Genomic DNA, 62,950 nt, shown 5'->3' with positions numbered 1-62,950 from the left:
CTCTCTCTCTCTATCTGTCTGTCTGTCTCTTTTTCTGTCTCTCTGTTTATTTTGCAACCGACTGTACATTGAGAGCCATTTTTTCTTTCGCTAACTCGTTCCACACCGTTAAATTTTCCAGAGTTGTAGCCACACTTGTCTTCTTTCTCCGAATGTGTCTATTTTCTGGGTGGGATTCATGGATTTTGAATTATTGGCCTCTACCCACTTCCGGCACTGTGTCGAGCGGCAGCCAGCAACAGTAGCTCTCTCTCTTTTCTGCACTTTTAGCTAATTATCCTTATTTATTGTTTTTATTGCCGTTTTTTTTTTTCCTTTGTAAAGTGTGCTAACCAAGCCAACTATGTTAGGGAACTTTCTTTCTTGTTTTCTGACCGTGTTTCTCATTCTTTGGACTATTTTCCCTGACCGCGTCTCCGTCTGGGCACAACAATGCGGCAGCCCTATTGTTTACACCCCGGATCAGCTGTTGTCGCTACAACCAACGGCGCTGATACGGGAGAGGCCTGAAATTCCCAGAGAGCTGAGGAGGAAGTACAGGGGACGTAAGGCTGGTCGTAAACAACGGGAGAAGAGGTGCAGATATAAACCGTATCTCCCTTCCATCACCATGGGGAACGTAAGGTCGCAAGTGAACAAGATCGACGAGCTGGCGGGCTTGGTGAGGACTCAGCGGGTGTATCGTGAGAGCAGCGTTATGTGTTTCACGGAGACGTGGCTCCATGAGGACATCCCGGACTCTAACGTCACGGTGGACGGCTTTCAGACTGTTCGGGCGGACAGGAGACACCGTGAGAGTGGCAAGAAGAAAGGTGGGGGACTTGCTATTCTTATTAACAACAAGTGGTGTCATCCTGGGCATGTTACCGTTAAGGAGCGTGTGTGCAGCCCGGACATTGAACTGCTGGCCGTGAGTCTGCGGCCATATTATCTGCCGCGAGAGTTCTCACACTTGATCTTCCTGGTTGTTTACATCCCTCCGACGGCAAACGCTGCGCTCGCGTGTGACGTCACACACACCGTCATCGCAGGACTACAGACACGTCACCCAGACGCATTCTTCACGATATCTGGGGACTTCAACCATGTCACTCTGGCTGCAACACTGCCCACCTTCAAGCAGTTTGTGGATTGTCCCACCAGGGAAAACAGGACACTGGACCTGCTGTACGCCAATGTTAAGGGGGCATACAGCTCCACTGCCCTTCCTCCACTTGGAAGGACAGATCACAACCTCATCCATCTGCAACCCCTGCATAAGCCTCAAGTTCAGCGGCTGCCTGTGACCACCAGGACTGTTAGGAGATGGTCACAGGAGACCATTGAGGATTTGCAGGGCTGCTTTGGACTAACTGACTGGGAGTTGCTCTGTGATTCGCATGGGGAGGACCTTGATGATCTCACGGATTGCATAACAGGGTACATCAACTTCTGTGTGGACACTGTTATTCCTACAGTGACCTTACGCTGTTTCCCCAACAACAAGCCGTGGGTCATTAAGGTCCTGCTGAATGAGAAGAAGAGGGCCTTCAGAGATGGTGACAGGGAGCAGATGAGGCGGGTCCAGGGGGAGCTTAAGGAGAGGATCCAACAGGGTAAAGACAGCTACAGGAGGAAGCTGGAACACAAACTCCAGCAGAACAACTTGCAGGAAGTGTGGAACGGCATGAGGAGCATCACTGGCTACAAACCACCTGGAAGCCAGACAACAGGGGGGGGTATTGAACGTGCCAACGAGCTGAATCTGTTCTTCAATAGATTTGACGAGAGGGCTCCGAACTACCCCTCCCCCAGCTTCTCCACATCCACCCTCCTCCAAACCTCTGGCCCTGCTGTCCCCCCTCCCACACAGCTCTTTCCGGACTTCACCCTACCTGTCCTCTCTACCCCACCATCATCTCCCCCCACCCCCACCAACACACATGGCACACTAACGTTCACAGCAGAGCAGGTGAGGAAGGAGCTGTGCAGACTCCGCCCAGGCAAGGCAGCAGGTCCCGATGGTGTCAGCCCGAGGGTCCTCAAAGCATGTGCATCCCAGCTGAGTGGAGTCCTGCAGCACATCTTCAACCTGAGCCTGAGTCTGCAGAGGGTCCCTGTGCTGTGGAAGACATCCTGCCTGGTTCCGGTACCGAAGAAGACGCATCCCAGAACCCCCAACGACTCCAGACCGGTGGCACTGACGTCCCACCTGATGAAGTCTCTGGAGAGGCTGATCCTCTCACTTCTTCGGCCCCTGGTCAGCTCGTCACTGGACCCTCTTCAATTCGCCTACCAGCAGAAACTAGGAGTGGAGGACGCCATCATCTTCCTGCTCCACCGCACCAGCACCCATCTGGACAGATCGGGAAGCACTGTGAGAATCATGTTTTTTGACTTCTCCAGTGCGTTCAACACCATCCGGCCTGCCCTGCTCGGGAGCAAACTGACAGCGATGCGGGTGGACCCTCACCTGGTTTCTTGGATCACGGACTATTTGACAGGTCGACCACAGTATGTCAGACTGCAGGACGGTGTGTCTGACACTGTGGTCAGCAGCACCGGGGCACCACAAGGAACTGTTCTCTCACCATTTCTGTTCACCCTGTACACCTCGGACTTTCAGTTCCGCTCTGAGACCTGCCACCTGCAGAAGTTCTTGGACGACTCTGCAATTGTTGGCTGTATCAGTGAGGAGAAGGAGGAGGAGTACAGGGGCGTTGTGGACTCCTTTGTCGACTGGTGTGAGAATAACCATCTGCATCTTAACACCACTAAGACAAAGGAGCTGGTGGTGGACTTCCGCAGGAGGAAAGCCGCACACACACCTGTCTCCATCAACGGTGTGACTGTTGAGGTGGTCCAGGATTACAAATACCTTGGAGTCCACCTGGATAACAAACTGGACTGGGCCAAGAACACAGAGGCTGTGTACAAGAAGGGCCAGAGCCGACTCTATTTCCTGAGGAGACTCAGGTCCTTCAATGTCTGCAACATCATGCTGAGGATGTTCTACCAGTCGGTGGTAGCCAGTGCCATCTTTTTTGGGGTTGTGTGCTGGGGCAGCAGGCTGAGGGCAGCAGAAGCCAACAAGATCAGTAGGATCATCAGGAAGGCTGGCTCCGTCCTGGGGGTCCAACTGGACTCTTTGGTGGTGGTGTCTGAGAGGAGGATGCTGTGCAAAATGCATAGTATCCTGGACAACAACATTCACCCTCTCCACCAGGTGCTAAACTCACACAGCAGCACCTTCAGCAGCAGACTCATCCCACCCCGATGTAACACGGAACGCCTGAGGAAGTCTTTTCTCCCTCAGGCCATCAGACTGTAATGCATCCTCATCTGGTCGCAGGAGGGACAGTGGAGACACTGTCACCTGAGCCAAATCAAATCAATATCATTCCCTATCACTTCCATCACTTATTGAGTGTGCATTGGACTTAGTAAATTGCTGCTATTTCATGCTGCTGCTAAATTTACTATTTTTATCTCCTTATACCACTTGTCACTTTATTCAATCTTATTGTGTACTTTTTATTTCAGTTTTATGCTGCTCACTGTTGGTTTACATTCTGTGTACTTAGTAACTGTTTATTTTGTTTATTTATTACTTTACTACTATTTATTACTTTGGTATTCCTTTCTCACTTTGTTTTACTACTGTTGCACAACAATTTCCCTCGGGATAAATAAAGTTTTCTTGAATCTTGAATCTTGAATCTAACCAAAAAGAGTAGGTCTCACCTATCCCATTAACTCCATTGTAAATCGGGAAGAGGATTTGTGAAACTGCACCCTTCTCCAACTTGCTCCTATGAGCACATTTCTCAAAGTGGGACCACAAAACTTGGTGACTGTGTTCTTTAAGGCCTTTCCCGCTTGATGGTGAAGAAATTTTACTGATACCATGTTTGCTTTTTCATCACGGGGCAAAGCGCACAGCCCACTCTCGCGATTCCCCAGCGGGGAATTGTCTAGTGTTTATTTTACAATCCACTCTACAATGAGAGCCCTTTTTTCTGTCGCTAACACGTCCCACACTGTTGAGTGCACACAAACAAACAATACATCAAGACGTGCGGCATAATCTGACTCGGTATGCTATGATTCAATTTTTCCAATTAACTCCATTGTAAATCGGGAAGAGGATTTGTGAAACTGCACCCTTCTCTAACTTGCTCCTGTTACCACATTTCTCAAACAGAGACCACAAAACCTGGTGACTGTGTTCTTTAAGGCCTTTCCCGCTTGATGGTGAAGACATTTTGCTGATACCATGTTTGCTTTTTCGTCACGGGGCAAAGCGCACAGCCCACTCTCGCGATTCCCCGGCGGGGAATTGTCTAGTGTTTATTTTACAATCCACTGTACATTGAGAGACATTTTTTCTGTCGCTAACTCGTCCCACACCGTTGTATTGATGTATTTGATGACGAGATCAGCTGGGCCAGCACAGACAGTCTGTCTCTCTCTCTCTCTGTTTATTTTACAATCCACTGTACATTGAGAGCCAGTTTTTCTGTCGCTAACTCGTCCTGCACCGTTGAGCACACACAAACAAACAATACATCAAAACGTGCGGTTCGATGTGACTCGGTATGCTTTCGTTCAGTTTTTCAGAATAATAATTTTTTCGTGTCGTAAGACGCGAAAAACTGCCAAACATTTCCCGTAAGGAATGAATGGGACAAGGTAAAAAAAGTTGCAAATCTTCAACATTTTTCAAACATCTCCTGCTCTGGCATACGTTGACCCAGACACACCATTCGAATTTTAAAACGTAGATACAAGTCCAAATTATCAACGTGGGATCCAACTTTTGCTCTAGCTTTCATGATTTTTTCGTCACGGGGCAAAGCGTGTGCTCGCCAGCCCACTATGGACACCTCTATAGCAGAGCTATAGGGTGTCCATCGGCAACGATCACCGTGGCAACTGAGATCAGCTGGGCCAATAGATAGAGTGACAGACACATGCATACACGCACACAAAGACAGACACAGTATATTTTCCAACATTTAAACCATATTTAATTATTAATTTTTCATTCATTTAACTTGCGGCTCGACCGGATTCGGTATGCTATCATTCAACATTAATTTTTCATGACTGACATCGCGAAAAACTGTGAAAAGTTTCCCATAAGGAATGAATGGGACGAGGAAATGGGACCACTCCATAGCAAAGCCATAGGGGTCCATAGAGGACTGTGCAGAGCACAGCACCACTAATAAGAAGAGAGAGTGACAGATTAATCAATGAGTCAGTTTAATACACACACACACACACACACAAATGGACACAAACAGTATATTTCCCAACATTTAAACCATATTTAATGATTAATTTTTCATTCATTTAACATGCGGCTCGACTTGACTCATTATGCTATCATGCAACTCTGTAGAATATCAATTTTTCGTGGCGTCAGTGAAAAGTTTCCCTTAAGGAATGAATGGGACGAGGAAATGGGACCCCTCTAAAGCAAAGCAATAGGGTTTTATAGACGACTGTGTGGAGCACAGCACCACTAATAAGAAGAAAGAGTGACAGATTCATTAATGAGTCAGTTTAATACACAAACACACAGACAGACAGACAGACAGACACACACACACACACACACACACAGTATATATCCCAACATTTAAACTATATTTAACAATTATCCTGTCACTCATTCAAGCCTTCATAATCCATCAGCTGAAAAAATTAAATGGAATGCTGTCTGTACATTTGTGTTGAAAAGCACTTTTAAGGTATTAATATTATCAATATTACTAATTCATAGTAACATTTTCATTAATGTATTTCATTATAATATGCAAATAAAATAAATAAAACATATATTGTTTTATGTTATTCAATAATATATAATAATTCAACATCAATCAATTCATATCATTATTAATCAAGTATTCTAATTAACATTGATGTTTTGTTACTGTATTATATTATAATACATTCATAAAAATAAATATAAATAATGGATGTAGCAAAGTATGGTCGTCCGGAGTCTGTGTCAAGTGCACAGATCATCAGCCATCTCATTGGACAAATCACCTCGGATACAGATGACCGACAACACAGGAGAACTCTGATTGGACAGTTGTATGTGCATTATTTTTGGCCTTGATATAAAAACACTGATCCGGCTCTGCGCGATACCCTTTGACCTCATCGTAGGTAAGTACCTGTTCTGTCTGATATTAGCTGAAATCGTTAATAAAAATGGATTTTATTGAAGCTAGACATTACTATCTCTCTCATGATCACGATAACTCATGATTTCGGAAAAAATGAATGTAATTGTTAATGATCGGTCTGTTTCAGCAGTATTAATCCAGGGGTACTTGGCTCAAAGTCACTGCTGTTGGCTTCGAGCTTGGCCTAATGTTTTATATACCAGAGCCGAGTAGCACCGTTCGCTCGTCTTAATATTGTTGTATTGAAACAGACTGAAGGAGCTCCATTAGCTGTTAGCCCCGCTACTCGGAGGCCAGTAGCTCCGGGCCAACAGTGGAGTGTCAAGTGCACAGATAGCTAACGTTAGCTGTTAGCTCCGCTACCCGGAGCCCAGTAGCTCTGGGCCAACAGCGGAGTGTCAAGTGCACAGATAGCTAACGTTAGCTGTTAGCTCTGCTACCCGGTACAGTACATGATATGTGTGTCTTGGTAACAGTAACGGGGCTACGTCAGTCTGTTTCAATACAACAATATTAAGACGATTTAACGGCGCTACTCGGCTCTGGTATGTAAAACATTAGGCGATCTAAGCCAACAGCGGTGACTTTGCTTTTTCTATAAAGAAACATTAACCGGAGCGAAAAGCTAACTGTACTAACATCCGCACAAAAGTGAGGTAATTGAATCTAAACATTACTGTCGTGATTTTGGGAAGATTAATTGTTTATGGTCGATGTGTTTCTATATAAGGTCGACCTGTTTTTATATATATATATATATATATATATATATATATATATATATATATATATATATATATATATATATATATATATATATATATATATATATATATATATATATATATATATATATAAGATCACTGAGCTAAAAGCTAAAACGTTAGGCTGCGCTAGATGCTAACTGCGCGAACCTTGTCTTTGTTCTCTCGCGGCGCAAACGGTAGCCATTAGCTAGATGCTAACTGCGAGAACGGTAGCCATTAGCTAGATGCTAACAGCAAGAACCATAGACATATAAAGAGTAGACGCCTCGTCGAACGCTGCTGCCTGTTGGCGCTGATGAGAATTGGGGCGGTCACCCGTTCCACTCAGTGTAATCTGTTCAGCAGGCGCGATTAGGTGTCAGCGCATTTAATCAATCGTAATTCTGATATAGAAACTGATTTTCACGCGTTTTTTTTTTTTTGTTTGTTTTTTTTTGCTGTAAACGTCATACATTATAGGTATGACACAGGACACATGGGCCGGCGTATTTTATTCATTATAAATGGATTAACAGTAATAGAATATTCTGATGTATGATATATGTTATGTATGATAGGTATTTTGCAAACACTATAAACACAACAGAAATCATATAGGCTCTCTATCTATCTATCTATCTATATATCTATCTATCTATCTATCTATCTATATCTATATCTATATCTATATCTATATATCTATATCTATATCTATATCTATATATCTATATCTATATCTATATCTATATATATATATATATATATATATATATATATATATAATCATAAACACACACATTATAGATACGTTTATATATCAGAGAATATGAAAATATATATAAATCATATATAGAGTATCAATATAACTCATATCAGACAAACAAAACCTGGATAACAAATGGGGACGGGAAGGAAGTGGAATGCCTCTTTCTTCGTTCTTCTTAGTAGCCTACATTCATTCAACTCGGAGTAGAATGACCGCCCCAAGATGGCCGCCACATTTCTCCCTGCCCGGCAGCCGTTGCGGCGTCTACTCTTTATATGTCTATGGCGAGAACATTGGCCTTTGTTCTCTCGCAGCGCAAACGGTAGCCATTTTTCTGTCCGGGTGCGAAATGTACTGTCATGTTTAGATCCTTAACACGGGTCAGATTTGTAGTAGGAGATATTACACTCTTTATCTTGGGATTTTTTGTTTTTTTTGTTTTCATACAAGAATATTAACACAAGCTAAAAGCTGTATTTCGTATCTAATTGTGTAGATTGTGACTAGTATTTAATACTCCCTTCTGTCTACTGAAAAACACATTTCTCCTGTTTGTGATAAGATGTGATGAAATGCCTTTCTATGTAGTTAGATAAATATCATACTTTAGATGTACCATACACGTTTACAATCTACCTTGATTAAATAGAAAAGGAAGCATTTTCATACATGACTATTTTTGCTTTTGGTAATAAATGTGCATTCAGATGTTGATAAAATCCTGTACATTTGATGAAGTTATTGTTATCTTGTGTTATATTTATCATGTCATAGTAATTCTTTGTTCTTAGGAATAAATGATTTGATACTGTGTAGTATAGAATTGACATAGTATTTTAATTATAATTTATAGTAATTATAAATTATAATATAGAATTATTTTAAAAAATACTGTGCCCAAAAACACACAAATTATGACAAGTACAGATGTTTAACTTGTGTCTGTTATGATATTAACTTGTTGCTAACACTGACTCGTAACATTTGAGAGACATTTATGTTTTTATTGCCTATTGTCTTTGATAAGATTAAAGGGTTCCTGTGCTGAGAGTGACCGCTGACAGCTGAGTGTGACCATCATCCTTCATCCATTGCCCTCAACCTTCACAGAGCAGTATCACCACATCACCTACACACACACAATCACCACATCTTCATCGTTTTCTCAAATTTCATTCTACGTATAAGATTATATTAGGTTGTCTTAGATTAGTTTAGTTTAGTTTACATTAGGTGGCTTAGGTTTAGGTCAGTTTGACAAGCATTTCTCTTGTTGTTTTCTCTTGTTTTTAACTTCTATCAGCAGGATGCCAAGAAGCCGAGGCGGTCTGTGGTGTTGAAGCAGCGCTGGAGGAAGCTCAACCTGGAGGAGCTGAGGTCTTTCCCCACCCCCCCGGAGGTACTTGCACAGTAGATAAGCCTCTGTGTCGCAGTGACACCTGTCTGCATGAAAATGGCTGTAGAAATGTTACATCTATTGCTTTCTCCTCAGCTGCTGAGTTCTGAATGTCTGCCATGTCTTTTGATGTTAATGTTTCATCAGACGGTGTCCCCCCCGGCTGGAGAGGAGCCTTCCAGAGGGTCAAGGACCAAGAGGACCAGGGAGACGCACCCCCCCCTCCTCCCAAGCTCCAGTCGGCGACGTATGTTCCTACCTCACACACACACAATGAGACATGTTTTATTATATTTTGTTTTAACTTGTATGTCTTTATCTTATGCTTGTTGTTATGATTATCGTTAATTATTTATTTATTTTTTTTGTCTTTAATCTGTCATCAGACAGTTGGATCTTCACCCCCAGCCAAGCCTTTCTGGAGCCTGGATGATGTGCAAGTTCGTGCACATAAGTATTTACTTGTTTTATCCCTAAATGATCAATAAATTAATTCATCATCAATACTGAACTTTTTAAACAGGTTTTCCTGTACTTTTTTACTGGTATAAACAAGTGATTGTTGATATTTCCTAGTAGCCTTTCCTTCATCAGTTTAACCTTTTATCTGTTTTGTACTTTACCAAACAGGCCGCGGTACCGGTTACCGCCATCCGGTGGAGACGTGGCCAACTTCGAAGTTCTAAGTCTCCTGACAAGCAGGTGCTATTATTGTCCAGTTTATGAAGGAAGTAATTGATCTTGAGAGGGATTAATGATTTTCATGCTAATGAAATTTTCTTTGTTGTTGCAGTTTGTTCTGATTGTCGGGGACTCCCATCTCCGGGCCTTCGTGGACCGTTTCACCGAGATGCCAGAAGGGAAGTTTTTCTTTTGGTATCATGTCAACCCCTGGGGCCCATGCTGCTCAGCTGCGCACTGAGGTCCTACATGCCAAGGTTCCTCAAGACCCTGATGCTGTTTGTGTTCTTGCTCCTAGCAACAACCTGACAGCGAGCAGGACCGTCGACGAGGCAGCCGTTGACTACGCCCGATTCCTCACTGCTGTGAGGAGCCGCTGGTCGGAGGTAGCCTTTTATTTCATGTCTTGCTTGTCCTGTATTGTTAGTAGTTAAACAACACTAGTAGTACATTGACTACTTTAATAAGATTAATTGTATGAGCTTTCAAAAAAATGTGTACTAAATATGGTGTGATTTTGAATGAAACTGTCGGTTGGTGTTTTCTAAAATTTTGTGTCCTACAGGTCTTTGTGGTGGACTTCCCCCCCCTCCGCCTGAACGAGAATGAGGAGCACCAGAGGGCCCTACGCCACGCGTACCATCGTGTGACAGCTCGCATGGGTAAGTAACAAAAAAAATCTTGTCAATTAAAACAAGTAAAAGAAATGTACTTAAAAATGTCTGTGATGAACATAGTCATACATGTGTGAATATTGTAATGACTTTTTTTTTCTTTTTTTCATGTTTTTAGGTTTGAGGTACTTCTCTGCAGAGGAGTACTTCCCCCGTACGCGCTTGGATCTGTGGAGCAGAGACGGCATAAGTAGAGTATCTGTGTGATAGAAAAGGTCTAATTTGCTATAATTTCTTGTGTGTCGATATGAAACAGTCGACACGAGCTACCTTTGAAGTTAAACTGTCTGTAAATGGATTTGTATTGTCATGTCTGAAGGTTCACCTGAGCGGCCATGAGGGGATGGGGATCCTCACCCAGCTGCTGTGGGCCTCCACGGAGCAGTTCCTCGAGACACCACCACCACCTCCCCCGGTGTCTCCTACTCCTTCACAGCCGCTTAGGAAGGTTTCTCCTAAGCTGGTTGTGAAGGGAGAGGTACGTGCGCCTGTCTCCTGACCCCTTCCAGTGGAAGGTTGTTGGTCAGAGCAGCAAGGTTAGTAGGTTTGTTTTTTTTTGTTTTTTTTTTAATTTATTATATTTTGTGTCTTTTTTTACATGTGATTGTGTACATTTTGGTTCACGGGTTCACAGTCATAACTAAAAAGCACCTATTTAATCAAATATGTGATGTGCTTTCCCAGCCGCAGGTTCCTGGTCCGGCCAGCGTGGCTCAGGAGCAGGTGACTTATTTTTCTTTTTCTTTCTCTCTTTTTTTTTCACAACAAGTTAACTGGTTAGTATTTAAAGTTTGTGTATTTGACCTGACAAATATTCATTTGTCTTTGTGGTGTTTTGTCTTCCATAGGAGAAGGAGTCCTTCCTTCCCCTGAACCCACGGTGGTTCAGTAGCACGACCCTTTGTGCTATGGAGGAAGTGTCTCCTTCTCAGCTGTCTGACGTGGTGGACGTCCCATCTCTTCCAGCGCGCAAGAAGGTAAATTGTGTGACATCGCTTCTCAGCTGTATTATAAAGTTTCTCCTTGTTCCCTACATTTACTGGTTCTATATTTTATTTGACGGTGCAGGTGGCCTCCCCAGCGGCAGCCAGGCGTCATAGGACCATGGAGAGACGCCCCCCTGCTACCAGTCTCCTGTCAACAACGTAAGTTACACAACCGACGCACATAGTCAATGTTTACATTTGAAACAGCGTCTTCATGGAGACATAACTACATTGTCCACTCTGTCTGAATTTTAATATATTTGTTCTCATCTGTCAACAGCAGGTTGGATCCCCTCCAGCCAGGCTGTCACGGAGACTGGAGGACGACGGCCCCTCCAGCCTGGTTCCTCGTTCCAGGACCACGGATGGAACACCCCCCCCGCACCCAAACTTCAGTGACCAACGTATGTTACTCTCTGACACAAGACACACTCTCACTCAGAACACACAGTGTGTTCACTGAGACGCGTGAAGTTTAACATATTTGTTCTCATGTGTCAGCAGCTGGTTGGATCCCCCTCCAGTCAGGTTGTCCTGTAGTTTGGGTGATCCAGCGACCCCCTGCTGTTCACCGGTTGCGAAGGTAAAGATTATACCTATTGAATAAAGTTCATAATGTCGTTAAAGTCTTCATTTATTGTTATTATTTGTTCTCAGGTGGCCAGGATGAAGACCCCTTCACGGGCTGGACCATCCCAGACCATTAAAGCTGTCTGTCACTCTCCTCGCCCAGTTAAGGTATTTACTCCACAACAGACACACACAAAACGTTTACTGTAAAATGCTGTAACTACATTAAACTGGTTCATTTAACATCTCTGCTACTATTATCTATCACTGCAGTTCACAAATGTCAGTGACAGTGTTACCTCATGTCTAGATATTAACTGGTGTTATTACTTATCACGGACCATCGGGACACCAGTTCCCTCATCGTCCTGCTGGCCCTGGATTATCGATGACGGACTTGCCACCTCTCATTCCCCTTCTAAAGAGGTAATGATATTTACATTTGGGTTTATTGTGGGCTTAATAAAGTGTTAGAGGTAAAGTGTGGTTTACTTTGAACTGAAATGCAAAAGGAAGGGAAGGAAGGAAATGAAGGAGGGAATTGATTACTATTTATTAATGTTTTCATGTGTAAATCGTGTGACACACGTACAAGGGATGTATCAGAGTTAAAGTCCTTTAAAGCCTCCTTCAAACTTTGGTCAAGATGACAAAGGGTGACAAAGGTTTATGATGGTCTCAAAACATTTAAATTTGAAATATGGAATAATCTGTTAGTAATGTGTTCAAGTCAAGTATGATAATACTTAAGGTCGTTTATAAGCATAATAATCATTTGTGTATATGTAAGATTATCTATATGGTAAATTTATCAGGAAAATTTGGTGGAAATGAAATTGTATAATCAGATAGTTAGTTTAAAGCTGCAGTAGGTAAAATGATTTTATTCACAATTGCTTAAACTGTCACCCTGCTATGACTGTAGTATATGTAAAAGTTAATTACTACCACTAATAATGTTAACTAGGCTTATGATTATGCTAATAAGCAATCCTTTATGATAATGATAATTTATCTTATTTCAGGTGCCGCTTAGTGCTAGTATTAGGGCTAGTCATAGTCAGAGTGACATGAGGTACAGGAAGTTCTCCAGGAACAACCAGTGTACCTGCATGTCCCTGACTTTTCTGGCTTATCTGAACGAGGGCTGTCAGTTTAACACTGCTGTCCTTGATAGAGTGCTGGCAAAGGGAGATTCACTTTTTGTAGGTGTAAAACAGCTGATCCAGGAAAAAAGATTCCGCAGTGACCATCTCACTGTGGAAGAACTGCCCAAACAAGTCCTGACCGACACAGATATGTGTAACGTCCACATGCCTGAAATCAGGTGTGGATTTGTCGAATTCAGGCTTGGTATCTGCCCCTTGCCACACAGTTAGTGTCTGTCAGGTGATGTTAATCTGGCTTTAGTCATAGTAAGATGGGGTGATGTGATGGGCTTACCTCACCCCCACGGAACTGCAATTATGAAGACCTTCTCAAAAATCAGTGACTTGGCTGAACACCTGCACAAACTCTTTGCAAATCGCGGCCCTTCTGCCAGTTATGAGTTTGTGCCGGTGTCATTCGAAGCCATTGGTTCAAGAGAATGCCCTCAGGTATCTCTGGCACACAGCGTATCCAGGACAGCTCTCCCACCAGCAGCAGAGCGCGTCCTCAAGACGGCTCCTGCACCGCCAGCAGCAGAGCGCATCCTCAAGGCGGCTCCTGCACCGCCAGCAGCAGAGCGCGTCCTCAAGACGGCTCCTGCACCGCCAGCAGCAGAGCGCGTCCTCAAGACGGCAAAAAACACACATTACTGTCTGGTGAAGGAAAAAAGGAAAAAAATTGAATATGAAAGGAAAAAGTACAGCAGCTGTCTAGAATTTAGAAGAAAGAAACTCCAAGCACAAAGAAGAGATGCCCAAGACAGTCTCCATCAGAATCAGCGATTAGTTTCCTTCAAATGTTACTATGAAAATGTTCAAGATAAGAAGAAAGAAGAACTCGTAAGAAGAGGGAACAGGGAAAATGCTACTTTCAAGAGACAACGGTAGACTTGCATCACACTCTCAAAAGAAACACATTCGAGATATATGCAAGGAAGATGCCACATTCCGCACCCGACAGTAGAAACACATTCGAGACAGATACAAGGAAGATGCCACGTTCCGCACCAGACAGTAGAAACACATTGGAGATAGATACAAGGAAGCATGCCACGTTCCGCACCACTCAAAAGAAACACATTTGAGATAGATACAAGGAAGCATGCCACGTTCCGCACCACTCAAAAGAAACACATTTGAGATAGATACAAGGAAGGATGCCACGTTCCGCACCACTCAAAAGAAACACATTCGAGACAGGTACAAGGAGGATGCCACGTTTCGCACCAGACAGTGGAAACACATTCGAGATAGATACAAGGAGGATGCCACGTTCCGCACCAGACAGTAGAAACACATTGGAGATAGATACAAGGAAGGATGCCACGTTCCGCACCACTCAAAAGAAACACATTGGAGATATATACAAGGAAGATGCCATGTTTCGCACAAGACAGTAGAAACGCATTCGAGAGAGAGACAAGGAGGAAGCCACGTTCTGCACCAGACAGTAGAAACGCATTCGAGACAGATACAAGGAGGATGCCACGTTCCGCACCAGACCGTAGAAACACATTCGAGATACATACAAGGAAGATGCCACATTCCGCATCAGACCGTAGAAACACATTCGAGATAGATACAAGGAGGATGCCACGTTTCGCACCAGACAGTAGAAACACATTCGATATAGATACAAGGAAGATGCCACGTTCTGCACCAGACAGTGGAAACACATTCGAGATATATACAAGGAGGATGCCACGTTCCGCACCAGACAGTAGAAACACATTCGAGATAGATACAAGGAAGATGCCATGTTCCGCACCAGACAGTAGAAACACATTGGAGATAGATACAAGGAAGCATGCCACGTTCTGCACCACTCAAAAGAAACACATTGGAGATATATACAAGGAAGATGCCATGTTTCGCACAAGACAGTAGAAACGCATTCGAGAGAGAGACAAGGAGGATGCCACGTTCCGCACCAGACAGTAGAAACACATTCGAGATAGATACAACGAAGGATGCCACGTTCCGCACCACTCAAAAGAAACACATTCGAGATATATACAAGGAAGATGCCACGTTCTGCGCCAGACAATAGTAATGCATTCGAGATAGATACAAGGAAGATGCCATGTTCCGCACCAGACAGTAGTAACACATTTGAGATAGACACAAGGAGGATGCCACAGAAACGCATTCGAGACAGATACAAGGAGGATGCCACGTTTCGCACCCGACAGTAGAAACACATTCGAGACAGATACAAGGAAGGATGCCACGTTCCGCACCAGACAGTAGTAACACATTTGAGACAGAAACAAGGAGGATGCCACGTTCCGCACCAGACAGTAGAAACACATTCGAGACAGATACAAGGAAGGATGCCACGTTCCGCACCAGACAGTAGAAACACATTCGAGACAGGTACAAGGAGGATGCCACGTTTCGCACCAGACAGTAGAAACTGGCATCCTTCCTTGTATCTGTCTCGAATGTGTTTCGACTCTCTGGTGCGGAACATGGCATCTTCCTTGTATCTATCTCGAATGCATTTCTACTGTCTGGTGCGGAACGTGGCATCCTTCCTTGTATCTATCTCGAATGTGTTTCTTTTGAGTGGTGCGGAACGTGGCATCCTTCCTTGTATCTGTCTCGAATGTGTTCCGCACCACTCAAAAGAAACACATTCGAGATATATACAAGGAAGATGCCACGTTCCGCACTAGACAGTAGAAATGCATTCGAGATAGATACAAGGAAGATGCCATGTAAATATATAATGTCACAGTCGCTACATTAAATGTAGTTCACCAACACATTTTTTCTTTAAATTGGATAATAATGATAAAAATGTTTTAAAATAACCTTTCACTTAAGCATATTGTATCAGTTATTAAAGTATTAGTTACAGAAATTAGATATTTTAGTTTGTATTTGATATAGGTATTGTTATTATTGGTCGCACCACATGATGGGTGGTCGCGCCAAATGACGTGAAGACCTTGTATCATTAAAAATCTATTTAAAGAGACCAATAAACAATTAATTCCATGCAAATTTCAACCAGACTTTATTAACATTTCAAACATGAAAACAAACATTTCATTTCATAAACATTTTTTTGATTTTCTGATAAAAATCTAACCGTGTGTGTGTGTGTGTGCGTGTGTGCCGCTAACCCCAGGTCTTTTTGAACTTTGCCCAATCTTGGCTGGTCAACTTTGAGTAGCGTGAGGTTGCTGGCTCAGGTTCTTCAATGACAAAGAGAACATCTTTCTTGTAGTAATATATAATATCTGGCACTTGTGGCCACATGAACAAGTTATTTTCTCCTGACTTTCGCATGGAGGTAACTTGTACTTCCTCTCCCACAACAACCTGAAGGACCTGGCCAACATAGGGAAGTTTATCATAGCTGACTATGACAAACTTTCCACTCAAGTCTTGAAGAGGTTGTTTCTTTGGTGGCTCAGGAGCGCTTACGGGATCGTCGGTGGTGTTCCTCAAATCTACTTTCACTGGCTGGTAACATAGGCATGTCTTCATTTCTGCATGCTTGCAGAAGCACGAGACCTCACTGTGACTGATTTGTGCAGCTTGTGAAGACAAAACCTGGTGTATTTTTAAGGTTCCCTTCACAGCTGTCAATTTCCCTGGAATCAGCTCATCATATTTCTGGATGCTCTCTTCGCTTACCCAGTAATGAGTAATGGTCGACCCTGATTTTTTGGTCAGCATCTCATACAAATCCAGTGGAGCCTGCAGCTCACCTCCCCGACGAACATAGAGATCTGCATCCCTCTTCACTGCACCATCCGATACCATACCCTTTCCGTGGGACTTTTCCGAATAGTTCCATGTAACATGCCTGAACCCTTAAAGGAAAGGCACAGTACTGAGGAGATAAAAGTTAGCTTTGTTCCTGTACTGTGTAACAGGTCCGTCACTAATTATATGTAGGGCTGTAATCTCTGGGTAGGTTGTGCGAAGCTCTTTCAGTATGGGCTCCAGGTGTGCCCATACTGCCCTCTCGTCATGGCGGAGGCTGTCTGATAGCGTTGCGTATGATTTTGTCCCATGGACTGTGTAGAGAATAACGGTGTGTATTGTGGCCTGCTTTCTGCTGCCTCCAAAATGATAAGCTTGAATATCTGTACTCAACTTGCAGGAGTAGTTTTCAGAAAAATCAATGTGAAGCACTGCTTCAGCTTCTGTGAGATTCTGTTTTAGGCCACGAAACTTTTCTGTTTGGTGGATCCAGTTGAACTGGTGTATGGCTATACATTCTAGCTTTTTGTGGAACAGCACTTTTAAGTCCTTGATTGTCCCTGTATGTGTTTGTTTTAAGACATTTGCAAAGACTTTCTCTCCATTTGTTGAAGTTACTCGCTCCCATTGTTCCCAAGAAACCTCTGCAGAGGGTCTCAGGTAATTCGACTTCATCAAAGCAGCACTTTGGGCATACACGATCCATACATGCTTTGTTTTTAGGGTCACAAACAATCATATTCAATAATTCTGAGATGCTGGTTGTCTTCAACAGCCCTCTCTTGGTAAGTTTGTTAATCAGTAGCCGGACATTCTCATGTTCCACACATGCACATGTATCTCTGTCACTGGTCTTTGGCTCTGTGATATAAAAAGGCCGTCTTCTGACAAATTGTCGGTAAGACATGGAGAGATCCTGTTCCACCTCTGTTTGATACTGAGCATGGAGCTCAATCAGGGGCTTTGTTAGAACTCTTCTTTGCATTTTCTGTTTATTTTTGGTAATGGTGTCTTTTTTCCCTGCTAACAGACGGCTGTTTTCATCTCTGGACAGGAAATTGATAACTGCTTGCTTTCTTTTTGTTGACAGTTTCTTGTGCCCCCTTGGCTTGAATTTTTCACTTAGGCCTACTGTTTGTTTTCCCATTAACCTCTTCTCACTCTTTCTGGATTTATCCCTCAGTTTTTTCATCTCTGCTAGCTGTTTCTTCAGATGTAAGACCTGCTTTCTCAGTTGACACTTCTGTCCCTGCAGTTTTTTGCAACGTTTTTCTGCTGATGTATTCTTTCTTTTATTCCTCTCTGGTGTGGAGGACACCGGTGGATTAAAATCCTCATTTAGAGGCATGGGGTCTTCCACAGGCGGCTGCTCTGGCTGCTCTTGTGGCTGTTCTTGGGCAACATCTACACCAACCAGAACTGGTGGAATATTCTCCATGGATGGTGGAGTAAGGTTAACCCTAACCCTAACACAGCATTTGCCATATTTTTTCTTTCTCTGTAAGCACTGGATGCTGCCCTCCATTTCTCTCTCTGTTTCTTTTTCATCTTCTCTGGTAGCTCACTTGCCTTTACATATGGAATCTTCCCCTGCAGTTTCCTTCTCTGGTAGCTGAAACAATAATGTAATATATTGTCATGCCCTAAATCCCTAGTCTATTTTTATTTTGGACAACTATTAGATCACAGTAAATGAACATGTTAATGAAAAAAGTCCACCAGGTAATGAAAAACACAGAGAAATACGTACTGCAAGTTGCTTCATTGATTGTTTTGATTTTTTTAAACTTTTTAACACACCTTTCTCTTCTCCTGGCAAGGTACTCTGCTCTTGCTGTGGGGTCAGAGTTGACACGCTGCCTGTGGCGAGCGCTTTTAACTTTGCTTGGCAGTGGCATCTGGTAAAATAAATTAAAATGAGTTAAATAGACAAATAATAATTAATAAATTGCTAATAACTGCATAAATACCCAAGTGAAATTGCATGCTTTTACTATTTTTTCTTATATTTTACAAAGATGAACTAACCATTATTTCTGAAATATTAGCAAAATGACTCATCAAATATCCAAAAAATAGTCAAAATAATAATAAAAATTAAGTACTTAATGTTGATCAATCATCAATTGAATATAACAAGCACAAAAACTGCCAATCTAGGTCATATATCTATGATGGAAAACAATCTGCAGTGGTCGCACCACATGATAATTGGTCGCACCACATGACATTTTCAAGTTCAGTCAAATATTACTATGACAAGATTAGCAACATAAACAAAGCTAGCTAGCTTTCCACAAAAGGACACTATGAAATTTATAATAAAAATACAAATTTGCAGAAAAAACTTAAATTAATTGTTTTTTTGAGGTCATACCACATGATATTCAAATGTGGCAACAACATTACAGCCATTAAAAAAGTTCTTTTTTAAAAAAAAATGAGAGAGCCACAAACCTTCTTTCTGCTTCCATAGCTCTATGACAAAATGGTGGATGATGCAACTTCCTGTCCTCCAGTAGATTTCAAAATAAAAGTTCCAAAAGTGGTCATTTATTGATGGTCGCGCCACATGATATTTAATGAAATGCATATGATTGGACAAAGTTTGTTTGTATATTATGAAAGAAATATAACTGCAAAAGCTTTGCAATTTTGTACAGGAATACAAAACACTTTGTAAATCATGCCAAATAGGGCAGAAAATAAATTGTAATATATTTAGAGTAATTTCAAATAGGTTTTCAAAACAGCAGTCATGGCTGGACGGTCGCACCACATGATATTTTGACACTTTAAATAACAGAAAAATTACAAATAACTCCTGATTTTTGAAAAGTTGAAGTGACTACATATAAGGGAGAGATACTATATATAGATAGTATATTTTTTGTACATTTAAACCTTTTTTTAACTTAAAAAATACAGCCGGACAGAATATTTAGGCGTCACGTCATTGACCCAGATACAAGGAAGATGCCACGTAACACACCAGATAGTAGAAACACATTAGAGACAGGTACAAGGAGGATGCCACGTTTCGCACCACACAGTAGAAACACATTCGAGACACATACAAGGAAGGATGTCATGTTCCGCACCAGACAGTAGAAACACATTCGAGGTAGATACAAGGAAGGATGGCACGTTCCGCACCACTCAAAAGAAACACATTTTAGATAGATACAAGGAAGATGCCACGTTCCGCACCAGACAGTAGAAACACATTGGAGACAGGTACAAGGGGATGCCACGTTTCGCACCAGACAGTAGAAACACATTCGAGACAGATACAAGGAAGGATGCCACGTTCTGCACCACTCAAAAGAAACACATTCGAGATAGATAGAAGGAAGATGCCACGTTCCGCACCAGACAGTAGAAACACATTCGAGAAAGATACAAGGAAGATGCCACGTTCCGCACCAGACAGTCGGAACACATGTGAGACAGATACAAGGAAGATGCCACGTTCCGCACCAGACAGTAGAAACACATTCGAGATAGATACAAGGAAGATGCCATGTTCCGCACCAGACAGTAGGAACACATTCGAGATAGATACAAGGAAGGATGCCACGTTCCGCACCAGACAGTACAAACACATTCGAGGTAGATAGAAGGAAGATGCCACAGAAACACATTCGAGACAGACACAAGGAAGATGCCACGTTCCGCACCAGACAGTGGAAACACATGTGAGAAAGATACAAGGAAGATGCCACGTTCCGGCCCAGACAGTAGAAACACATTCGAGACAGGTACAAGGAGGATGCCATGTTCCGCACCACTCAAAAGAAACATATTCGAGATAGATTCAAGGAGGATGCCACGTTCCGCACCAAGCAAAAGAAACACATTCGAGATAGATACAAGGAAGATGCCACGTTCCGCACCAGACAGTCGAAACACATGTGAGACAGATACAAGGAAGATGCCACGTTTCGCACCACTCAATCGAAACACGTGAGACAGATACAAGGAAGATGCCACGTTCCGGCCCAGACAGTAGAAACACATTCGAGACAGGTACAAGGAGGATGCCATGTTCCGCACCACTCAAAAGAAACATATTCGAGATAGATTCAAGGAGGATGCCACGTTCCGCACCAAGCAAAAGAAACACATTCGAGATAGATACAAGGGAGATGCCACGTTCCGCACCAGACATTAGAAACACATTCGAGACAGATACAAGGAGGATGCCACGTTCTGCACCAGACAGTAGAAACACATTCGAGATACATACAAGAAAGGATGCCACGTTCCGCACCAGACATTAGAAACACATTCGAGACAGATATAATAAGGATGCCATGTTCCGCACCAGACAGTAGAAACACATTCGAGATAGATACAAGGAAGGATGCAACGTTCCGCACCATTCAACAGAAACACATTCGAGATAGATACAAGGAAGGTTGCCACGTTCTGCATCACTCAAAAGACACACATTCGAGATAGATACAAGGAAGGATGCCACTGAAACACATTCGAGATAGATACAAGGAAGATGCCACAGAAACACATTCGAGATAGATACAAGGAAGATGCCACGTTCCGCACCAGACAATAGAAACGCATTCGAGACAGATAAAAGGAGGATGCCACGTTCCGCACCAGACAGTAGAAACGCATTCGAGAGAGATACAAGGAGGATGCCACGTTCCGCACCAGACAGTAGAAACACATTCGAGACAGATACAAGGAGGATGCCACGTTCTGCACCAGACAGTAGAAACACATTCGAGGTAGATACAATGAAGATGCAACAGAAACACATTCGAGACAGACACAAGGAAGATGCCACGTTCCACACCAGACAGTAGAAACACATGTGAGACAGATACTAGGAGGATGCCGCGTTCCGCACCAGACAGTAGAAACACATTCGAGATACATACAAGAAAGGATGCCACGTTCCGCACCAGACATTAGAAACACATTCGAGATAGATATAATAAGGATGCCATGTTCCGCACCAGACAGTAGAAACACATTCGAGATAGAGACAAGGAAGGATGCAACGTTCCGCACCATTCAACAGAAACACGTTCGAGATAGATACAAGGAAGGTTGCCACGTTCTGCACCACTCAAAAGACACACATTCGAGACAGATACAAGGAAGGATGCCACTGAAACACATTCGAGATAGATACAAGGAAGATGCCACAGAAACACATTCGAGATAGATACAAGGAAGATGCCACGTTCCGCACCAGACAGTAGAAACGCATTCGAGACAGATAAAAGGAGGATGCCACGTTCCGCACCAGACAGTAGAAACGCATTCGAAGATAGATACAAGGAGGATGCCATGTTCCGCACCACTCAAAAGAAACACATTTGAGATAGATACAAGGAGGATGCCACGTTCCGCACCAATCAAAAGAAACACATTCGAGATAGATACAAGGGAGATGCCACGTTCCGTACCAGACATTAGAAACACATTCGAGACAGATACAAGGAGGATGCCACGTTCCGCACCAGACAGTACAAACACATTCGAGGTAGATAGAAGGAAGATGCCACAGAAACACATTCGAGACAGACAGAAGGAAGATGCCACGTTCCGCACCAGACAGTAGGAACACATTCGAGATAGATACAAGGAAGCATGCCACGTTCCGCACCACTCAAAAGAAACACATTCAAGATAGATACAACGAAGGATGCCACGTTCCGCACCAGACAGTACAAACACATTCGAGGTAGATAGAAGGAAGATGCCACAGAAACACATTCGAGACAGACACAAGGAAGATGCCACGTTCCGCACCAGACAGTGGAAACACATTCGAGATAGATACAAGGAAGATGCCACGTTCCGCACCAGACAGTCGAAACACATGTGAGACAGATACAAGGAAGATGCCACGTTTCGCACCAGACAGTAGAAACACATTCCAGATACATACAAGGAAGGATGCCACGTTCCGCACCACTCAATCGAAACACATGTGAGACAGATACAAGGAAGATGCCACGTTCCGGCCCAGACAGTAGAAACACATTCGAGACAGGTACAAGGAGGATGCCATCTTCCACACCACTCAAAAGAAACATATTCGAGATAGATACAAGGAGGATGCCACGTTCCGCACCAAGCAAAAGAAACACATTCGAGATAGATACAAGGGAGATGCCACGTTCCGCACCAGACATTAGAAACACATTCGAGACAGATACAAGGAGGATGCCACGTTCTGCACCAGACAGTAGAAACACATTCGAGATACATACAAGAAAGGATGCCACGTTCCGCACCAGACATTAGAAACACATTCGAGACAGATATAATAAGGATGCCATGTTCCGCACCAGACAGTAGAAACACATTCGAGATAGATACAAGGAAGGATGCAACGTTCCGCACCATTCAACAGAAACACATTCGAGATAGATACAAGGAAGGTTGCCACATTCTGCACCACTCAAAAGACACACATTCGAGACAGATACAAGGAAGGATGCCACTGAAACACATTCGAGATAGATACAAGGAAGATGACACAGAAACACATTCGAGATAGATACAAGGAAGATGCCACGTTCCGCACCAGACAGTAGAAACGCATTCGAGACAGATAAAAGGAGGATGCCACGTTCCGCACCAGACAGTAGAAACGCATTCGAAGATAGATACAAGGAGGATGCCATGTTCCGCACCACTCAAAAGAAACACATTCGAGATAGATACAAGGAGGATGCCACGTTCCGCACCAATCAAAAGAAACACATTCGAGATAGATACAAGGGAGATGCCACGTTCCGCACCAGACATTAGAAACACATTCGAGACAGATACAAGGAGGATGCCACGTTCTGCACCAGACAGTAGAAACACATTCGAGATACATACAAGAAAGGATGCCACGTTCCGCACCAGACATTAGAAACACATTCGAGATAGATATAATAAGGATGCCATGTTCCGCACCAGACAGTAGAAACACATTCGAGATAGATACAAGGAAGGATGCAACGTTCCGCACCATTCAACAGAAACACATTCGAGATAGATACAAGGAAGGTTGCCACATTCTGCACCACTCAAAAGACACACATTCGAGACAGATACAAGGAAGGATGCCACTGAAACACATTCGAGATAGATACAAGGAAGATGCCACAGAAACACATTCGAGATAGATACAAGGAAGATGCCACGTTCCGCACCAGACAGTAGAAACGCATTCGAGACAGATAAAAGGAGGATGCCACGTTCCGCACCAGACAGTAGAAACGCATTCGAAGATAGATACAAGGAGGATGCCATGTTCCGCACCACTCAAAAGAAACACATTCGAGATAGATACAAGGGAGATGCCACGTTCCGCACCAGACATTAGAAACACATTCGAGACAGATACAAGGAGGATGCCACGTTCTGCACCAGACAGTAGAAACACATTCGAGATACATACAAGAAAGGATGCCACGTTCCGCACCAGACATTAGAAACACATTCGAGACAGATATAATAAGGATGCCATGTTCCGCACCAGAGAGTAGAAACACATTCGAGATAGATACAAGGAAGGATGCAACGTTCCGCACCATTCAACAGAAACACATTCGAGATAGATACAAGGAAGGTTGCCACGTTCTGCACCACTCAAAAGACACACATTCGAGATAGATACAAGGAAGGATGCCACTGAAACACATTCGAGATAGATACAAGGAAGATGCCACAGAAACACATTCGAGATAGATACAAGGAAGATGCCACGTTCCGCACCAGACAGTAGAAACGCATTCGAGACAGATAAAAGGAGGATGCCACGTTAAGCACCAGACAGTAGAAACGCATTCGAGAGAGATACAAGGAGGATGCCACGTTCCGCACCAGACAGTAGAAACGCATTCGAGACAGATACAAGGAGGATGCCACGTTCCGCACCAGACAGTAGAAACACATTCGAGACAGATACAAGGAGGATGCCACGTTCCGCACCAGACAGTAGAAACACATTCGAGGTAGATACAAAGAAGATGCAACAGAAACACATTCGAGACAGACACAAGGAAGATGCCACGTTCCACACCAGACAGTAGAAACACATTCGAGATAGATACAAGGAAGATGCCACGTTCCGCACCAGACAGTCGAAACACATGTGAGACAGATACAAGGAAGATGCCATGTTCCGCACCAGACAGTAGAAACACATTCGAGATAGATACAAGGAGGATGCCACGTTCTGCACCACTCAAAAGACACACATTCGAGATAGATACAAGGAAGGATGCCACTGAAACACATTCGAGATAGATACAAGGAAGATGCCACGTTCCGCACCAGACAGTCGAAACACATGTGAGACAGATACAAGGAAGGATGCAACGTTCCGCACCATTCAACAGAAACACATTCGAGATAGATACAAGGAAGGTTGCCACGTTCTGCACCACTCAAAAGACACACATTTGAGATAGATACAAGGAAGGATGCCACTGAAACACATTCGAGATAGATACAAGGAAGATGCCACAGAAACACATTCGAGATAGATACAAGGAAGATGCCACGTTCCGCACCAGACAGTAGAAACGCATTCGAGACAGATAAAAGGAGGATGCCACGTTCCGCACCAGACAGTAGAAACGCATTCGAGAGAGATACAAGGAGGATGCCACGTTCCGCACCAGACAGTAGAAACGCATTCGAGACAGATACAAGGAGGATGCCACGTTCCGCACCAGACAGTAGAAACACATTCGAGACAGATACAAGGAGGATGCCACGTTCCGCACCAGACAGTAGAAACACATTCGAGGTAGATACAAGGAAGATGCAACAGAAACACATTCGAGACAGACACAAGGAAGATGCCACGTTCCACACCAGACAGTAGAAACACATTCGAGATAGATACAAGGAAGATGCCACGTTCCGCACCAGACAGTAGAAACACATTCGAGGTAGATACAAGGAAGATGCCATGTTCCGCACCAGACAGTAGAAACACATTCGAGATAGATACAAGGAGGATGCCACGTTCTGCACCAGACAGTCGAAACACATGTGAGACAGATACAAGGAAGATGCCACGTTCCGCACCAGACATTAGAAACACATTCGAGACAGATACAAGGAGGATGCCACGTTCTGCACCAGACAGTAGAAACACATTTGAGATACATACAAGAAAGGATGCCACGTTCCGCACCAGACATTAGAAACACATTCGAGACAGATATAATAAGGATGCCATGTTCCGCACCACTCAAAAGACACACATTCGAGATAGATACAAGGAAGGATGCCACTGAAACACATTCGAGATAGATACAAGAAAGATGCCACAGAAACACATTCGAGATAGATACAAGGAAGATGCCACGTTCCGCACCAGACAGTAGAAACACATTCGAGATAGATACAAGGAAGATGCCACGTTCTGCACCAGACAGTCGAAACACATGTGAGACAGATACAAGGAAGATGCCACGTTCCGCACCAGACAGTAGAAACACATTCGAGATAGATACAAGGAGGATGCCACGTTCTGCACCAGACAGTAGAAACACATTCGAAGATAGATACAAGGAGGATGCCATGTTCCGCACCACTCAAAAGAAACACATTCGAGATAGATACAAGGAGGATGCCACGTTCCGCACCAATCAAAAGAAACACATTCGAGATAGATACAAGTGAGATGCCACGTTCCGTACCAGACATTAGAAACACATTCGAGACAGATACAAGGAGGATGCCACGTTCTGCACCAGACATTAGAAACACATTCGAGACAGATATCAGAAGAATGCCACGTTCCGCACCAGACAGTAGAAACACATTCGAGATAGATACAAGGAAGGATGCAACGTTCCGCACCATTCAACAGAAACACATTCGAGATAGATACAAGGAAGGTTCCCACGTTCTGCACCACTCAAAAGACACACATTCGAGATAGATACAAGGAAGGATGCCACTGAAACACATTCGAGATTGATACAAGGAAGATGCCACAGAGACACATTCGAGATAGATACAAGGAAGATGCCACGTTCCGCACCAGACAGTAGAAACACATTCGAGATAGATACAAGGAAGATGCCACGTTCCGCACCAGACAGTAGAAACACATTCGAGGTAGATACAAGGAAGATGCCACAGAAACACATTCGAGATAGACACAAGGAAGATGCCACAGAAACGCAATCGAGATAGATACCAATCGGATACAGTTTTTCGGAGCAGACAAAAAATTGCCATGTCTCAGAGATACAACACGGATCAAAGCTATAGCCAAAAGAAAAAGCAAGATTTCAATCTCAGATATCACAGCGATCCGGAATTTAGACGTCGTTTAAATCAACGTTGCAACCAGTGGAGAGGAACTAAATTGGCCACAAATGCTGCCTTTAGCACATTTTACAAGAGGCAGAGAGTGCTTAGAATCAGGAGAAAATACAGACAAATTGTGCCCCACCGCCCCCAGCCCCTGATTGATCCGATGATGGAAGCAGCCATAGCTGTCTTTCGTGAGTCCATTAGACATGGACCCACATACATTTGTACCGTTTGTAACAGAACAATGTTTCCTAATCAGGTCAAAGAATGCAAAAGACAAAAATATTGTAAACACACAAAAGTCGCAGCAGCATGCTTGACAGGAAACTATGTTCACCTTTGTGACAGTGACTGCTCTACCCCTTGCTCTGTGCCACAAGAAAGACTACATGAGTGGATATGCTACACCTGCGACAGCCACCTTAGCAGAGGATGCATACCACCCATGGCAGTCGTAAACAATTTGGACTTGGCGCCCATCCCCCCAGAATTGGCTGCACTTAATGTGCTTGATAGGCAGCTGATTGCAAAAATCTTGCCATTTGCAAAAATTGTTGCTCTGCCAAAAGGCCATCAGAGAGCAGTCCACGGCGCTGTTGTGTGTGTTCCACCAGAGGTGGAAGCGACCATCAACAGTCTCCCAAGGCCCAGAGCACAAGCGCAGCTGCTTCAAGTGAAATTGAAAAGGCACATCAAATACAAAGGTTACCAGCACTTTTACAACGTTAATATGAAGAATGTGCTAGCTGGCCTTGCCAAATTGAAAGAGACACATTCAGAATATAAAGACGTGTTTATCGATGAGACTGCAACTTTTGATTGTCTGCTCGAAGAAGAGGAGCCCATCGAAGAAGAGGAACCCAGACAGGAAGAGGACCTCAGACAAGAAGAGGAGCCCAGCATCCCAGAAGAAGATAAAGATGTCGAGTTAGAAGAAATTTTTAAAAGCCAAAACGAGCCGGGACAGTTAGAGGCAGATGAGGAAGAACAGGAGGAGCTGAGACCAGGCCTCTCCCTGGACACTTGCATGCAGCCCCCCGACATTGCACGGGAAATCCTTTCATATGGCAACGGAGTATTTAGCGTTGCACCTGCGCAAGGCAACAAACCGGTTGGTTTTTTCACCATACCCAAGTTAGAGGCCATGGCTTTTCCTGTACAGTTTCCAACAGGAGAGAATACGTTAGATGAAGCTAGAACCGTCTCCCTGTCCCCGAGCCTCTACTTTAATCTTAGGCTCTTTGCTGCAGATACGCGTTTTGCAAGTGACCAGAGTTATCTTTTCTTTGTGCAGTTTGTTACAGAGACTCACCTCGCGACAAATAGTATGTCTATACAAATGCGCAAAGGAAAGTCGAAAACCAAAGACGGCCGTAGGATTAACAATGTCATGCTCCAGGACAAGGATGAGGTAGAACGGCTCATCATGAGCCAAGATGCAACCAGGTTCATGCAGCCTCTTAGAGGCACTCCAGCCTATTGGAATAAAACACTTAAAGATGTGCACGCCATGGTTCGTCAAATTGGAAAACCAACATTTTTTGCCACGTTCTCCGCTGCTGAGATGAGATGGCCTGAGTTCATTGAGGCCATCAAAGCTCAGCAAGGTGAACAAGGGCTGTTTTCGGATTTGGATTGGAAAACAAAATGTGACATTCTGAGAAGTAACCCCATCACAGTAATGCGCATGTTTGAAAAGAGAGTAGAGGCTCTCATGACAAACCTCATCCTCTCTCCTTCACAGCCGATTGGTGAAGTAGAAGATTATTTTTATCGCGTTGAGTTCCAAGCCAGGGGAAGCCCGCACATCCACATGCTCATTTGGATCAAAGATTCACCTAAATTTGAAGAGGACCCCGATAGACATGTCATGGAATTTATAGATAGATACATTAGTTGCAAAATGCCCGACCCTGACACAGATCCGGAACTCCACAAAATAGTGTCAGAGGTTCAGGTGCACAGCAGGAAACATTCAAAGTCATGTAAGAAGGGAAATGTAGCCTGCAGGTTTGGCTTTTCAAAACTACCGATGGATAAAATATTCATCACCAGGCCCCCCACTATTAATTGCCACCAAAAAGAGGATCAAGATGATTCAGACTTTGAAGCGCAAATAGAGGAGCAGAAAAGGGCCCTTGTAGAAATGCAAAAATTGGCTAAACAAACGCTCCAACCAGTTAGAGATCTGCTTATGGATCCAGGCGCTTCGTTCAGCAGTTTGACAGACTTGCTTTGCCAGTGCAACTTAACTTACGAGCAATACTTTGCCGCCGCGCAGCGCCTGGCAAACACCCATGTCGTGATGCTGAGGCGCCATCCAAATGATTGTTGGGTTAATGCCTACAATCCTGATTTGCTTAGAGCGTGGAACGCAAACATGGACATCCAGTACGTCATAGATGACTACAGCTGCATCATGTACATGATGTCATATGTAGCGAAACCGGAGCACGAGATGACGGAATTCCTTAAGAACGTCATCAAGGATGTAAAGACATCTGATGTTAACAAGCGCGACGAAATGAAACAAATTATGCAGGCCTACTCTAAACACAGAGAGGTCAGCGCTCAAGAGGCTGTAGCCCGTACCTGCAGCTTACGCCTCAAGAAGTGCTCCTGATCCGTGGTGTTTATTCAGACTGACGAGGAAGGTTTGAAAATGAGTCACCCTATGAGTAGACTGGAAAGAATGGAACCCGGATCAGTGGATGTATGGATGTCGGGGTTGCCTGAAAAATACGTCAACAGACCTCTCACTCGAGAGTTTGAACGTATGTGCCTGGCCGAGTTCGCGTCAGACTACAGGGTAGTCTACGGCCAGCAAACAGAAAGGCCGAATGCCATTCCATTGTTGAACGATGAAGGATTTATTCAAAAGAGAACCGTAGGAAAACCAGCAATCATTAGATTTACTCGCTTCTCTGAGGAAAAAACTCCAGAGACGTTTTATAGAAGATTGCTGAAACTTTATCTCCCACATCGATCCGACGCCGATCTGAGAGATGAAGCGTACCCCACTTATGAAGAGTTTTATAAGTGTAGCGACAAGTGGGGTATGAGAGTAGAGGAAATAGTGAGGCACAACAAAAAACGTTATGAGGGCCAAGGAAAAAACATGGAAGCTGCGTTTCAACAGCTTCAGGTGTGCGGTCCTCTCGTGAATGCTTGGAACTCTTTTGCGCACGAAGTTGAAGTTGACCGGCTGGAGTGTCTGGCTGAATGTGAACCTCGCGATCAGGAGCAAAACGGTGAAGATGTCCCAGAATTCGGCACTAAGAAGGATAAGGGGAGCTCTATGCCTAGAATAGATGCTCTAGAGTTGAGTCCAGACTTTGTTAGGAAAATGTACCATAGTCTGAACGAAACTCAGGCTTCCGTTTTCTACACTGTTCGACAGTGGTGTTTTGAACGTGTCTGGGGCCACAATCCAGAACCATTTTATTACTTCCTGTCGGTCAACAAATGCCAAAGGTTTTGACAATTGTCCACCACAACACGCAGGGTCTGCCATGTCACATGGTGGACCTGAAAGCACATCACGAGCTCCAACAAGCAGATGTGCTTTGCCTTACAGAGACACACTTGTCAGGGTCCTCTGTAGCTGAAATTTTTCAATTGGAGGGGTACACTATGTTCACACGTAGCAGACAGCTGTCTTACAACAGCTGTGTGAACATGGCCAAAAAAGAGGGAGGTGGAGTTGCGATGTACTGTAGAGACACTGTGCAAGCAGAGCCTCGCAGGTACATGCAACAGGTCACTGGTTTGGAGTTTGTTGTCCTTAAAATTGAGGCTCCAGTCAAAGTGCTAATAGCGACTGTGTACAAACCGCCAAGTTTTCAACTGGGAATCTTTCTCCAAAACTTGAAAAACCTCTTGGACTCATTGGACATGTTAAATCACCAGCCCATCATTGTTTGTGGCGATTTTAATGAGGACCACCTTTCAAAGAGAAAAAAAAGTATCAAAGATTTGTTTCAGTCCAGAGGTTACACTCAATTGGTAGCAAATTCGACAACTGAAAAGAACACACTGATTGATCACATTTACATTTCACATCCTGATAAATGTCTTCAATCAGGTGTTCTCCAAACATATTACAGTTACCACAGTCCAGTTTATTGTATTTTGACTGAGTAATGACTTACCTCCAGCTGTTACATCCAAGACCTGTTGTGCCACGTTTTTACAGTGTACCAGGAGCTGTGGTCCTCTCCGGGTGAGTATAGCATCCGAGTGTTTCTGATTTCAGTTTGTGGATGAGCTCCCTGGTTAGTTAGGGAGTGTGCCAGCTGGGCAGAGCAATCTGTCCTTCCATCGGTGTACTATTTGTTATTTTGCCTTTTTTATTTTCGAGGCAACCCTGGGTGGAGACATGTTTCTCTGGTGGGGGCGAGCATTTCAGGGCCTTGGTCATTTGGCTGAGGTTTACTGAAGTTTTGCTTTAAAGAAGCCTCGAGCCCAGCCCGTCTCAGAAGATAGTTAGGTTTAGTTTGGAGTTAGGCAGGTACCAGGGGGCTTGCTTGGATAATCATTTGCACTCGGAGATTTGCTCACTAATGATTGATGTCATTTATTTCACTATTTGGTCTTGTTTAGTCTTTTAGTGTGTTTAGTCTTATGTAATTGTTTTTCATATGTATGTGGTTGCAGTGGCATGTCTTGGCTGGAAATAGTTTAATCGTTTAATGTAAACGTGTATGTATGTATGTAATTGTTTATTTTAGAATGGGGTCAGCAACTTGTTCTTATTATCTCTTGAGATGATGAGAGCGACCGGGCCAGTGTGTTAAATGTTTTGTAATTAATAATTTTGTAAATGCCTTTAAACATTTTTTAATATATTTATCATGTATTTATTGACATTGTAAAATCTTAACTCATGTTCTCATCTATTTAGATGAGAATGGCATGTGTAAGATATAATGTAAGCTGCAATGTAATAGCTAAGCTCATGTAAGAATTACATTGGCTAAGCTAAGCTTACGTAAGTTATCATGTGATTATGTAATTTAAGGATGTATATTTAATGAATCATGTTTTTTTTTATTATTATTATTCATGTAATGGAATTGTTTGGGGTTTTTTTGTGTGTTTTTTTGTTTTTTTCTGCTGGGTTGTTGTCACCACATTAGCTACGCTAATCTTAGCTAATGTAGTGTAGGAGTGTCAGGGAGGAAGCTGAACATCCAGCTGAGATGCAGACCAAGCTGCATGTCAAACCAGGTGCATAACAAAGTAAGTATGTCTCTTTTTTTTTTTTTTTTTAAAGTGATTGACTTGCATTGAGTGATTTAACTCAATGATGATGTCATTGTCTTTCTAGGAGAAGGACCCTCTCTTCAGCAAAGACAACAACCCAGAAGAAAATAAGGGAAGTAATATTTCATTAAATTCTCAGCTTTCACTTAAGATGTTTACATCAGTCTTTTGAACCTGTAACTAATTTATGTCTTTTAAATCTGGCAAAATTTATACAGACTACAAGAAGACCTCCAGAAGACTGCAGCAACAATAAGGGAAGTAATGTTTCCTTTAATTCTCAACTTTCACTTAAAATGTTTACATCAGTCTTTCGAACCTGTAACTAATTAATGTCCTTTAAATCTAACAAAAGTGATCCAGGAAGAAGACCAGAGGACTGCAGCAAAAATAAGGGAAGTGATACTGTTTTCTTTTCAAATGTTTACGCGATGATTTTGAACTAATTTGTGTCTCACTCTCCACTGAAGAGACAACAACTCTCAGACTCAGGATGAAGACCTCCAGGAAGAAGGCCTCCTTTGCTTGTTTTTTGGAGAGAAATAAATATCATCTCTGTTACAAGATGTCGGTGTATGCCTGTTGAATTATTATTATTTGCAAGTTTAGTTTTAGTTTTTAACAATGAAAAGATGAAGATGCTGAGAATGAATGGTATGTGGTGAAATGAACACATTGTAGCATTGCATTGTAGTATCATAGCATTGACAATCCTCATTTCCCATTGACAGTGAATGGGGCTGAGTGGAAAAAGTGAAACTTTGTTTTTCAAACATCGACATCTCTGGCATACTTTAACCTGGACACACCATTCAAAGTTTAAAATGTAGATAAAACTCCAAATTATCAACTTGATATCATACTTTTGCCTTGTCTTTCATAGTTTTTCCGTCACGGGGCAAAGCGCACAGCCCACTCTCGCGATTCCCCGGCGGGGAATTGTCTAGTATGCTAATTCGCACTCTCAACGGAAGTACCAAAATAAAAGCTTATTGATGCGAGCCAGCGCTCTCCGTGGTCCTCTTCAGGTAGTCGGACGGAGAGACTGCGGTCCGAGGTTTTTCGTCGTCTTGATGAGTCCTCTGAAAACTTTGTTACGCCTGGCTAGCGCGGTAGCACCGGGCGCCCCTTTGCCGACTTACCCTTTCCGGTCAGCAGACTGAACCTCCCAGCAGGAGACGTTCGGTATTGTCGCCTAACACTAATATATTTTCATGCATCATAGCCTACTAACAAGAACAAAATGAATTCTATTCTATCAGTAACCGAGGAACTTGACCTTGCCTCATGACTGACGAATAAGAGGTTGAATACAACAAAAAGCAGTGTAGGATGTACAATTAGCAGGCTAGGTGTCAAACACACATAAATAGTTGCAGACAAACACTATTTTACACAGTATACGACTATAACAATAACTGTAATGTTCTCTCTTGGTTGTAGCTGAACCAAAATAAACATCGAGCTAACCACTTCAATCTTCATTCCATTTCAATAAAGATGACAGAGGCGTAGAGTGGCTTTTCATCCGTTGTATTGAACTTGTAATGCATCAATATGTGTGTGGTAAAAACTGCAAAACAAACATACAGATTTACATTAATCAATTGGCTGAGGTAAATCAAAGAATGGCTAACAACCTAGCTTGTTTTTAACTGACAATCAAAACAGCAACAAGACAAAATAACTTATTCACACGAAATATTTTCCCTAAACAGTTGACAATATACACACCTAACCATATGATCCTATATATTAACACTTACAGCTTTGCTTGGCTACAATCGTTGTGGGTTTAGAATGTACATCTGCAGCAGGAAACCAACTGTCTGCCGTTATATCGTCAACCCCCTGCGAAACCGGAAGTGGCGTAATCAACTCCGCGCGAAACCGGAAGTGACATCACCGTAACATATATCGCTTAAAACGATAAATACAGCAGTACGAAAATACAAAAACACTTTCTTACATAACCAGGTAAGTATATCATTAACTTATTATTTTTTCCACATAAAATACACAAATCTTTTTCTTTTTTTTTTTTTTAAACAAATATAAACTTTCTTAAACTCCTTTTACAGGACAACACACTCCCCGCCTGACCTGATCATGGTCACTAAGGATTATGAGTGAATAACATCAAAGTCTATTAATTAGTCTTTAGGCAGAAGTAGAACAAGTTCTGCAATAGGCCTTAGAAAAGTTTTGATAGTCCCTTGGTCTGTTGTCTTCAGTTCAACCTTTCTGACATGTCCATCTTTTCCAGGGAATGTGGCAGTGATCCTGGCCATAGGCCAGCAATTGCGTGATGTCTGCTTGTTCCTGAGCAGAACGAGATCACCAACTTGAAGGTCCCTTCGAGCCCTTGTCCATTTCAGTCGCGGCTGCAAGGAAGGCAAGTATTCACGACTCCACCGGGTCCAGAACTGATTTGCCAGAGCTTGAACCTGTCTCCATTGTTTTGTGTGTAAGTCCTTTTCTGTAAAGTCCCCAGGAGGAGGAGGGACTCCTGACTTCTGTGTAAGGAGCATAGATGGTGAGAGTATGAAGGGATCTGGATCCGTAGATACAGGTAGCAGTGGTCGAGCATTTATGATCGCTGAGACGGTCATCAAGGTGCAAAGTACTTCATGAGTCAGGCGAGTGTTTTGCTGCAGAAGCATTGCGTCGAGTATTCTCCTAGCGACTCCGATCATACGCTCCCATGAACCTCCCATATGAGAGGCGTGTGGGGGGTTGAAGATCCAGCTGCAACCTTGCTCACTCAGGTATGCCTGTACCGTTTTGTCCATGCCAAGCTCCTTACAGGCACCGACGAAGTTTGTTCCGCAGTCGGAATGGAGCTGTTTTGCTGAGCCTCGGAGAGCGAAGAAGTGTCGAAGGGCATTTATGCAGCTAGATGTGTCCATAGTCTCGATGACTTTGAGGTGCATGGCTCTCGAACTCATGCAGGTGAACATGATAACCCACCTCTTGTTCTCTGCCTGTCCTCCTCTGGTGCGTCTTGTAGTCACGGTCCAAGGTCCAAAGACATCAAGGCCAACGTAGGTAAAAGGAGGGCAGGTTTTGAGCCGTTCCGGAGGAAGGTCCGCCATGCGTTGCTCTTCCAACTTTCCACGTAGTTTGCGGCAGGTTACACACTTGTGAAGAACTGAGTTTATAAGTGTTTTACCTCCTATGAATGAATGGTAGGTTCGGACAAGGGTGCCAGTTTTTCTTTTCCCATAACAAAACCTACTTCGATGTGTCCATCTTCCTGCACTGCTCTCATGTACGCCACAGCGCCGATGGCCTTGGTTGAAGCATCCGTGAACACGCATAGCTCCGTTTTTACTGCTTTGGAGAGCGAGGTGTCCGTGTATGTACGTGGGATGTGAAGTCGTTTCAGGTCTTGGAGCGAGTCTCTCCATTCTTTCCATCGTCCCAGTTTGGCCTCCGGGAGAGGCTCGTCCGAGCCTGCCTGTTCGGAAGTGAGTTCCCTGAGGATGTCTCTTCCCTGGATCGTAACAGGTGCTAGCAGACCCAAGGGATCAAAGACACTATTAACGGTGGAGAGGACCCCTCGTCGAGTGAAAGGTTTGTCTGTAGTTGACGCAGAGAAGGTGAACGTGTCAGATGCGATCTCCCAGAGCAGCCCTAGGCTCCGTTGGGTTGGCGTACTTTCACCATTGAGATCCAGATCTTTGATCACCGGAGCGCAGTCCTCTGATGAAAAGGAGTCCATGACTGCCTTCCGGTTCAACACAAACTTGTGCAAACGAAGGTTTGACTCTGCAAGTGAGGACTGAGTTCTCTGGAGAAGATCGATCGCCTCGGCTTCAGATGGTAAGGATATCAATCCATCGTCCACATAAAAGTGGTTCTCCACGAACTTGACTGTGTCAGCTCCATACTCCCTAGCGCCTTCTCTGATTGCACGTCGTAGGCCATAGATGGCCACTGCGGGTGAAGGCCCGTTGCCGAAAACGTGGACCCTCATGCGGTACTCAATAACCTCCTTAGTGATGTCATTGTCCTTGTGCCTCAGGAACCGCAGGTAGTTACGATGACTTTTGTCCACTAGGAAGCAATAGAACATCTGCTGGATGTCTGCCAGGATTGCAACCTTTTCTTTCCTGAAGCGTAGTAGGACCCCTAGAAGGGAGTTATTGAGGTCAGGCCCTGTGAGGAGCACATCATTGAGGGAAACGCCGAAGTACTGGGCACTAGAATCAAAGACCACCCTGATTTGATTGGGTTTCTGCGGGTGGTAGACGCCAAATGTCGGGAGATACCAGCATTCTTCATCTGGCTTCAAGGGCGGTGCTACCTCTGCGTGTCCATTGGTGAAGATTTTCTCCATGAACTTCACATATTGTTCCTGCATTTCAGGCCTTTTCTTCAGGGTTCGTTGCAGAGACGAAAACCGCTTGACAGCTTGCTCTTTGTTGTTTGGTAGAAGCTGGCGTGGTTCTCTGAACGGCAATGGTGCGACCCAGCTGTTGTCGTCATCTCTGAAGACGTTTTTGTCCATGATCTCCAGGAAGATGGTGTCTTCCACTGAAGGAGCAGGTTTGTTGTCGTGCTCGGTGCGGTTGAACACTGTCTGCCCCAACATCCTCTCAGGTGCTTTGTCGGGCCTGTTGACACCTTGTTTCGATTCCTTGATGTGCATAAAACTTGGGCAGGGCTCGAAGTTTGAGGGTCGGCCATTGTCGAGCACATGAGTCTTGTATGCATTGACTGTTGGTTTATGGACACTCCCCAGGCAGACCTCTCCAATGACTACCCACCCTAAGCCCAGACGTTGGGCAAAGGGCGAGTTGTGTGGCCCATTTACTTGTTGTCTGACCTTGTGAACCTGGAGGATGTCTCGCCCCAGCAAGATGAGAATCTCAGCTCTTGGGTCCAGCTCTGGAATTTGCTGAGCAATATGACGGAGGTGAGGCTGGTGTTTAACTGCACTTGGAGTGGGTATCTCACTCCAATTGTTTGGGATATTGGGACACTCTGTGAGTGGTGGAAGAGAGATGAGGACTTTTCCATCCAATGACTCAATCTGTAATCCCTCTCCTTTCCTTCCTGACGTCTCAATGATACCAGAGCATGTTCTGAGACGGTATGGGAAGGTTTCACTCTCTACGCCAAACTGTTCGAAGGGTTAGGGTTAGGGTTTGGGTCATTTCGTCTTTTGGCTTCCTGGCTCACAAAGTTGCAGAAATAGTGAAATGGGGGGAAGCGGCCGCCATTTTGTTCTTTGTACCGCGTTCCAGATGTCAACCATTTCTCCTGAAGCTGGTATGGAAACTTTTCCACAATCGGACCAATTCCGCTAGAAGTGTCCAGATAGGTGAGGCCAGTGAGGTATCCATCTTCCTTGGCACCTTGAATCTCCTGAAGCAGGTCCCCAAGATGACGTAGTTTTATGGGGTCTTTAGCTGAAATCCTTGGAAAGTCCTCTAATCTCTGAAAAAGGGACTTCTCTATTACCTCAGGGGCAGCATACACTCACGAAGTCTCTCCCATGCTTTGGTTAAAGCGAGACTGGGGTTGATAACATGCACTGACCTTATGCATCTCACCTGTTGCCCAGATTCCTTCCCAAGCCATCTGGTCATGAGATCCAATTCTTGGATTGGTGTCAGTCTAACTTCGCTGGTTGCGCTGACAAATGATGAGTACCAAGCGCAATAATTTTCTGGCTTATCGTCAAACTGGTACAGTCCCGAGCTGACAAGGTCTCGTTGAGCTAGATACTGAGCTAATGGCTCTGTTGGATTTGGCGTGGCAGCGGGTTGAAAACATTGGGGGACATATGATGGCTTATCCGCATGTACGGTAAATGTAGGTCTCATAACTCCAGACTTAATCTCAATTTTAGGAGGATCAGGTAGGTTTGGTGGCGGTAAGTGCATGCTTTCTTCAGAATTTGGTTCGCTATTGTTGAACAAAAGCTGTTGTGAGACATCTCCCATATCAGGTAAGTGTACTGGTAATCTCTCTGTGATGTAGCCGTCGAGTGATTTTTTAACAGGTGAGTGGACAACAGATTGCGGCAAGGAGTGTTGTGAGAGAAGATGACTCTTTAGCTCAATCTGCTCTTGAACATAATCTTGGGTGCGTTCCACTTTAGCCCTCTCCGAATGTGTTCTTTCTGATTCCCTTTCCCCAACTTCAGACATCACGGTTGACTGCCATTTCCATTACCTGTGCTTCTACTGTTGCTGCATCTGCTTCTCTTTGTAGTGTTAACACTTCCAACTGTGTGTCAATTCTGGTTGTTTCCACCTTTATTTCTGCTTCTCTGACAGCTTTTTCCATTTTTAATTTAGCCTCCTGTGCGGCGTATGAAGCTCTTACTTTGGCAGCCTCTGCTTTGGCCCGAACCCGGGCTACACTTCCAGACGACGTCGTGTTGCTTGCCACCGTGGACCTCTTGCTTCCATGGTGTGATGACATCTTGCCACATCAGATTGTGAAAGTCTGCTTTTTTACTGTAATGTTCTCTCTTGGTTGTAGCTGAACCAAAATAAACATCGAGCTAACCACTTCAATCTTCATTCCATTTCAATAAAGATGACAGAGGCGTAGAGTGGCTTTTCATCCGTTGTATTGAACTTGAAATGCATCAATATGTGTGTGGTAAAAACTGCAAAACAAACATACAGATTTATATTAATCAATTGGCTGAGGTAAATCAAAGAATGGCTAACAACCTAGCTTGTTTTTAACTGACAATCAAAACAGCAACAAGACAAAATAACTTATTCACACGAAATATTTTCCCTAAACAGTTGACAATATACACACCTAACCATATGATCCTATATATTAACACTTACAGCATTGCTTGGCTACAATCGTTGTGGGTTTAGAATGTACATCTGCTGCAGGAAACCAACTGTCTGCCGTTATATCCATAGACATATAAAGAGTAGACGCCGCAACGGCTGCCGGGCAGGGAGAAATGCGGTGGCCATCTTGGGGCGGTCATTCTACTCCGAGTTGAATGAATGTAGACTACTAAGAAGAACGAAGAAGAACGAAGAAAGAAAAGAGAATAATAAATAAGTTTGAGTTGAGAAGCAGGGAGAAAAGATGCCACAGCATTGCGCAACTTATTCCTGCTCTAATCGCCGGACTTTATTGAACAGGAGTCGGGGGATTACTTTTCACAAGTAAGATTTAACATTACTATTTGTTGTCTTTTGTAACGATTTTCCGTACATATGTATCAATTTTTACAAATCAGTTTTCTACCACCCCAGTTAGTTTAGAAACATTTTTTTAAGGTCGAAATGTTACGTTGTGTTACTTTAATAATACATACAACAGATCATCTGATTGTAGAATAGTTTGCAAACATGCTTATTCACAATTTAAGCAGCTTTGGTTCATTATCAACAGAAATGCATCAAAATTGATGTTTTGTTGAAGACCTGTTGTAAGAAATTTGAAGGAAAAAGTAAGCTTGACCTCCTTTGTAAAAAAAGTGTTGACCAAATCTCCTTCTTTCATTTTGAAGGTTTCCCAAAGACAAAGATGTGAGGAAGAAGTGGGAAGTGGAATTTTTCATTTTCTCTGATATATAAATGTATGTATATATATATATATATAATATATTATATATGAATATATATGAATCATATTGATACTCTACATGATTTATATATTTTTCATTTTCTCTGATATATAAATGTATCTATTACATATATGGATAGATATATATGATTTATATTTTTTATCGTATTCTCTGATATATAAATGTATATATATATAATATATATGAATCAAATTGATACTCTACATGATTTATATATTTTTCATTTTCTCTGATATATAAATGTATCTATTGCATATATGGATAGATATATATGATTTATATATTTTTTCATATTCTCTGATATATAAACGTATCTATAATGTGTGTGTGTATGTAAATATATATATATATATATATATATATATATATATATATATATATATATATATATATATATATATATATATATATATATATGGAGAGAGAGAGAGAAAGAGAGAGCCTATATGATTTCTGTTGTGTTTATAGTGTTTGCAAAATAGGCTACCTATCATACATAACATATATCATACATCAGAATATTCTATTACTGTTAATCCATTTATAATGAATAAAATACACCGGACCATGTGTCCTGTGTCATAGCTATAATGTATGACGTTTACAGCAAAAAAAACCGCGTGAAAATCAGTTTCTATATCAGAGTTACGATTGATTAAATGCGCTGACACCTAATCGCGCCTTCTCAACAGATTACACTGAGTGGAACGGGTGACCGCCCCAAGATGGCCGCCCCAATTCTCATCAGCGCCAACAGGTAGCAGCGTTCGACGCGGCGTCTACTCTTTATATGTCTATGGTTGTATTCGACCTCTTATTCGTCAGTCATGAGGCAACGTCAAGTTGCTCGGTTACTGATTGGCTGGGGGGCGGGAGAAGAACAACAGAGAGTGACGCAAGGGTGCACGGTGCAGTTCGGAAGCCCCCCCCCCCCCCCCCCCACGCCGTCTCTCCAACTGCTTACAGGAACGTTACTGCTGTAAATGCGCTATGGTAAGAGTCATATTGATGTTATGAATCACACTTTATTGTAGCATCGCTGTTTTAAATTAAATGCACTGCGTTGAGATTGTAAAAGTGTATTGTGCATTTTCGGCAAAGCTAACAAACAAGCTAAGCTACTGCCAAGCTAGCGGCTGTGTATCCAGGACTCCAGCAGCGTTGGGGCTCACGTTCAGCTGTCAACCCACTGGAAGCCATCAGCCCTACAGCGGGCGAGAGGAAACCAGATAGCACACTGGGTGATGTCAGTCAGTGGCGTGCTTTGATGTCAACAAGGTTATCAATGTGAGATAATGAAACAGCTAAGTAGCGCTAGCTTCGGTAGCTAATCGGGGCACGTCATGCACGTTAGCTGCGGAGTCTCGCGCGAGTAGAAAGGAGGCTTAATGACGTCACACAGTAACGTCAGTGACCTCACAGTACAAATGTATAGTTCCCATGTATATACACAACGTATTACGTTCAGTGGTGAGATAAGTAGATCATATACAGTTAGCAGTTTGTTAGTGAGTTGCCTTATTACATGTTTTGTGTGTTTGTGTGTAATTCATTAAGTTTTTGGGCAGTTGTAGTTGCGTTGTTTGTTACTGTGTTATTTTTGGCTGTAATCCCCGTGTAGCAGGAAGTTAGCCATGTCATAAAACATTCAAAATCATCATCACTGTGTTTCTGTTCGATTTGCATAAAACATTTGGCACCCCTATGGACAGTGTAGTGGCAAATAAATCTGGGTCATGATGAATACACCACGCAATTCTACCTGTGTGCTAACAGTGAATTTGAGTCTGATGTATGACCAAGGTTTGATGCTCCCTTTATATAACAAGGCTGAAGTGAATGAGCAACAGGTGCAGCCACAGCTCACCCAAGGCCACAGATAGGGGCCTGGGTGTTTCTTTGCATAGCCCTATCGAATGATGAGCAGTACTCACGTGAAGGTGCAGGACTGTTTTCCCTCCAATGGTGAACAATGATCCTGAATCCACAATCAGCATTGCTGGCTTCATTGTTTATATCTACCTGGTGCTTGCTGTTGTAATCGCAATGAAATGCGACGGGAAGCGTCCGTCACATCAGTATCCCTGCACCAAATGTCTGTACGATTAGTGTATCTGTGGTCACAACATTGGAGTCTAATAGTGTCATAATGTCATTACACACAGAGATGTCTTTGTGTCAGTTTATCACTCTGTCTACCTCTGCACAGAATGTCCATCGACATCAAGAGACATCAAGTGCTGGCAGGAGGAAGTGTGAGAATTTCTGTTAGAATATAGTTTAACAGTTTTTCCATCCGTGTTGGTTGCAAAAAATCTGTGTCGCATGTGCACTGAAAGCTGAAATATGTTAATCTAACAATTATAGGCTTTTACTTTAAAAGTGGAATTGTCAAATCAAACCTGTTACACATGTACGTATGGTACATGTGTTTTGGAGGCTGACTTTGCTTTTTAGTTTTTTCCCTCTACAGGTTTTGCTGTGGAGTATCTGTTCAGGGCCAAGTTGAGTGTGACCACAAGACTGATGGGTCTTGTGATGTGTGCTACGTTTGTTTCTGTGATGAACGAACATATAACACTCAGACCTTTCCTGGCTTTTGTTACAGATGGCATCAATTGATCATGACACTCCATTTGGAAATGTGTAATTAGTTCTTAAACACTGCTGTTAACGGTTTGTTGGTTCATCACCACAGGGTGGCTGTGGGTAACTCTGACATCACCACTTTGGTGTGAGGGCCCTCCTTGGGCCACGCCAGTTCAGTTCAGCCTTCAGTCCTTGAGGAGGAACCCAACAGAGACATGGAAAAATGATGCATTTGACTGTTGGTGGAAATAAAAACAGAGCATTTTATAAGATTTTTCACCGCATGTGAGATCCTTGCTTACTTCAGAGTCATACAAAAGAACATTATACAGAAGAAGATGACAGTGCAGCTTTAATTGGAATGAAATGTAGTCTAATCAATATTTCCTGTTATTTGAGTTACTTTTAAAATGAAATGGTATGTTTAAACCCAACTACATTTAGGTGCCCAGTAAACTTATAAGCTCAGTGGACACTCCGTAATGCAGCAAGCCACAAACAGTGTTTATTGTCATAATTGGGCCTTTTCTTGGAGGGCATTGTTGCAGTGGACACTGGTAACAGTTGGCCCTGTGTTTCCAGTGTAATTTTGTGAGAAAGCAGTGATCAACAATTGCCCCTTGATTATTATTTTACTGCATTACTGTATTGTAACATTCAAATAAAGTCTGATCACTCTGACTAATCTTTATTGGTATTATTGTTTATGTAATACTCTCTCTCTCTCTCTGATATATATATATATATATATATATATATATATATATATATATATATATATATATATATATATATATATATATATATATATATATATATATATATATATATCAGATACAAATATATATCATATATATATATCAGATACAAATCATATATATATATATATATATATATATATATATATATATATATATATATATATATATATATATACAAATATATATATATATATATATATATATATATATATATATATATATATATATATATATATATACAAATATATATATACAAAAGAAGATGACAGTGCCAAAAAACTGTCTATATCTTCAGAACATGTGATAAGACATTTGTTTATGTCTATTAAAGGCTGAACTTTCGTTGTGTCATTTGACTTTGTCATTACATCGTGTCGTCATGCTGTGTCACTTGACAAAGCGTTGTTATGATGTGTTGTTTGACAGTGTCCTCACGTCCTTACTGCGTGTCTTGCTATGTGTCCTAACTACATGTCGTCTTAATGTGGTTTGACAACGTCCTTAGCATGTGTCGTTACTGCGTGTCGTTTGACAATGTCGTTACTACGTGCCGTTACTACGTGCCGTTACTACGTGCCGTTACTACGTGCCGTTACTGCGTGTCGTTACTACGTGTCGTTACTATGTGTCGTTACTATGTGTCGTCTTGATGTGTCGTTTGATAACTTTGTTACTATGTCGTTATTGCGTGTCGTATGACAACGTCGTGAATATGTGTCGTTACTGCGTGTTCTTTGACAACGTCGTTACCATGTGTCGTTACTACGTGTCGTTACTACGTGTCGTTTGACAATGTCGTTACTGCGTGTCGTCTTGATGTATTGTTTGATAACGATGTTACTATGTGTCGTTACTGCGTGTCGTTTGACAACGTCATTAATATGTGTCCTTACTGCGTGTCTTATTGATGAGTCCTCCGACAACTTTGTTATGTCTGGCTAGCGCTGTAGCGCCGGGCGCCCCTTTGTCGACTTACCCCTTCCGGTCAGCGGACTGAACCTCCCAGCAGGAGACGTTTGGTATTGTCCCCTAACACTAATTTATTTTTCATGCATCATACCCTACTAACAAGAACAAAATGAATTAGATAGATAGATAGATAGATAGATAGATAGATAGATAGATAGATAGATAGATAGATAGATAGATAGATAGATAGATAGATAGATATATTAGACATATTATATATATATATATATATATATATATAGAGAGAGAGAGAGAGAGAGAGAGAGAGATAGAGAGATAGATATATAGAGATATATATATAGAGATATATATATATAGAGATATATATAGAGATATATATAGATATATATATAGAGATATATATATATAGATATATATAGATATATATATAGAGATATATATAGATATATATATAGAGATATAGATATATATATAGAGATATAGATATATATATAGAGATATAGATATATATATATATATATATATATATAGATAGATAGATAGATAGATAGATAGATATAGATATATAGATCTATCTATCTGAGAGAGAGAGAATTACATAAACAATAATACCAATAAAGATTAGTCAGAGTGATCAGACTTTATTTGAATGTTACAATACAGGAATGCAGTAAAATAATAATCAAGGGGCAATTGTTGATCACTGCTTTCTCACAAAATTACACTGGAAACACAGGGCCAACTGTTACCAGTGTCCACTGCAACAATGCCCTCCAAGAAAAGGCCCAATTATGACAATAAACACTGTTTGTGGCTTGCTGCATTACGGAGTGTCCACTGAGCTTATAAGTTTACTGGGCACCTAAATGTAGTTGGGTTTAAACATACCATTTCATTTTAAAAGTAACTCAAATAACAGGAAATATTGATTAGACTACATTTCATTCCAATTAAAGCTGCACTGTCATCTTCTTCTGTATAATGTTCTTTTGTATGACTCTCAAGTAAGCAAGGATCACACATGCGGTGAAAAATCTTATAAAATACTCTGTTTTTATTTCCACCAACAGTCGAATGCATCATTTTTCCATGTCTCTGTTGGGTTCCTCATCACGGACTGAAGGCCGAACTGAACTGGTGTGGCCCAAGGAGGGCGCTCACACCAAAGTGGTGATGTCAGAGTTACCCACAGCCACCCATTGCTGATGAACATACAAACAGCTACTGGCAGTGTTTAAGAACAAATTACACATTTCCAAATGATGATCAATTGATGCCATCTGTAACAAAAGCCAGGAAAGGTCTGAGTGTTAGATGTTTGTTCATCACAGAAACAAACGTAGCACACATCACAAGACCCATCAGTCTTGTGGTCACACTCAACTTGGCCCTGAACAGATACTCCACAGCAAAACCTGTAGAGGGAAAAAACTAAAAAGCAAAGTCAGCCTCCAAAACACATGTACCATACGTACATGTGTAACCAGTGTACTGTAACAGGTCTGATTTGACAATTCCACTTTTAAAGTAAAAGCCTATAATTGTTAGATTAACACATTTCAGCTTTCAGTGCACATGCGACAGTAGTGGCGACGGTGTGAGTGAAAAAAGTACCGCTGAAAAATAATGACACATAGTACAAGTACAGAACCCTGTGGCTGACAACTTAGGCATGGTGGTGTGGTATTGTATACATTACAGTGTGTGTCGAACCTGCAGGAGATGCGCTGCCCCTCACCAGATTGTAGCGAGGACATAGTCAAAATCTTCCTACAGCTTTGCTTTCGTATGGCTCTTCGAGATTTGCTGTAAACAACGATGCACCTTCGAATCACAGATTTTTTGCAACCAACACGGATGGAAAAACTGTTAAACTATATTCTAACAGAAATTCTCACACTTACTCCTGCCAGCACTTGATGTCTGTTGATGTCCATGTCCATGTCCATTCTGTGCAGAGGCAGACAGAGTGATAAACTGACACAAAGACATCTCTGTGTGTAATGACATTATGACTATTTTACTCCAATGTTGTGACCACAGATACACTAATCGTACAGACATTTGGTGCAGGGAGACTGATGCGAGAAAAGTTTTGTGCTACGGATGCTTCCCGTCGCATTTCAATGTGATTACAACAGCAAGCACCAGGTAGATGTCAACAATGACGCCAGCAATGCTGATTGTGGATTTAGGATCAATGTTCACCATCAGAGGGAAAACAGTCCTGCGACTTAATGTGAGTACTGCTCATCATTCGATAGGGCTATGCAAAGAAACACCCAGGCCCCTATCTGTGGCCTTGGGTGAGCCGTGGCTGCACCTGTTGCTCACTCCAGCCTTGTTATTATAAAGGGAGCATCAAACCTTGGTCTTACATCAGACTCAAATTCACTGTTAGCACACAGGTAGAATTGCGTGGTGTATTCATCATGACCCAGATTTATTTGCCACTACACTGTCCATACGGGTTCCAAATGTTTTATGCAAATCGAACAGAAACACGGTGATGATGATGATGATGTTGAATGTTTTATGAGATGGCTACCTTCCTGCTACACAGGGATTACAGCCAAAAATAACACAGTAACAAACAACGCAACTACAACTGCCCAAAAACTTAATGAATTATTAACACACAAAACGTAATAAGGCTACTCACTAACAAACTGCTTACATATATGAAATACTTATCTCACATCAGCCACTGAATGTAATACGTTGTGTATATACATGGGAACTATACAATTGTACTGTGAGGTCACTGACGTTACTGACGTTACTGTGTGACGTCATTAAGCCTCCTTTCTGCTCGCGCGAGACTCAGTCCACAGCTAACGTGCCCCGATTAGCTACCGAAGCTAGCGCTACTTAGCGGTTTCATTCTCTCATGTTGCTAACCTTGATAGTGCGCTGTCTGATTTCCTCTCGCCAGCTGTAGGGACTGATGGCTTCCAGTGGCGTGACAGCTGAATGTGAGCCCAACCCTGCTGGAGTCCTGGATACACAGCCGCTAGCTCGGTGGTAGCTTAGCTTGTTTGTTAGCTTTGCCGAAAACGCACACTACATTTTGACAATCTGAACGCAGTGCATTTAATTTAAAATAGCAATGTCTACAATACAGTGTGATTCATAACTTCAGTATGACTCTTACCATAGTGCATTTACAGCAGTATCGTTCCTGTAATCAGGTGGAGAGACAGTGTACCAGGGGAAACTGTTGAACTGCTCCGGACACCCTTGCGTCTCTGTTGTTCTTCTCCCGCCCCCCAGCCAATCAGTAACCAAGGAACTTGACGTTGCCTCATGACTGACGAATAAGAGGTGGAATACAACAAACAGCAGTGTAGGATGTACAACAAGCAGGTGTAGCAGTATGAAGGAGTGTTTGATGGGTTTCAGCTGTGTGGCTCTATCTATAAATGCAGGCATAGCGCGCCTGGTTGTCCTCTTGCCTGACGGAGCCTGGGTCATGTCACTTTTCCCGGTGCCCTTCACTTCCGCCTTCGCTTGGTTGCAGGTAGGCTGCCGGCGGCGACTATAGTCTGGTCTCACGCTGTCCCTCCAGTTGTGTTCATGGTGGTTATTTTATATCAGCGGCTCGCTTGGATGTTGCAGCTGGTTGTGTGCTGCTTACTCTCTGCTGCTGGTTGCTGTGTAGCTGATCACGTTGCCCCAGACCATGCTGACCGTGATTGCCTGACCGGTATGTAGCACAGTGACTGTAGCTTCCTCCTCCAGCCACTCCTAAGTTGCTAATATCTGTTCTTTTATTGTAGGGTAAAGACACATGTGTAAAGGCATAGCAACCGCTAATCTGCAAGAAATCGCTGTTGCTTTGCTTTGCTTCGCTTCGCTGCTTTGCTTTGCCTCACCGCTAGCTGCGTGCTTGCTGCTCAATGCTAGCTGCTTTGCTTTAAGTGGCGATTGCTTTGACTCATTGCTCGGCCTCACACTGCGCTGACACAAACTTTTAATTGCACCCGCGGTTGCAGTGCCTCAACGCTGTCTGCCTAGTTCCTGGCTGCTCACCACAGCTGGTTAAGAGTGTTAGCCTTCGTCCAGGCTTTGTTTAAGCGTTGCCGTGGCCTGATCGTTGCTTGGCAGTGCCATCCTGAACTGTGTACTGTCAACCCTGTCACTTGTTGTTTTGTGTGTGTGTGTGTGTATATGAGAGAGTACAGTGGGAGAGTTTATCCCATTTTCTTTGTGATTAGTAGTTTATGACATTTTCTTTCTTTTGTAACAGTTGGTTTTACTGCAATCTGTATTCTGATTTGTTAGCTTCGTGATTATTTTGGTCTTTGCAGGTTGCAGGTGTATTTCGTTTGATGTAAATCTTAATTCTATTTGATATTGTGTTAATTCTTAGGGATGTGATAAACTAAGTCCTGATTTCTTGTGTTTGTCATTAGTTGCATTTAATGTTTGTGTGCTCACCTGCTGTCCTCTGATTTTCCCCATTCAGGTGCTGAGCCTAGGATGGTGGATTGTTGTTGTGGTGGCGGTGTCCGTCTTGTCTTTGGCACTTTTTTTTTTTTTCTTTTAGGTTGCTTTTGGTTTCACTTTTATTTACTTCACGTATGGTGTTCCTGGGATCCCCTTTGTTTTGGACCCATCTCCCCCCTACTAAGTCTCAGCCCTGATTGGTCCCCCTTTTTGTCCCAGCTAGCACCAGCTTCAAAAAGGTTTATGATAGCCGTGACATTTTTTAAAGACAGACAGACAGACAGACACACACACACACACACACACACTCTTCAGTTAGGATTGTCTAAAGCTTAAGTGAATAAATGCGAAACTTCTTACCAGAAACTCTTGATGAGTTTTTGTACATCTTGAGGCACTTCAGCAGACACTCTCTCCTTACGCTTACATCAAGGCTTTAGGTAAGTGCAAACATGAACAAAACAATGCAAAATCATGCTGTCGAACTGTGCAACTTGACTGAAGATGCAAACACAAAAATGCATCAGTGGGAACGTAGACAGTAATTGTCCAGTAATCAGACAAATGGTTTGAGTAAACAGCAAGATACACATTGTACTTCTTTCAAAATGTAATCTAACTCCACAATCAAATGTGAAGACAATGACACATTAACACTACTGCTTCTATTGACAACATTACTATTTATGTGATGTAAGGTGAATTTTGCAGTATTAAGTACATACCTGATAAAGAACTTTCAGCACATCCCAGATCTCCTCTCTGACAGCTCCTCCCTTGTTCCTGATGATCTCAATCAGCTTGCTGTGGTGCTTGTCCAAGGAGGCCAGGAATCGTGGTTGAAGTGGAACAGTAGTAATCCTCACGAATTCAGCATTGATCTTTAGAAAATAATATATCACATATGTAAGTTATGACATTGCATTAAACTCTGTGGTGTAAGATCTTTTTTGACATTTTTGTGACTGCTTTGGCTATTTTTTTTTTTAAACAGGTTTCAGATAATGGGAAATATTACTACCATTTAATTTACAGGCCACCACTGACCTATTGATTGAAAAAAATGAATTACCTCATCCACTGTAAACAATGCAGGCCATCTCTCTTTCACCTCCTCCACACCTGATTCATTTGCCAAAATTTCCTGCCTTCACGGTGAAAAGGTCTTGTCCATTTTGTTCTTTATCACGATTTATGCACGATTGTTTCGCTTCCTCACTTTTGTCAAAAGTGACAGTCTCTCATCTTCCAAATTACGAGGTCTCTCCAGTTGGAATGTCAGGTATGTGGTTGGCTTCTCCTCTCCTAGGTCTCTTGACTTTATTGCAGGCAATGCATCACCTGGAGCTTTGGATTTCAGCGAATTTGCAAGTAATTCAGCACATCCAATGCCCTTCAGCTGAGTACGGTAGTTGCCCATTTTTCTCTTCAGCCTCTGTTTCCATCCGTAGCAACCATTGTATGAACTGGGTTCATAGAGGCACGGATGCTTCTTAATTAGCGTTTCAGCTACATCACTAAAGTCAGCATCTGTTGGGTATGGTTTGTACTTGTAAATCTCTTCAGCTACCTTTCTCAGAATGTCTGACAATGTCTTAGGACAGGGGTCGGCAACCCGCGGCTCCGGAGCCGCATGCGCCTCTTTGATCCCTCTGATGCGGCTCAGCTTTTGAAAATAATGAGTATTTAATTAAAATGTATTTTATTTTAGTTCGTTCATTTTCAAAATATAATTCTATGAAGATCATGGCGATCTTGTAGCATCTAAATAAAACGTGTTAAAATATTTTTTTTTGCCCTTAATACACGTCACAACCTCCAATGTGCGACACCCGCCATTGTGCGGTTTCTTGAACTTGATATGCCTCTCTCTGCAAAGACTGTCAAAGACAGAACCATAAAAATGGCAGAAGACATCGCCAGACAACAAATTAAAGACATCAATTCAGCTGTGGCCTACTCAATTGCCTGTGATGACTCTAAAGACAAAGGTGATGTTGAACAAATAGCGCTGTTCTGCCGGTATGTAAACTCTGCTGGGCCACAGGAAGAAATGATTGAGTTGATACCACTAAAAGGCCAAACACGGGGGGAGGACGTCTCTGAGGCTGTTTTGAATTGTTTAAGAGCCAAAGGAATAAACACCACCCACCTTGTGTCAGTGGCAGAAGGGGCACCGAGTATGACAGGAGCGCACAAGGGCTTTGTGGTTTTACCGCAGAAGTCGCTGGACAGAAAGTTGCTGACTTTTCACTGCATCCTGCACTAAGAGGCACTGTGCGCTCAAACATTTCCTCCGGAATGCACAGAAGTAATGAATGTTGTCATTCAGATTGTCAATAGAATAATGGCGAAAGGTTTAAATCACCGTCAGTTCCGTTCGTTACTGGACGAGCTGGAAAGCACGTATTCTGATCTCCTGCTGCACAACAAAATCCGGTGGCTGTCCAGAAGCCAGGTGCTGAAACGCTTTGCCGCGTGTCTGGAAGAAGTGAAAACTTTCCTGGGCAGCAAAGGGCTCACATTTCCTGAGCTGGAACAGCCAGAGTGGCTGGAAAAGCTACACTTCTTCATGACAGCGCATCTGAACACGCTGAACACAGCTCTTCAGGGTAGGACGCACACCCCTGCACATGTTGGAGGAGGTTTTGGCATTCGAGCGCAAGTTGACAGCGCTTGCCAGAGATTTACAGAAAGGTACACTGTCACACTTCCCCAGTTTGAGAGAGTTCAAAGAAGCTCGCATGATGAATTTTGAGTATTTACATTCTGCAGTCATCGCAATGCAAACAACGTTTGGGAAACGATTCAGTGAGTTCAGAGAGGGGAAAAAAACACATTATCCTTCCCTGTCACTCCCCTAAGCCTCGATCCATCCCTGTTGAATATGACAGCATTTCCAGGTGTGGGTCCACCTGATCTTGAGATGGAACTGGCTGACATAGCCGACAAAGACATGTGGGTGTCAAAGTTCAAGCGCTTGACAGCGGACCTTGAAGATGTTTCACGTCAGAAGGCCGTACTTGCTCAGAATCACAAATGGCGTGATATTGAGAACCTTCCCAAACCAGACAAACTTATGTTCGAAACTTGGAATGCTATACCCGACATTTATGTGAACATGAAAAAGTATGCACTTGGAGTCCGGTCGATATTTGGATCCACATATGTATGTGAGCAGGTGTTCTCCAACATGAACTTTATTAAAAACAAACATCGCACACGTCTCACAGATGACAGTTTACAATCCTGTGTGAAGATGAAGGTGACGGCATACAGCCCCGATGTGCAGACGCTGTGCGCTGAGGTCCAGGAGCAGAAATCACATTGACCAACTATGATACATATTTTAATTGCCTATTATTTCGCATATATTCATATTTTTTCATTGTTCAGTGAAATAGACATTTTATTATTCAGGTTGACAGCTGACTGCGGCACCAGTAAAGTGATAAGGGCACAGAGAGAGAGGACGGCATTTTTGGTTTGCTGCCAGTGGATACTTTAAGTTCGGCGGGTTTTTTTTTTTTTTTTTTTTTTTTTTAATTATTAGAAGAAGGACTCAAATAGATATCAAGTATTTTTACTTAACCTTCAACCCAGCGTCTGTTTTTCGCAGTTAAAAATGTTTTGTTGCATGCATGAATTATTTTTATTTCATTTCCTCTGCAGTCGTTCATTGATTACATAAATGTAACACATTTACATAGTTTATACATAGCAATAAGGCCAAAAAAAAAAAACTAAAACAACAACAAAAAAAACACGTTATATGCAGGGTTATTTCATTTTAAATTTCAAAAGGGTTTTGTGGCTCCCAGTGTTTTCTTTACTGTGTGAAACGGGTCCACATGGCTCTTTGAGTGGTAAAGGTTGTCGACCCCTGGCCTAAAACAAGCTCCTAGTGCTCTGAATCGCTTGATTTGGCAAGAAAATACCTCTGACTGAAAACAATGATGGAACAATTGAAACCATGTTTCAACACAATGATTAGGTCAAATACATACATTTTGAGCGAAATATAAGCTGAGAAAGCATTTTTGGCTTGAAGACAGCTTCATCTGCTCTAACTGCCTAAAACAAGCTCCCAGCGCTCTAAATCGCTTGATTTGGCAAGAAAAGACGTCTGCCTGAAATGAATGATGAAACAAGGGAAACCATGTTTCCACACTATGTTTATGCATCCACAGTAGGGTTAGGTCAAAGTCATACATTTTGAGCAAAATCTAAGCTGAGAAAGCATTTTTGACTTGAAGACAGCTTCATCTGCTCTAACTGCCTAAAACAAGCTCCCAGCGCTCTAAATCGCTTGATATGGCAAGAAAAGACGTCTGACTGAAATGTATGATGAAACAAGTGATACCATGTTTCCACAATATGTTTAGGTCAAATTCATAGATTTTGAGCAAAATCTAAGCTGAGAAAGCATTTTTGGCTTGAATACAGATGAATCTGCTCTAACTGCCCAAAACAAGCTCCCAGCGCTCTAAATCGCTTGATTTGGCAAGAAAAGACGTCTTAATGAAAACAATGATGAAACAAGTGAAACCATGTTTCCACACTATGTTTAGGTCAAATTCATACATTTTGAGCAAAATCTAAGCTGAGAAAGCATTTTTGGCTTGAATACAGATGAATCTGCTCTAACTTCCTAAGACAAGCTCCCAGCGCTCTAAATCGCTTGATTTGGCAAGAAAGGACGTCTGACTGAAATGAATGATGAAACAAGTGAAACCATGGTTCCACATTATGTTTAGGTCAATTTCATACATTTTGAGCAAAATCTAAGCTGAGAAAGCATTTTTGGCTTGAATACAGATGAATCTGATCTAACTCCCTAAAACAAGCTCCCAGCGCTCAAAATTGCTTGATTTTGCAAGAAAGGACGTCTGACTGAAATGAATGATGAAACAAGTGAAACCATGTTTCCACACTATGTTTAGGTCAAATTCATAGATTTTGAGCAAAATCTAAGCTGAGAAAGCATTTTTGGCTTGAATACAGATGAATCTGCTCTAACTCCCTAAAACAAGCTCCCAGCACTCTAAATCGCTCGATTTGGCAAGAAAGGACGTCTGACTGAAATGAATGATGAAACAAGTGAAACCATGTTTCCACATTAATGTTTAGGTCAGATTCATACATTTTGAGCAAAATCTAAGCTGGGAAAGCATTTTTGGCTTGAATACATATGAATCTGCTCTAACTCCCTGAAACAAGCTCCCAGTGCTCTATATCGTTTGATTTGTCCAGAAAATACGTCTTAATGAAAACAATGATGACACAAGTGAAACCATGTTTCCACACTACGTTTAGGTCAAATTCATACATTTTGAGCAAAATCTAAGCTGAGAAAGCATTTTTGGCTTGAATACAGATGAATCTGCTCTAACTCCCTAAAACAAGCTCCCAGCGCTCTAAATCGCTTGATTTTGCAAGAAAACACGTCTGACTGAAATGAATGATGAAACAAGTGAAACTATGTTTCCATGAATCTGCTCTAACTCCCTGAAACAAGCTCCCAGCGCTCTATATCTCTTGATTTGTCCAGAAAATACGTCTTAATGAAAACAATGATGACACAAGTGAAACCATGTTTCCACACTATGTTGAGGTCAAATTCATACATTTTGAGAAAAATCTAAGGTGAGAAAGCATTTTGGCCTTGAATACAGATGAATCTGCTCTAACTCCCTAAAACAAGCTCCCAACGCTCTAAATCGCTTGATTTTGCAAGAAAAGACGTCTGACTGAAATGAATGATGAAACAAGTGAAACCATGTTTCCACACTATGCTTAGGTCAAATTCATGCATTTTGAGCAAAATCTAAGCTGAGAAAGCATTTTTGGCTTGAATACACATGAATCTGCTCTAACTCCCTAAAACAAGCTCCCAGCGCTCTAAATCGCTTGATTTGGCTAGAAAGGACGTCTGACTGAAATGAATGAAGAAACAAGTGAAACCATGTTTCCACATTAATGTTTAGGTGAAATTCATACATTTTGAGCAAAATCTAAGCTGAGAAAGCATTTTTGGCTTGAATACAGATGAATCTGCTCCAACTCCCTGAAACAAGCTCCCAGCGCTCTATATCGCTTGATTTGTCCAGAAAATACGTCTTAATGAAAACAATGATGACACAAGTGAAACCATGTTTCCACACTATGTTGAGGTCAAATTCATACATTTTGAGCAAAATCTAAGGTGAGAAAGCATTTTGGGCTTGAATACAGATGAATCTGCTCTAACTCCCTAAAACAAGCTCCCAACGCTCTAAATCGCTTGATTTTGCAAGAAAAGACGTCTGACTGAAATGAATGATGAAACAAGTGAAACCATGTTTCCACACTATGCTTAGGTCAAATTCATGCATTTTGAGCAAAATCTAAGCTGAGAAAGCATTTTTGGCTTGAATACACATGAATCTGCTCTAACCCCCAAAAACAAGCTCCCAGCGCTCTAAATCGCTTGATTTGGCTAGAAAGGACGTCTAACTGAAATGAATGATGAAACAAGTGAAACCATGTTTCCACATTAATGTTTAGGTCAAATTCATACATTTTGAGCAAAATCTAAGCTGAGAAAGCATTTTTGGCTTGAATACAGATGAATCTGCTCCAACTCCCTGAAACAAGCTCCCAGCGCTCTATATCGCTTGATTTGTCCAGAAAATACGTCTTAATGAAAACAATGATGACACAAGTGAAACCATGTTTCCACACTATGTTGAGGTCAAATTCATACATTTTGAGCAAAATCTAAGCTGAGAAAGCATTTTGGGCTTGAATACAGATGAATCTGCTCTAACTCCCTAAAACAAGCTCCCAGCGCTCTAGATCGCTTGATTTGGCAAGAAACGACGTCTGACTGAAATGAATGATGAAACAAGTGAAACCATGTTTCCACGTCATGTTTAGGTCAAATTCATACATTTTGAGCAAAATCTAAGCTGAGAAAGCATTTTTGGCTTGAATACAGATGAATCTGCTCTAACTGCCTAAAACAAGCTCCGAGCGCTCTAAATCGCTTGATTTGGCAATAAAAGACGTCTGACTGAAATGAATGATGAAACAAGTGAAAGCATGTTTCCAAACTATGTTTAGGTCAAATTCATACATTTTGAGCAAAATCTAAGCTGAGAAAGCATTTCTGGCTTGAATACACATGAATCTGATCTAACTCCCTAAAACAAGCTCCCAGCGCTGTAAATCGCTTGATTTGGCAAGAACACACGTCATAATGAAAACAATGATGAAACAAGTGAAACCATGTTTCCACATTATGTTTAGTTCAAATTCATACATTTTGAGCAATATCTAAGCTGAGAAAGCATTTTTGGCTTGAATACACATGAATCTGCTCCAACTCCCTAAAACAAGCTCCCAGCGCTCTAAATGGCTTGATTTAGCAAGAAAACACGTCTGACTGAAATGAATGATGAAACAAGTGAAACCATGTTTCCACACTATGTTGAGGTCAAATTCATACATTTTGAGCATAATATAAGTTGAGAAAGCATTTTTGGCTTGAATACACATGAATCTGCTCTAACTCCCTAAAACAAGCTCCCAGCGCTTTAAATCGCTTGATTTCGCAAGAAAACACGTCTGACTGAAATGAATGATGAAACAAGTGAAACCATGTTTCCATGAATCTGCTCTAACTCCCTGAAACAAGCTGCCAGCGCTCTATATCTCTTGATTTGTCCAGAAAATACGTCTTAATGAAAACAATGATGACACAAGTGAAACCATGTTTCCACATCATGTTTAGGTCAAATTCATACATTTTGAGCAAAATCTAAGCTGAGAAAGCATTTTTCGCCTGAATACAGATGAATCTGCTCTAACTCCCTAAAACAAGCTCCCAGCGCTCTGAATCGCTTGATTTGGCAAGAAACGACGTCTGACTGAAATGAATGATGAAACAAGTGAAAGCATGTTTCCAAACTATGTTTAGGTCAAATTCATACATTTTGAGCAAAATCTAAGCTGAGAAAGCATTTCTGGCTTGAATACACATGAATCTGATCTAACTCCCTAAAACAAGCTCCCAGCGCTGTAAATCGCTTGATTTGGCAAGAACACACGTCATAATGAAAACAATGATGAAACAAGTGAAACCATTGTGATGGAAAAATTCCTTTTCATTATGGGTTGATGAATTTTGAACTATTTTGTTGAATATGATTTCTTAAAGACATTTATCTAACTTGCTTCATGTGACTGATATGTTATGCAAATGCATGAACACCTAACCTCTGCCCTATATGATTGTAACAGAGTCACGAACCAGTCAAAACTCAGATAGAAAGTCGTCTTCTTGTCTTATGTTTTATGTCTGATAATTTTATGCTTTGCACAGAGTCCCAGGTCATGCGTCATGAAGTTTTAACTTTACGTCTTGTGTCGATGAGAAGCCTGTCTGATTGGGATAGTCGTATGTACGTGTGTGTGTGTAGCTTAATCACTGCTGGCACCGAGAGTGCTTGTCTCTTCCCCTGACCTTGTTGATATCTGTGTATAAAATTGTGAACACTCCTTTACTCGGGGCTCATTCACTCAGCTCATGAATTTGACTGTGTGGTGAGTCCATCTGCAGATGGTTGGATTAAACTTACCGAAAAGACAGATCTGACTTTACTCTTTTATTGACAGAAATTTCCACCACACCATGTTTCCACATTATGTTTAGTTCAAATTCATACATTTTGAGCAATATCTAAGCTGAGAAAGCATTTTTGGCTTGAATACACATGAATCTGCTCCAACTCCCTAAAACAAGCTCCCAGCGCTCTAAATGGCTTGATTTAGCAAGAAAACACGTCTGACTGAAATGAATGATGAAACAAGTGAAACCATGTTTCCACACTATGTTGAGGTCAAATTCATACATTTTGAGCAAAATCTAAGCTGAGAAAGCATTTTTGGCTTGAATACACATGAATCTGCTCTAACTCCCTAAAACAAGCTCCCAGCGCTCTAAATCGCTTGATTTTGCAAGAAAACACGTCTGACTGAAATGAATGATGAAACAAGTGAAACCATGTTTCCATGAATCTGCTCTAACTCCCTGAAACAAGCTCCCAGCGCTCTATATCTCTTGATTTGTCCAGAAAATACGTCTTAATGAAAACAATGATGACACAAGTGAAACCATGTTTCCACACTATGTTGAGGTCAAATTCATACATTTTGAGCAAAATCTAAGGTGAGAAAGCATTTTGGGCTTGAATACAGATGAATCTGCTCTAACTCCCTAAAACAAGCTCCCAACGCTCTAAATGGCTTGATTTTGCAAGAAAAGACGTCTGACTGAAATGAATGATGAAACAAGTGAAACCATGTTTCCACACTATGCTTAGGTCAAATTCATACATTTTGAGCAAAATCTAAGCTGAGAAAGCATTTTTGGCTTGAATACAGATGAATCTGCTCTAACTCCCTGAAACAAGCTCCCAGCGCTCTATATCGCTTGATTTGTCCAGAAAATACGTCTTAATGAAAACAATGATGACACAAGTGAAACAATGTTTCCACACCATGTTGAGGTCAAATTCATACATTTTGAGCAAAATCTAAGCTGAGAAAGCATTTTGGGCTTGAATACAGATGAATCTGCTCTAACTGCCTAAAACAAGCTCCGAGCGCTCTAAATCGCTTGATTTGTCAATAAAAGACGTCTGACTGAAATGAATGATGAAACAAGTGAAACCATGTTTCCACATTATGTTTAGGTCAAATTCATACCTTTTGAGCAAAATCTAAGCTGAGAAAGCATTTTTGGCTTGAATACAGATGAATCTGCTCTAACTCCCTAAAACAAGCTCCCAGCGCTCTAGATCGCTTGATTTGGCAAGAAACGACGTCTGACTGAAATGAATGATGAAACAAGTGAAACCATGTTTCCACGTCATGTTTAGGTCAAATTCATACATTTTGAGCAAAATCTAAGCTGAGAAAGCATTTTTGGCTTGAATACAGATGAATCTGCTCTAACTGCCTAAAACAAGCTCCGAGCGCTCTAAATCGCTTGATTTGGCAATAAAAGACGTCTGACTGAAATGAATGATGAAACAAGTGAAAGCATGTTTCCAAACTATGTTTAGTTCAAATTCATACATTTTGAGCAATATCTAAGCTGAGAAAGCATTTTTGGCTTGAATACACATGAATCTGCTCCAACTCCCTAAAACAAGCTCCCAGCGCTCTAAATGGCTTGATTTTGCAAGAAAACACGTCTTAATGAAAACAATGATGACACAAGTGAAACCATGTTTCCACACTATGTTGAGGTCAAATTCATACATTTTGAGAAAAATCTAAGGTGAGAAAGCATTTTGGCCTTGAATACAGATGAATCTGCTCTAACTCCCTAAAACAAGCTCCCAACGCTCTAAATCGCTTGATTTTGCAAGAAAAGACGTCTGACTGAAATGAATGATGAAACAAGTGAAACCATGTTTCCACACTATGCTTAGGTCAAATTCATGCATTTTGAGCAAAATCTAAGCTGAGAAAGCATTTTTGGCTTGAATACACATGAATCTGCTCTAACTCCCTAAAACAAGCTCCCAGCGCTCTAAATCGCTTGATTTGGCTAGAAAGGACGTCTGACTGAAATGAATGAAGAAACAAGTGAAACCATGTTTCCACATTAATGTTTAGGTGAAATTCATACATTTTGAGCAAAATCTAAGCTGAGAAAGCATTTTTGGCTTGAATACAGATGAATCTGCTCCAACTCCCTGAAACAAGCTCCCAGCGCTCTATATCGCTTGATTTGTCCAGAAAATACGTCTTAATGAAAACAATGATGACACAAGTGAAACCATGTTTCCACACTATGTTGAGGTCAAATTCATACGTTTTGAGCAAAATCTAAGGTGAGAAAGCATTTTGGGCTTGAATACAGATGAATCTGCTCTAACTCCCTAAAACAAGCTCCCAACGCTCTAAATCGCTTGATTTTGCAAGAAAAGACGTCTGACTGAAATGAATGATGAAACAAGTGAAACCATGTTTCCACACTATGCTTAGGTCAAATTCATGCATTTTGAGCAAAATCTAAGCTGAGAAAGCATTTTTGGCTTGAATACACATGAATCTGCTCTAACCCCCAAAAACAAGCTCCCAGCGCTCTAAATCGCTTGATTTGGCTAGAAAGACGTCTAACTGTAATGAATGATGAAACAAGTGAAACCATGTTTCCACATTAATGTTTAGGTCAAATTCATACATTTTGAGCAAAATCTAAGCTGAGAAAGCATTTTTGGCTTGAATACAGATGAATCTGCTCCAACTCCCTGAAACAAGCTCCCAGCGCTCTATATCGCTTGATTTGTCCAGAAAATACGTCTTAATGAAATCAATGATGAAACAAGTGAAACCATGTTTCCACACTATGTTGAGGTCAAATTCATACATTTTGAGCAAAATCTAAGCTGAGAAAGCATTTTGGGCTTGAATACAGATGAATCTGCTCTAACTCCCTAAAACAAGCTCCCAGCGCTCTAGATCGCTTGATTTGGCAAGAAACGACGTCTGACTGAAATGAATGATGAAACAAGTGAAACCATGTTTCCACGTCATGTTTAGGTCAAATTCATACATTTTGAGCAAAATCTAAGCTGAGAAAGCATTTTTGGCTTGAATACAGATGAATCTGCTCTAACTGCCTAAAACAAGCTCCGAGCGCTCTAAATCGCTTGATTTGGCAATAAAAGACGTCTGACTGAAATGAATGATGAAACAAGTGAAAGCATGTTTCCAAACTATGTTTAGGTCAAATTCATACATTTTGAGCAAAATCTAAGCTGAGAAAGCATTTCTGGCTTGAATACACATGAATCTGATCTAACTCCCTAAAACAAGCTCCCAGCGCTGTAAATCGCTTGATTTGGCAAGAACACACGTCATAATGAAAACAATGATGAAACAAGTGAAACCATGTTTCCACACTATGTTGAGGTCAAATTCATACATTTTGAGCAAAATCTAAGCTGAGAAAGCATTTTTGGCTTGAATACACATGAATCTGCTCTAACTCCCTAAAACAAGCTCCCAGCGCTTTAAATCGCTTGATTTGGCAAGAAAACACGTCTGACTGAAATGAATGATGAAACAAGTGAAACCATGTTTCCACACTATGTTGAGGTCAAATTCATACATTTTGAGCATAATATAAGTTGAGAAAGCATTTTTGGCTTGAATACACATGAATCTGCTCTAACTCCCTAAAACAAGCTCCCAGCGCTTTAAATCGCTTGATTTCGCAAGAAAACACGTCTGACTGAAATGAATGATGAAACAAGTGAAACCATGTTTCCATGAATCTGCTCTAACTCCCTGAAACAAGCTGCCAGCGCTCTATATCTCTTGATTTGTCCAGAAAATACGTCTTAATGAAAACAATGATGACACAAGTGAAACCATGTTTCCACATCATGTTTAGGTCAAATTCATACATTTTGAGCAAAATCTAAGCTGAGAAAGCATTTTTCGCCTGAATACAGATGAATCTGCTCTAACTCCCTAAAACAAGCTCCCAGCGCTCTGAATCGCTTGATTTGGCAAGAAACGACGTCTGACTGAAATGAATGATGAAACAAGTGAAAGCATGTTTCCAAACTATGTTTAGGTCAAATTCATACATTTTGAGCAAAATCTAAGCTGAGAAAGCATTTCTGGCTTGAATACACATGAATCTGATCTAACTCCCTAAAACAAGCTCCCAGCGCTGTAAATCGCTTGATTTGGCAAGAACACACGTCATAATGAAAACAATGATGAAACAAGTGAAACCATTGTGATGGAAAAATTCCTTTTCATTATGGGTTGATGAATTTTGAACTATTTTGTTGAATATGATTTCTTAAAGACATTTATCTAACTTGCTTCATGTGACTGATATGTTATGCAAATGCATGAACACCTAACCTCTGCCCTATATGATTGTAACAGAGTCACGAACCAGTCAAAACTCAGATAGAAAGTCGTCTTCTTGTCTTATGTTTTATGTCTGATAATTTTATGCTTTGCACAGAGTCCCAGGTCATGCGTCATGAAGTTTTAACTTTACGTCTTGTGTCGATGAGAAGCCTGTCTGATTGGGATAGTCGTATGTACGTGTGTGTGTGTAGCTTAATCACTGCTGGCACCGAGAGTGCTTGTCTCTTCCCCTGACCTTGTTGATATCTGTGTATAAAATTGTGAACACTCCTTTACTCGGGGCTCATTCACTCAGCTCATGAATTTGACTGTGTGGTGAGTCCATCTGCAGATGGTTGGATTAAACTTACCGAAAAGACAGATCTGACTTTACTCTTTTATTGACAGAAATTTCCACCACACCATGTTTCCACATTATGTTTAGTTCAAATTCATACATTTTGAGCAATATCTAAGCTGAGAAAGCATTTTTGGCTTGAATACACATGAATCTGCTCCAACTCCCTAAAACAAGCTCCCAGCGCTCTAAATGGCTTGATTTAGCAAGAAAACACGTCTGACTGAAATGAATGATGAAACAAGTGAAACCATGTTTCCACACTATGTTGAGGTCAAATTCATACATTTTGAGCAAAATCTAAGCTGAGAAAGCATTTTTGGCTTGAATACACATGAATCTGCTCTAACTCCCTAAAACAAGCTCCCAGCGCTCTAAATCGCTTGATTTTGCAAGAAAACACGTCTGACTGAAATGAATGATGAAACAAGTGAAACCATGTTTCCATGAATCTGCTCTAACTCCCTGAAACAAGCTCCCAGCGCTCTATATCTCTTGATTTGTCCAGAAAATACGTCTTAATGAAAACAATGATGACACAAGTGAAACCATGTTTCCACACTATGTTGAGGTCAAATTCATACATTTTGAGAAAAATCTAAGGTGAGAAAGCATTTTGGGCTTGAATACAGATGAATCTGCTCTAACTCCCTAAAACAAGCTCCCAACGCTCTAAATGGCTTGATTTTGCAAGAAAAGACGTCTGACTGAAATGAATGATGAAACAAGTGAAACCATGTTTCCACACTATGCTTAGGTCAAATTCATACATTTTGAGCAAAATCTAAGCTGAGAAAGCATTTTTGGCTTGAATACAGATGAATCTGCTCCAACTCCCTGAAACAAGCTCCCAGCGCTCTATATCGCTTGATTTGTCCAGAAAATACGTCTTAATGAAAA

At 41.9% G+C, this 62,950-nt stretch overlaps 2 protein-coding genes and 4 long non-coding RNA genes across 9 annotated transcripts; 3 read left to right on the top strand and 3 right to left on the bottom strand.

The window, feature by feature from the left end:
* The first annotated feature begins 6,117 nt into the window (after positions 1–6,117).
* LOC119007462 lies at positions 6,118–10,640 on the top strand. 2 transcript variants are annotated; one of them, XR_005071135.1, is made up of 8 exons: positions 6,118–6,165; positions 8,725–9,096; positions 9,241–9,340; positions 9,480–9,533; positions 9,724–9,795; positions 9,887–10,160; positions 10,340–10,436; positions 10,567–10,640. It is a non-coding gene; the product is annotated as an uncharacterized LOC119007462 (long non-coding RNA). The 2 variants fall into 2 exon arrangements; XR_005071134.1 differs by having other exon boundaries at positions 9,480–9,547.
* A 1,325-nt stretch (positions 10,641–11,965) lies between these two features.
* Positions 11,966–32,824, top strand: LOC119007461. 2 transcript variants are annotated; one of them, XR_005071132.1, is made up of 5 exons: positions 11,966–12,017; positions 12,092–12,172; positions 12,315–12,430; positions 32,325–32,427; positions 32,516–32,824. It is a non-coding gene; the product is annotated as an uncharacterized LOC119007461 (long non-coding RNA). The 2 variants fall into 2 exon arrangements; XR_005071133.1 differs by lacking the exon at positions 11,966–12,017 and having other exon boundaries at positions 12,094–12,172; positions 12,360–12,430.
* Positions 15,872–19,172, bottom strand: LOC119007458. The gene is made up of 2 exons (XM_037077173.1): positions 18,673–19,172; positions 15,872–18,484 (listed from the first exon to the last, which is right to left on the bottom strand). Exon 2 carries the CDS (start codon positions 18,395–18,397, stop codon positions 17,309–17,311), a length of 1,089 nt encoding a protein of 362 aa, XP_036933068.1. The 5' UTR covers positions 18,398–18,484; positions 18,673–19,172; the 3' UTR covers positions 15,872–17,308.
* Positions 32,825–32,836: 12 nt separating the features above from the next.
* Positions 32,837–35,609, bottom strand: LOC119007459. The gene has a single exon (XM_037077174.1). The coding sequence runs from the start codon at positions 35,544–35,546 to the stop codon at positions 34,605–34,607; it is 942 nt and encodes a 313-aa protein (XP_036933069.1). The 5' UTR covers positions 35,547–35,609; the 3' UTR covers positions 32,837–34,604.
* A 5,038-nt stretch (positions 35,610–40,647) lies between these two features.
* Positions 40,648–49,706, top strand: LOC119007463. 2 transcript variants are annotated; one of them, XR_005071137.1, is made up of 2 exons: positions 40,648–40,790; positions 47,742–49,706. It is a non-coding gene; the product is annotated as an uncharacterized LOC119007463 (long non-coding RNA). The 2 variants fall into 2 exon arrangements; XR_005071136.1 differs by lacking the exon at positions 40,648–40,790 and adding an exon at positions 47,265–47,637.
* On the bottom strand, positions 45,619–47,348 carry LOC119007464. The gene is made up of 3 exons (XR_005071138.1): positions 47,215–47,348; positions 46,218–46,263; positions 45,619–46,119 (listed from the first exon to the last, which is right to left on the bottom strand). It is a non-coding gene; the product is annotated as an uncharacterized LOC119007464 (long non-coding RNA).
* Positions 49,707–62,950: the final 13,244 nt, after the last annotated feature.

Source organism: Acanthopagrus latus, chromosome 18, assembly GCF_904848185.1.
Source record: "Acanthopagrus latus isolate v.2019 chromosome 18, fAcaLat1.1, whole genome shotgun sequence".
NCBI lineage: Eukaryota > Metazoa > Chordata > Actinopteri > Spariformes > Sparidae > Acanthopagrus > Acanthopagrus latus.
The sequence above is the reverse complement of the archived record's forward strand: the minus strand, read 5'-3'. Positions and strand labels throughout refer to the sequence as shown.

Bases quoted from the DNA above. Each gene is read 5' to 3' on its own strand.
- LOC119007458 (XM_037077173.1), bottom strand. From the start codon at position 18,397: ATGGAGGGCAGCATCCAGTGCTTACAGAGAAAGAAAAAATATGGCAAA.
- LOC119007459 (XM_037077174.1), bottom strand. From the start codon at position 35,546: ATGGCGGACCTTCCTCCGGAACGGCTCAAAACCTGCCCTCCTTTTACC.